Genomic DNA, 63053 nt, shown 5'->3' with positions numbered 1-63053 from the left:
GGACCCGAGTTCAATTCCCAGCTTGGGTCACTGTCTGTGTGGAGTCTACACCTTCTCCCCGTGTTTGTGTGGGTTTACTCTGGGTGCTCTGGTTTCCTCCAACAAAGATGTGTGGGTTAGTTGATTGGCCATGCTAAATTGCCCCTTAGTGTCAGGGGGACTAGCCAGGTAAATGCATGGGGTATGGGGGTAAGGGCTGGGAGAGATTGAGGTCGTTGCAGACTTAATGGGCTGAATGGCTTCTTTCTGCACTGTAGGGATTCTATGATTCTATAATTTATGTATGACAATTTTGTAAACGCAGCTTTTGATCACATAGCACTGCATATTATCCTCAGTGAAAAACAGAAAAGCTTAGGAAAAGGGGAATGAATGATGACAAAAATCATAAAAATGAACTCTTTCTTGACCTCATTAAATATGTTCTTATTCCTATTTTGGAAAATTCCATTAAAAAGCTTTGAACTGCTACCCATTCCAAGCAGCCCACAATATATAAATGAGCTCAGGGCAAATTAAGATACTAATTACAGCATAATTAAATACAGGATCCTAAAACAATTTTGTGTAGCAGCTAATTAATTGAATACATTTTTCATGAAAAAAAACAGTAACAATTCCCACATTTTATGTATTAAAAATTATATTGGATTTATTCAGTCTTTACAATCAAGTGGGTATGCTTATAGATGATACAAATGATGCACCATAAGTCCTTGAGTTTTATTAAAGTTTATTTATTAGTGTCACAAGTTGGCTTACTTTTACATCGCAATGAAGTTACTGTGAAAACCCCCTAGTTACCACACTTTGGCGCCAGTTCGGATACACTGAAGGGAGAATTTAGCATAGCCAATGCACCTAACCAACACGTCTTTCAGACTGTGGGAGGAAACCAGAGCACCTGGAGGCAACTCACGCAGACACGTGGAGACTCCATACAGACAGTGACCTAAGCTGGGAATTGAACCTGGTTCGTGGCGCAGTGAGACAATAGTGCTAGCTACTGAGTCACCATGCGTGTATATCACCCTTTTTCAAATCGGATCCAAACTGACGGGATTTCCCACTGACGTGGAGCAAAATTGAAAGGCAGTGTGAAATTCCAGCTAATTTGGAGCCTGTTACTCCAGCCAGGTCCCACAGAGCGGTGAGTACAACTACTGGACTGTAATATGAACAGTTAAAAAACTGAACAAAAAACACAACATTGTTCCCTCCACAATAAAGGAAACATCCCCATCTCCCCACTAACCATCAATGCGTGTCAGTTATGAGGTGTGTATATTTTATCTCTCTGACTAAACTAGTCTCAACAATCAATGACAATGCACACGTGAATAAAGCGAAACAAATGTGATGTGAGATCTTTACAAATGAAATTTAACTTTGAAAAACAGCCATGCCACCTTTCGTGCTTTCAATAATGCTTCTGTTATTGGTGACGGAGTTGGGCTGGAAAGTTGTGCCTGTGATATGGGAGTCACCTATTTAACCAGGAGGGTGCTTTGCAGCCTGGCACTGCAGCATTGTCAGCTGAGGGTGGATTCCATTACTGATCTTGAGCTGTGGGTTGTGCAACCTGAGCAGTAACTGATGTCCCTGAGTTGTAGCCATGAGGTTGAGAATTACATGGACAGTACGTTTATAGATGTGGTTACCCTGATAGTTAAGAGTATGTAGAGAGAGAGGGGATGGGTGACCCAAGACAGTTAAAAAGGAACAGAGAGGTGGAACTGAAATCCCCGAGTATGTCCCACTCTCCATCCAGTATTTAATCCTCAATACTGATTGGGGTGATGAACTACAGAATCCCTGCTGCTTAGAACGAGGCCATTTGGCCCATTGAGCCTGCACCTAAAACAATTCCATCCAGGCCCTATTCCTGTAACCTCATGATTTACCCTAGCTAGTCCCTCTGGCACTAAGGGGCAATTTATATGGATGACCCACCTAAGCCGTGCATCTTTTGTACGGCTTAGGTGGGTCATCCATGTAAATGCCACCCAGCATTCATGTCTTTGATCACAGATTCACTTATCCACTCCCCTAACTATCATATCACATAAGAACGTAAAAAATAGGAGCAGGAGTAGGCCATCTAGCCCTTCGATCTTGCCCCGCCATTCAATAAGATCATGGCTGATCTGAAGTGGATCAGCTCCACTTTCTCGCTTTCTCCCCATAACCCTTAATTCCCTTGTCTATCAGAAACCTATCTACCCGTGACAAATATATTCAGCGAGGTAGCCTCCACCACTTCAACGGGCAGAGAATTCCAGAGATTCACCACCCTTTGAGTGAAGAAGTTCCTCCTCAACTCTGATCTAAACTAACCCCCCCCTTATCCTGAGACTGTGCCCTCTAGTCCTGCTATCCTTTCTAAATGGGAAGAATCTCTCTACTCTACCCTATCCATCCCCTTCGTTATCTTATACGTCTCCACAAGATCCCCCCTCATCCTTCTAAACTCCAACGAGTACAGACCCGGTCCATTTAGTCTTTCTTCATAGTCCAACCCCCTCATCTCCGGTATCAGCCTAGTGAACCTCCTCTGCACGCCCTCCAAGGCCAATATATCCTTCCGCAAGTGCGGCGACCAAAACTCTACACAGTACTCCAGCTGTGGCCTCACCAGTACCCTGTACAGTTGCAGCAAGACCTCCCTACTTTTATATTCTATCCCCCTCGCTATAAAGGCCAGCATCCCATTCACCTTCTTGATCACCTGCTGCACCTGGGTTTTTGCGACTCGTGCACAAGGACCCCCAGGTCCCTCTGCACCGTAGCATGTTGCAGCTTTTCACCTTTTAAATAATAATCCCTCCTACTATTATTCCTGCCAAAGTGGATAACCTCACACTTGCTAACATTATACTCCATCTGCCAGATCCTCACCCACTTGCTCAGCCTATCCAGATCTCTCTGCAGACTTTCTACACCCTCCACGCAATTTGCTTTTCCACTCATCTTTGTGTCATCAGCAAATTTCGTCACCCTACACTCAGCCCCCTCCTCCAGATCATCTATATAAATGGTAAACAGTTTAGCATAGCCAATCCTCTTCTCGTCCCTGGCTCCAACTGAGGTTCCTCTTCATCTCAGGATGTGCACCCCTGCTCCCAATTGGTTCAACTGCCCCCTCCATCAGGTCCAGCCAATCACATGGCTCTCAAAGGGGCCTTTGAAGGGGCCGCATTACTACTTTTCCCCCTAATTCCTGAGTCCACCCATGAAGGAAACAAAAAGAACATCATTAAACATTGGCATTCATGGCACAACAAGGCATCTGGGACACGCCCAGGAAGAACTCTCTCACAAAGTCAATTGGTCTGGAGTCTTCCGGACTCTGGAGGAAAGTCTCAACTTGATATTGGGTCTTTCAGTGAGTATAGAATCCAGGCAAACTCATCAATCTGGGATCAACATCCTCCTCAATTGCTTCTACCTTCCCAGCTATGGAAACTGTGGTTTGCCTAGGCAACACATTAACAACAGGAATCTCTGAATCAGTAACTGGTGAACATGGGTCCACCTCAGGACACATCTGTTGGTTCCCTGGATCAGGCCCAACTCTCTCCCTCAAATGACCCACATGCTTTTTTACATGGTGATCTTGTACTTCTAAAATGTAGGAGACCAGTCCCATTCTTTCCACAGTTTTACCAGCAATCCATGTCAGTCCTGCTGCAAAGCTACTGGCCAGAAATAAATCATCAACCTGGAAATCAGAAGATGTATCAACCAGGATGAAGAACGTATATCTCCTGAAGGGTTCTGCGAAATCTGTACACAGTCTTTACCACGGCCAATCTAGCCACTCCCATGGATATAGATTTATTGGCAGCAGCAATGCATGCTGGGCTTCACAGCTCAGGCACTGGCTCACCATAGAATCTGACGGTGCTGAAGGAGGCTATTCAGCCCATTGAGTCTGCACTGACAACAATCCCACCCAGGCCCTATCCCCATGACCCCGTGCATTTACCCTGCTAATCCCCTTGATACTAAAGGGAAATTTGGCGCAGCCAATCAACCTAACCCACACATCTTTGGAATGTGGAAGGAAACCAGAGCAGACTCCACATAGAATAATCCAAATTGGGAATTGAACCTGGGTTCCTGGAGCTGTGAGGCAGCAGTGCCACCATGCCGGCCATTCTTTCCATTTCATTATCGATGCCTGGCCACCAAACATAACTTTGGGCAAATGCTTCCAACCTGCTTTGTCTAGGGTGTGTGTTGTGTAATTCCTGTAGTAAGAGCCCATCGCCCCTGGGCTGGAACACCAGCTCGCTCCCCCCCCCCTCACAAATTACACACCCACCCTCACATGTTAACTCCATCCTCTAACGTGGGTAAAGTCTGATTTATTATGGCTTATCGTAGTGCCCTCCTTGCTTTACCGTCCTCTTTACTTTTGACAACTCAGGATCCCTTTCAGTCCGGCATTTTATACGCGTAGCTGTGACCGGCAAAGTCTTGACCATGTGCAGTACCAACACTGTTTCTTGTAGTACAAATGGTGACAGTAAGTTAAGAGGACAGTAATGCAAGGAGGGCAAAGGGAAGCGGCTAAATGCATCCACATTTAATGTTTGCCTCCCTGATCAATGCTGGACAGAGTAGCTATAAGCAGCTAACAGTAAAGTCCATCTCTGCACCCTCACACAGACAATTGGTGACACTGACTTAACCTCTTGGAATAAAGCCAACAACCACTTGTGATCTGATACTATGGTGAAATGTCTACCATATATACATATATATATGTTGATGAAACTTCTTCACCTCGTAAATTACATCCAGAGTTATTTGTCAATTTGAGAATACCTTTCCTCAGCATCTGGTAAGGTTCTTGCCACAAATACAATTGGTTTCTCTTCTCCATCTGACATCCTATGGGACAAGACTGTTCCCAGACCCAATGGTGATGCGTCACAGGTAACTCCCAGTGGTTAGCTTGGATCAGTACAGTGTTGATGACTGTAAGGCTTTCTTTTGCAAATGCCTCTTTTTGTGCTTCTCCCCATTTCCATCGCTAATGCTTCTCCAAAACCTGAAGCGGGACTAAAATTGTAGACGCATTTTGTAAGAATCTGCCGCAGTAATTCACCCGTCCTGAAATGATTTTATCTCCAATACATTTTTAGGCTGTTGTCCTTTTTTATGGCTTTAATTTTATTCTCCGAAAGATGTAAACTTTTAGCATCTAGCCTGAAACCCAAATATTTTATTTCATCCACCTGCGAAGTACATTTCTCTCATTTTAAACTGATGCTTCTTTAAATCTTCTCAAAAGTGCCTCTAAGTTTGCCCTCTGCTCCTCAGGGGATGTTCCTGTAATCAGGATGTCATTTAGATACACCACTATATTAAGAATGTCCTGTGATAAACCTTTCATCATAGGCTGGAAAATGGCACCATCTAATGAGACTCCAAAAGATAATCATTGGTACTGATATAGCCCTTTGTGGGTGTTGATAGTACCCAACCTCTGAGAAATCCTCATCCGACTCTAGCTGCTGGTAGGTGTGACTGAGATCTAACTTGGTGTACTTCAGGCCACGGCTAATTTGACATGGAGCTCCTCAACTCTCAGAATGGGGTATCTATCTATCTGAGCTCCTCAACCGTCAGCTTATAATCCTCACAGATTCTTACAATGCAATCTGGCACAATAGGTGCAGCCCATTCAGAGAACTATACAGATTTTATGACACTCAAGTCTTCCAATCTTCCTAGCTCCACTTCTATTTTATGATGAGGGACCCAAGGCACTGGGTACTAACAACAATCCCACACAGGCCCTATCTCCGTAACTCCACAAATCTCCCAGACTAAGGGCGGCACAGTAGCATAATTGTTAACACTGCTGCCTCACAGCAGCAGGGACCTAGCTTTGATTCCTGGCTTGGGTCACTTTTTGTGCAGAATCTGCACGTTCTCCCCTTGTCTGCATGGGCTTCCTCCGGTTTCCTCCCACTGTCCAAAAGATGCGCTGGTTAGGTGCATTGACCATGCTAAATTCTCCCTCAGTGTACCCGAACAGGCGCCAGAGTGTGGCGACTAGAGGATTTTCACAGTGACTTCATTGGAGTATTAATGTAAGCCAGCTTGTGACAATAATAAAATAAACTTTAAAAAATTTAAATTTTAAGGGGCAATTGAGCACAGCCAGTCAGCCTAACCTGCACATCTTTGGATTAGCAAAAGAAGCAGAAGTGAAAGAGTAGAAACTTTTTCTGTGCAGTACGTGGTTCGGGTGTGGAATGCATTACCTGAGGGTGTGGTCGACTCGGGTTCAACTGAACTATTCAAAGAGAATTAGACTGTTATCTGAAGAGGAACTTTGTCCTCCTGCATGTTCTTATACAGAATGGCAGGGAAGTGAGTTGCTCATTTGGAGAATTGGTGCAAACGTGATGGGCCAAATGGCCTCCTTCTTTTGCCATGGAATAATTCTGTAATTCTGCGGCTGTTGTGCTATCAAGCTATAGATCAGCATGCTCATTAACTGTAACAAATCCATATCCTGACATTCAGTAGCTCCAGTGGACCAGATTTCTAAATACAACACTGGAATTATTTACTAACTCATCAGATCTGCAATGTGGAGATTTTTAAATCTTTTTGGGTAAATATTGATGGGAGTTTATTCATCTCTAACTTTGGGAATTAACAAGTGGAAAGTGCAGGCAATTATAAAATGTATTTATTAGTGTAATAAGTGGGCTTACATTAACAGTGCAATGAAGTTATTGTGAAATGGGCAATGCAGTATTTATCAGTCTGCACAGTTATTGCTGCAATAACAATTCACCTGCACATCAAGGATTGCAGAGCAAAATATAATGAAAATTTTAGCAGTGATAATTGTCCTTTTTCTCACAACTGTATAAATTTGGTACCATTTGGAAAACAAGATAACTTTTCTATTTTGATAAAAGAAGTGTGAAGAGTTCACAGCCCCCTGTGTGCTGTTATTTTGTGCGGAGGGAGGGGGGCTTACAGCATTGCGAGAGGATGTGTGGGTCAGCAGTGCGAAGGCTGAGTGGCCTGGGGGCGGGAACATGACCTCGTCTGCCTCACTGCCGCAGATGGAGAGGCAGTGCCCGCTTTACGGCAGTGGCTTTGCGGCGCTGTCGGGCGGCGGGGAAGATGGTGTCGCAGTTGAGCGGGGTGCTGCAGCTGACGGATTTGGATGATTTTATCACCCCGTCCCAGGTAAGAGAGCGGCTCTGACGCGGGGTGGGGGAGAGGCCGGCCCGGCCTTCACAGAGAGCTCCCGAACTGTTAATAAAATCATTCAGTTCAACTTACAGCAGAATGGAGGCGGAAAGCTACAGCCGTTTAAATAAGGAGCGGGGTGGGGGGTGGGGGTGGGCGTGAGGGGAGAGTGAGGAGGGAGGTGAGAGAGTGAGGAGGGAGGTGAAAGAGTGAGGAGTGAGGAGGGAGGTGAGAGAGTGAGGAGGGGGAGATTGATGATGGGAGGATTGGGGGAGGGAGACTGGGGGTTGGGTCTTTCACAATAGATTGGTTGTGATGGTTGAATGGCCAGCTCAATACCTGCCCACCCTGTAGAAGGGTGCTCTCTTGCTATAATGCCAAGTGTTGTCTCAATTATGGAAATTGTCGAGAGCTACAAGTTTCTTGGTGTCCAGATCATCCACAGCCTGGTCCCTCCATGCCGATGTTATAGTTAAGAAAGCCCACCAATGCCTCCACTCTCTCGGAAGCCGAAGGAAATTTGGCATGTCCGCTACGACTCCCACCAGTTCTTACAGATGCACTGTAGGAAGCATTCTTTCCGGATGTGTCACATCTTGGCATGGCTCCTACTCTGACTAAAACCTCAAGAAACTACAAAGGGTTGTGAATGTAGCCCAGTGCATCACGCAAAGCAGCCTCCCATCTGTGGACTCTGTCTACACTTCCCACTGCCTCAGAAAAGTAGCCAGCGTAATCAAGGACCCAATGCACCCTGGACATTCTTCCACCTTCTGTTGGGAAAAAGATACAGATGTCTGACGACATGTACTAACCAATTCAAGAACAGCTTCTTCCCTGATGCCATCAGATTTACTTCACATTAAGGATGGTTTTGATCATTTTCACACACAAGACATTCACTTTCCTTGAGTAACTCAGCCACTCCAAAATCGATTACTGCAGCAGGAAACTTCTGACACTTTCAAAAGATACCAGATCAAGAGCTTTCATATTATGTCTATGACAGGAGATTTCAATGCTTTGTGTGTTCAGTTGGCTGGACAGCAGGTTCATGATGCAGGGCAACGTTAACAGCGTGGGTTCAATTCCTGTATTGACTGAGGCTATTTGTGAAGCCCCCGCCTTTTCAAACTTGCCCCTTACTCCTTAGGTTATTATACAGAGTTCCTATAGTGCAGGAGGCCGCCATTCGATCCATTGTATCTGCACGATCACAATCCCAATCCCACCCAGGCCCTATTCCCGTAGCCCTACATATTCACCCTGTTAATGCCCTGACACTAGGGTCCATTTAGTATGACCAATCAACCTAACCTGCACATCTTTGGAGTGTGGGAGGAAACTGGAGCACCCGGAGGAAACCCACGCAGACACGGGGGAGAATGTGCAGACTCTATACAGACAGTGACCCAAGGTGGGAATTGAACCTGGGTCCCTGGGTTAGATCATCACCAATCAGCTCTCCCTTTCAAAGGGGTGGACAACTTCTGATCATCTGGGACTGTGGCAACTTTACTTTTACAGTATTTTCCTGGTGAGCTCTCTTGCATATTATTACTATTATCAATTGTTTTTTTTAAAGAGTGAATCATTTCGCAGATTCGAGTTTTACCCTGTGTAACTCTTCCTTTCTGGAAGAGTACTGCCCCCTGAAAAACCCAGGAGAGAGGAGCTCAGACCCATGGAGCTGCCATCTAATTGATTTTTCGATTTGATTTATTAATGTCATGTGTATTGAGATACAGTGAAAAGGATTGTTTCTAGCCCACTCTATTGACCAAGCACACAGTTTATAGAATACATAGGGGAGAAGGAAAGGAGGTGCAGAATGTAGCGCTACAGTCATAGGGTGTAGAGAAAGATCAACTTAATGCGAAGTAGATCTGAAGGCAGCAGGGAAGAAGCTGTTCTTGAGTTGGTTAGTACGTGTCCCTCAGACTTTTGTATCTTTTTCCTGACAGAAAGTGGAAGAGAGAATGTCCGGGGTGCATAGGGTCCTTTATTCTGCTGGCTACTTTTCTGAGGCAGCGGGAAGCGTATTCAGAGTCCATGGATGGGAGGCTGCTTTGCATGATGCACTGGGCTACATTCACAACCCTTTGTAGTTTCTTGCAGTTTTAGTCAGACTAGGAGCCACACCAAGTTGTGATACATCTGGAAAGGATGCTTTCTATGGTGCATCGATAAAAACTGGTGAGAATTGTAGCAAGTATGTTTCAGACTATGTGGAGGAAGGCTTTCAACTTTAATGTAAACACAGTGAGAAGTCTGACGACACCAGGTTTAAGTCCAACCGATTTATTTGATAGTAAACTCACAAGCTTTCGGGGTTCCCCTCTTCGTCAGGTGAATGAAGAGTTCTGGCCTCAGTCAGCGCATATAAAGCACAGACAGTTTACAGATTACTGGTAATCTGTAAACTACTCGTAAATTGGTAATCTAGTAAATTACTGAATCTACAGATTCAGTAATCTGTAAACTGTCTGTGCTTTATATGCTCTGTCCGAGGCCAGAACTCTTCATTCACCTGATGAAGAGGGGAACCTCGAAAGCTTGTGAGTTTACTATCAAATAAATCGGTTGGACTTAAACCTGGTGTCGTCAGACTTCTTACTGTGTTTACCCCAGTCCAACGCCGGCATCTCCACATCATAACTTTAATGTAACACATCTCATAAAAATGTAGTCGAAAATAGTGTAGCTGTCCATTTCCCTTAAAACAAAATTGGTACAGAATGCCAGTAATATCTAGACAAAATTTGGGGCATTAACTTGAGCCTGTTGGAAACTGGCATAAATGCAAGAAACTCACACTGTCTGATCTTTTGTATGAGGGTACAGCTGTCAGTGAGCTAGGGGATGACATCACGTCTTCCACTAAATCAGTGCAAAAGATTGCGGAAATTCGGTCTTAGCATAAAATGGGCTTCAAATATTTATGTCTCAATTTGTTCAGTCTTTTGTACTGAAATTGACATTTTGCAGTTGTTCCAGTGAAACTTTTACCCGAAGGTTTCAGATCAGGATCTGTGTTTGTACATTTTGTCTTTCTGACACAGGTACAAACTCCCAACTCCCTGAGTCATTCCCTGTCCTCTATCGCCATGTTGTCTGTTACCTTCCATACTCCTGGCATCTTATTGTTAAATAGTCAGCAGCAGAACTGAGTTTTATCTTGCTGAAAACACTGTGGACACTCAGATGAAATTTCTCCCCTGTAACCATAATTGCTTGATATTTCTCACTGATATACTTGTTGCCAGAGACACACGTTAATTCAGTGTTTAACTCACATTAGTTTTCCCTCATCCCCTCCCAGAACTTACTTTGCCTCTTTGCCCTACTGATAAGTGCTCATAATTTTACCTTTGTTGAACAGAAGGATTTGTGCTTTTGTTTTCTTTTAATTTGAAATTCTAAAGCAAGGGAAAGTGGCTCACTTCCCTGCTGCGTTTATACACAGTTCTATTAGCCACGCCCCTGAACTGATTAGTGTATACTCAGCCGCTCGCGTCTTCAAAACTGAGTTGCAGGACAAATAGTCACACCAGAAAAAAGACTGAGTAGCTGACAGAGAGTGGGGTGCAAGCGCTGTGCTACTAATTTCACCTACTTCACAGAAGTGTCTTTCCAAAATACTTATTTTGTCATGAAGTTGGAAAAGTGTGCCAACTGTGTCGGCAGGGTGAGAACGAGTCACTGTGTACCTTATTGAAAGAATGGTTTTGATAATAGAAGTCATAATGCAGTATTACATAATGAGGAGAAGTCTAGTTTTCAGCTATCTTGAATGGGACTTACATCCTTTGAGGTGATGTTGGTCTGTTAATGTTGTACATGTAGCTATAAAATGAAAGTGATGGGACAGTATTTTGACTAATTGTATTCCAAATTACTATTTTTCTTTCTTATGAAAACATATTAGTTGGGGATTGACTTGGAAAGAATGCCTTGTGGTAGTGTTTTCTTATGGGTTAGTGGGATCATTCACTCCTTCTGAAGGAGCTTCACTGCTGTTTCAGAAACGAAGGGAGAGTGTTTCACACTGGAAATTTGTAAACTGCCTTTGAAAATGCAGAAAATGAGATACTGTAAACCCCATATTCAAGTTTTTATTGCATATGCTTTCTTTGTATATGCTAATTCCTTTATTGTAATGTGTACACAGCCATAAGATAGATGAGTCTGTGACAAGAATTTTTTTCTGTGTGACTGGTGGGATGGGTGAGATATATTGTGCTCCACAATAAATGCTGCCAGCATTCTCAATCCTTTCAATATTGCAAGGTTATTGATTCCTGAGTTTGTAGGGCTTATATGTCTTTCTGCTCAGTTTTCAAATCAGTTGATGTTGACTTTCATACCCAATTAATTCACACCCAGCTTTGCCACCAGTGTTAAAAGAAATTGCTTATGAGGCTGCTTGTAGCTTTGGCCGAGGTGCATTCCCTGCAGGGGGCATTTTTGCTGTCAGTGGGTGCTCCCGTTGCTGCTAAACAGAACATCGACACGTTTTTGAACCAGTCCCACTTGCAATCAAATTCCAAGTTAAAATGCACTTTATTTTTACAGGAATGTGTGAAGCCAGTGAAAGTGGAAAAGAAGCCAGGGAAAAGTTCCGGCATAATCAGAATTGAGAATGATGGTAGTTACACTCAGTTGAGCCAGGTAATCCTACAACTTTCTTTGTTTAGCCATACTTGTGTGGAGTTGATGGCTGTGCACTGAAAACGTTAGAATTCTTTGCTGTTTTTGTGTAACAACTGTAGTTAAAACCAGGTTACTGTAGGAGGAACAATAGCACCGAAAACAAGTTCTGAACAATAAATATAAGCAATAATAAAGTGATATTTTTAAAGCTGAGATGGTTTTCTTTATTTAAAACAAATGGAACTGGAGACCATCTGCATTAGTTCCTGGTTCAGGATATAATTACCCCTTATTAAATGGAATACAAGATTGGAAGAAAGTGTATTTTTTTCATTGCTGTCTTTGCATGTTTGTTTGTTCTGTTAGCTCACTGTGTTTTCATTTTCAGGATGGAGGCATCAAGAAACTTGAAAAAGCGAAAATAACTTTGAATGACTGCTTGGCCTGCAGTGGCTGCATCACGTCAGCAGAAAGTGTATTAATCACCCAACAAAGCCACGAAGAATTGTACAAAGTTCTGAACCAAAACAAAGTAAGATAATTACTTTCTTGTGGCATAATATTTCAGCGCCAGATTTTTGTATTTGACAATACATCATTCTAATGACTAATTTATGAGGTCACGCAAAGGGAGCTTAATGTCTTTTGTTTTGAAAAGCTGAAGGACGGGCAATGCACTAAGTTTTGAATTAATACAAAGAGAATTTGGAAAGTTGGACATACAGAGGATAGTTTGTGCTAGGCTGAGATAAGAGAAGCAAAGAATGTTATGAATTGAGAAAGCCACAAACTAAGTATAATTGGAATGGTAATCTTCCAGGCTTTGTCATTAAACTAAACCATCTTGAGGTACAGTACATAGAGACTTATTTCCTGATTTAACAGGGAGGACCGGGATTTTTATCGGTTGAGATCAGATGGAATCGTGCAGTAAGATCTGGATGGGACATTATGTTTAGTGATAATTCCCTCTTATGTTCCAATGTCGTGCCTGATCTAAGCACTCCGATATTACAATTTCTGCTGTGTGTGTGGTTATGTTTAAAATGGTCGACGAACGTGTTTCATGAAGGCAGAGGGTACTGTTTCTAGTTTCTTCCATACTCAGTGATTTGTGTTAACGAATTGAGGATTGCACTCAACTATTAAATTATTTCTCTTTTGGAAAGAGTTTATAAGATGTGAAAACAATTATCAATGGCATTTTTGATTCCGTCCCAAAGACTTTTCCAAAGCTTGCGATGATATAAAGCTAAGTGAATCTTGTGCTTTGTTCAACATACACTCATTGCAGTCTTTCATACAAACCTGTACACTTTCTCTTAGGTTTCTGAGGGTGATATGTTGAGGAGAACCTTGTCAAAATAACTTTGTGTTGCAACTCAGTTGTCAAGTATCAGAACACTGACTTTTACACCTGTAAAATTACTGTCTGTGCCCTCACCTCAGCTCAATTGTTACTGAAATCCTCATCTATGACTTGGTAACTGCTAGTGTCTGTCATTTAAGTACCCTGTCGGATGACATTCCACCTTCCACCCTCCATAAAACTAAACTCAATCAAGACTAACACCCATATGCAACATACACCAAACCCCATTCACCTATTATGCTTTTGCTTGCTGACCTGCATTGGCCCCAAGTCTACCAGTACCTCAGGTTTTAAACTCCCGTCCTTGTTCTCAAGTCTCTCCAAGGTGTTACTCTATCCTATCTCTCTCATCTCCCCAACGTATAAACATCCAAAATTTCTGCACGCTTCCAATTTTGGCCTCTTGTGATCCCAGATTTTTAATTGTTCTGCTTTTGGAAGCTGTTTTTTCAGCAGCCAAGCTCCTAAGTTCTAGTATTCATGGGTTAAACTTCTTTTCTTCTCCTTTAAGACACTCTTAAAATTTAACCCTTGTCCTATTATGTGGCTCACTGTTAAGTGTTGTCCTTCAGCACTGTGTGAAGCACTTTGAAGTATGTTACTCTATTAAATGCAATTTGTTTCAACCAGTAGCGCAAAACAGACTCTTATTGAACTGGAAGTCTGTTTTACACTGTTCACATTGAAGTCAATTAAATGAAACTTGAGCATGATACAAATCAGACTGCTAAATTGCTATGAGCTTGTTTCGCACTAATGGCAAAGACTAGTTTATTCAACACTATTCTCCCTTTTGCTGCCAATTTCCTCGCACTCTTGCTCAGTTATGATTCTGCGATGTCTCTGGTACTGTGCCCAATATATTGTCCTGCTGTGAGCCTTCACAATGAGTTTCTTTTCGAAGCTGTTCCAATTTATAGCAAAAGGGAACCCAAAAAGGCTTTAGGCATATAAATACTATAAGGGTGGTGAAAGGAGGGATAGGGCAAAGGGTGGTGAAAGGAGGGGTAGGGTCAAAAGAAACTGGCTGAACTACCAAATGAGTACTTTGCTGAGGATAAAGATTCTACCAAGCTCTCAGTGAAAGAGGAGGTAGCTACAATGCTGGATGGGCTAAAAATTATTAAAAATGGGATATCAGGTATTGATAAAGAGGACGTTCGTTGATAACTGTACAATGTTCAGCACCATTCACAACTCCTCAGTTACTGAAGCAGTCCCTATCCAAATGCAGCAAGACCTAGACGACATTCAGGCTTAGGCTGACAAGTGGCAAATAACATTTATGCCACTCCACTAAGAATCTAACCATAGCCATCACTGAATCCCTCACTGCCAACATCGTGGGAGTTACCAATTACCAGAAACTGAACTATACTATCCATGTAAATATCATGGCTACAAGAGCAGGTCAGAAGCTAGGAATCCTGCAGCCAGTAACTCCACTTGACTCCCCACAGCCTTTCTACAGTCTGCAAGGCACGAGTCAGGAGTGTGACGGAATACTCTCCACTTGCCTGGATGAGTACCACCCCAACAACACTCAAGAAGCTTGACACCATCCAGGTCAAAACAGCCCACTTGATTGGCACCCCAACTACCATCTTAAACATTCATTCCCCCTGCCACCGATGCACAGTAGCAGCAGTGCGTTCCATTACAGGATGCATTGCAGGAATCAATCAAGCACCTTCCAAACCCACAACCACTGCCATTTAGAAATACAAGGGCAGCAGATACATGGGAACACCACCACCAGGAGATTCCCCTCCAAGTCACTCACCATACTGATTTGGAGATATGTCACTGTTGCTTCACAGTCGCCGGGTCAAACTCCTGGAACTCTCTCCCTAACAGCACTGTGGGTGTACCTACACCACATGGACTGCAAAGGTTGAAGGAGATAGCTCATCATGACCTTCTCAAGGGCAGTTATGGATAGACAATAAATGTTCTATGAGGATGTGTCTAGGGCAGTGGATAGAGGAGAGCCGGTGGATGTGGTCTTTCTTGATTTTCAGAAGGCGTTTGACAAGGTACCTCACAAGAGGTTATTGCAGAAGTTAAGGGGGCATGGAGTTGGGGGTAGGGTGTTAGCGTGGATAGAGGATCGGTTGTCAAATAGGAGGCAGAGAGTGGGGGTCAATGGGTGCTATTCGGACTGGCGGTCGGTGACTAGTGGAGTGCCCCAGGGGTCGGTGCTGGGGCCTCAGCTATTTACCATTTATATAGATGATCTGGAGGAGGGAACCGAGCGTACGGTGTCGAAATTTGCTGATGACACCAAGATTGGGGGAACGGCAAATTGCGCGGCGGGTGTGGAGAGTCTGCAGAAGGATCTAGATAGGCTGGGCGAATGGGCCAGGAACTGGCAAATGGAATTTAATGTTGGCAAGTGCGAGGTGGTCCACTTTGGTAGGAATAATGGTAGGAAGGACTGTTAGTTGCGTGGCGAAAAACTGCAGCAGGCGACGGTGCAGAGGGACCTCGGGGTCCTTGTGCACGAGTCGCAAAAACCCAGCCTGCAGGTGCAGCAGGTGGTCAGGAAGGCTAATGGGATGCTGGCCTTCATAGCAAAGGGGATTGAATATAAAAGTAGGGAGGTCTTGCTGCGGCTGTACAGGGCATCGGTGAGGCCGCAGCTGGAGTACTGTGTGCAGTTTTGGTCGCCGTACTTACGCGAGGATATTTTGGCCTTGGAGGGAGTGCAGAGGAGGTTAACTAGGCTGATACCGGAGTTGAGGGGGTTGAGCTATGAGGAGAGGCTGAATAAACTAGGCTTGTACTTGTTAGAGTTTAGAAGAATGAGGGGAGGTCTCATTGAGACATATAAGATGATGAATGGGATGGATAGGATAGAGGTGGAGAGGCTCTTCCCGCTCAGAAAGGACAGTAGGACTAGGGGGCACAGCCTCAAGATAAAGGGGTACGGTTTAGAACGGAGTTGAGGAGGAACTTCTTCACTCAAAGGGTGGTGAATCTCTGGAATTCTCTGCCCGTTGAAGTGGTGGAGGCTGCCTCGCTAAATATTTTTAAGACACGGGTTGATGGGTTTTTGATAAGCGAGGGGATTAAGGGTTATGGGGAGAGGGCGGGAATGTGGAACTGAGCCACGACAGATCAGCCATGATCTTATTGAATGGCGGGGCAGGTTTGAAGGGCTAGATGGCCTACTCCTGCTCCTAGTTCTTATGTTCTTATGTTGACTGAGCCAGTGACACCCACATCCCAAGAATTTTTTTTTAATTAGAAAGGCTAGCTGTATTTGTAACCATCAGAATCGGATTGGAAGTTTTGTGTATGGTGAGGGGGATAAAGATTTAAATTGCCAAGATACTGACCATAAGCTTTCAATCCTCCGTAGATAGAGGGTGGTGCCAGAGGAGTGAAGGCATACATCTTTGATCAAAAAAAACCATAAGGCTAAACACAGCAACTACAGACCGATCAGTTTAAACCTGGTGGGGAAGTGTAACAGTAACCAGTGTAAATTTGAATTAAATAAACAGAGTCAGCATTTTTAAGAGCAAATTGTTTTTTAGTTGACTGGTTTAATTTGATGAGGTAACCAAGAGGACTGATTAGAGCACTGTGACAGATGTGGTACGTGGAATTTTTAAACGGTCTTTTGAGAATGTCCCACTTAATGGCTTTCCAAAATCATTCAAATCCACTGACTAAAAGGGCCAGTGGCAGCATTGATATGGGTCTGACTCAGTGACAGAAAGCAGAGAACAGTTAGTGGTAAAGTGTAGTATTTTTGGTCTGGCAGAATGTGTAAGTGGAAATCCCAAGGGGTCGCTATTAGGATCATTGTTTTTCTTGATCTACGTTAATGACCTAGACTTTGGTGTTCAGTGCACAATTTCAAAATGTGCAGATGACACAAAATCTGGGAGTATTGTGAGAAGGATAGTGGTGGACCTCCAAAGGACATAAGCTGGTGGAATGGGTGGGGCATGCAGCAGGTAAATTTAATATAGAGAAGTGTGAAATGACACATTTTGGTCAGAAAGACAAGAAAAGGCAAATTAAAATAAAGAAGACAGTTCTTAAAGAAGGCATCTCAGGATAGGTGTGCACGAATCATTGAAGTTATAATGAACCTGTGGAAAGGTTGAGAACCAGAGGACACTGAGTTGAGATGAATGGCAATGATGACATGAGGAAGAAGGTTTTCATGTTTGGATCTGGAACTCCCTGCCTGTGGTGGCTTTGAGAAGAGAATTGAACAAGAACTTGAGGAGGAAATATTTGCAGGGTTGTGTGGAAAGGGACCTGCTGAGTTTCTCTTGCAGTGAACCAACACAGACATGACAGGCCAAATCACCACCTGCTGTGCTATAATCATCCATTTGAAATTTAATTGCAGTGCAAGTATTGTCACTGTTTTGAAGTGGTAGCATTTGACATGAAATTTTTGACTTTGCACAGTCCCAAGAGGACTTTTTCCCAGTGCGGTGAAGGAATCTTTAGGCCCTGAAATGTTAATTTAGTTGGAATCTTTGTTGTTCATTGTGATGGGGAGAACATTGTTGGCTAGCTCTTCTTCTATATCTCGTGCCAGCACAAAAAACAGTTGCATTTATAAAGCACTTTTCACAACCACTGGGCATCTTAGTGACGTACATAAATGTAGGAAATGCTGCAGCCAGTTTGCACACAGCAAACTCCCACAAACAATAAAGTAATAATGACTAGATAATCTTTTTTTTTGTGATGTTGATTTGGCTCGGGCACCTGGGATAACTCCCCTGCTTCTCTTTGTCGTAGTGTTGTGGAATCTGTTATATCCATCTGAGTTGGCAGAAGGGGCCACAGTTTAAAGTCTCATCCAAAAGACCTAACACCTCTGACGGTGTGGCACTCCCTCAGTACTTGATCCCTCTGTAGTCAGTAACACTCCCTCAGTGCTGCACTGGAATGCAAGTTCTGAGTAGGATTGAAACGCACAATTTTATGATTCAGAGAAAAGAGTTCTACTGAGTCACAGCGGACACAAAATAAAATGTTACTATTAGCATAACAGAGAACGTCTTAGCTTCTGCATATGAAATTGTGACGCATTGCTAAATCTGGCAGAAGAAATAGACATTAGCGCTCAAACATTTGATTCTTATCAGTGTGACCCTGTTATTTTCTGACTAATTTGACTGTGCAGATTAGATGTGTGATTTATGTTTGTACTATTGTTATTATCTTTTTTGTCACCTCCCTCCTCCATCCCCCATGGTGACAGTTCTTGCTGGAATGTGGTTCCCCAGGTGTTATCACTATCAATTCTTTCATTTCTTGAGAGTTGAAGTGTTCCTGCGTGAGGAGTCACAGCTGAACCTGTCCCATTCTGACCTGACCCTTCACACCTCACTGGACAGCATGCGTGACAAAAAAATCTGGTGCTTCCCTTTTGTGTTCACTTTGGGAAATCTGACGCCAATTGTTTTGCCCTCTGAGCTTCTAAACAACTCTTTGCTTAGCCGTTCAACCAAAGGAGGGAATGCAAATAATCGATAACATTGCTTCTTTGAACCTATTTGATAGTGGTCACTGTTTGAGTAGAGCACAGTGTAACACCAGTATACTCCCTGAGCACTGCTATTTCATTGATTAGGTATCGGGTTCCACGAATCAGAAGCTGGTGGTGGTTTCAGTTTCACCACAATCCAGGGCATCATTAGCTGCAAGGTATCAACTCCAAGTTACAGACGCTGCACAACGGCTGACTGCATTCTTCAAAAATCTGGGTGAGTGGATTCATAACGTGGTGAAGCACAATAACGTTCTTTACTGACATAGCTGAAGTTTATTTATTAGTGTCACAAGTAGGCTTACATTAACACTTTATTGTATTAGTTACTGTGAAATCTCCTAGCCCCCACACTTTGACTCCTGCTCAGGTGCACTAAGGGAGAATTTAGCATGGCCAGTGCACCTCACCAGCACACCTTTCAGACTGTGGGACGAAACTGGAGCACTCGGAGGAAACTCATGCAGACACGGGGAGAATGTGCAAACTCCGCACAATGAGTGACCAAGCTACACTGCTATTTAGTGAATAAAACCTAAACAATCAACTCAATTCTAAATGGTGTAGGCGTGTTCAGTGTAGATAACAGTGTAGTTGAGGCTGATGCCATGTAGCACCACCTTGGATCAATACTCCATGCCAGAATGGAACTTGAGATTTCACCCGCACATACTGAATTATTTTCACTGATCTGGGGGCAGCATTGAGCAGAAATTAGTTTCCCTACACAGGGAAAGAACCAAAAAAGATGAACTGTAAACAGACAGACAAAACTGGATGCTTGGAAGTCTTAACTAAATCAGAAAATGTTGAAATTATCCAGCAAATAGGGCAGCATTGGTGACCTGAAACATTAACTCTGCTTCTCTCAGCACAGATGCTGACTGACTTTGTTGAGTATTTGCAGGGTTTTGATTAAAAGGTGAGTCATCTTGTACAACAGTTGTACGCCTCTCCGTGTTTGATTTTGCACCATTATTGAAATGGTGATAACAAGTCGTCTCATGCACACCCAACTAGATAATGAGAAAATTAAATGAAAATCTTTCTCGGTGGTTTGTATTTAATGTTGTTTCCGAGTCATACAAATGAGACAGTTCTCAGTCCTGTGCCCTATTTGATCCACATTCTCTGTGAATCGGTTAATTTGAGCTGGGGAGCAGTAAACTTGATGCAGTCTGTGAAATCACACTCTGTAAAAAGTCTGACAACACCAGGTCTTAGTCCAACCGATTTATTTGATAGTAAACCCCCAAGCTTTCAAGTTAGTCCCTCCGTCAGGTGAATGGAGAGTTCTGGCGAAGGGGCTAACCCGAAAGCTTGTGAGTTTACTATCAAATAAATCAGTTGGACTAAAACCTGGTGTTGTCAGACTTTTTACTGTGTTTACCCCAGTCCAACGCTGGCATCTCCACATCAAATCATACTCAGCCAGGAGGCCTTGCAGCTCACAAAACCATTCCCGGCAACAGAGCCAATGCAGCTTTGTAATGTATACAGTTAGTTTGTTGAACTGAATACTCTATTTGGAGCAGCATGCTTTTTGGCATTGCCTGTTTGTTTTAGCAGACAGGGATAAGTAACAGCCTCCAGAGGCTTTTGATTGTGCGATTTGAATTCATGATAGTGGACTTAATTTTACTACGTGCTGGAGAGGACTAACATGCCCTCTTTACTGGTGCACAGCAACAGGCTGACAATTAGATATCACGTATACACAGTTTGAAATAAATGTGTAACATCAGACTGACCATGTCAACTTTTACAGTAAAAGTTCCAACTGTGATAACATGTATCATGCAGGTTACCATAAAAGCATTAGCTGTCTGCAGGTCAGGGCAAGGCATCCTGACTCTACATGGCTACAGTTTAAATTTACCATGGGGCACTGGGTCAATATATCACAATCTTATCGATTCAGTCCATTGTTGCAGTGGTGGGTGCCAGTATATTTTACATGGAATTCCAATGGAACCTGGGATATGTTTGTTGACTGTTAAAATAGTAATGATCTGATATGTGACATGGGAATGTGAACATGTGGTATGTATGGGTGGTAATCTGGCAGAGTGGATCACCCAGCCACTATATAGGACACAGCTCGTTTCCATTTCATGGTAGTCGACCTTAAAATGTTATCCTGTCATTATCAGCTCCTTTGGGTGCGATTTTAAAAACCTGCAAACCTTGAATATAGGGGGGGGGAGGGTGCGGGTGCGAGGGTAGGTGACGCTACGAGGTCTAAAGTTAAGGATAGGGTACAGGTAAGGGAAGAGGCCAAGGATGTCCCAATTGGTGGCGTTACGGCAAATAGGGTCCAGGTGAAGGCTGGGATGAAAGCGCTTTATCTGAATGCACGAAGCATTCGGAATAAAGTGGATGAGCTGGTGGCGCAGATCGACACAAATGGATACGATCTGGTGGCCATTACAGAGACGTGGCTGCAAGGTGACAGGGACTGGGAGATGAATGTACAGGGCTATCAAGTGTTTAGGAAGGATAGGCAGGAGGAAAGAGGGGGTGGCGTAGCTCTGCTGATTAAGGATAGTATCAAGGTGGTAGCAAGGGATGATATCGGAGCCAAAGAGCAGAACGTGGATTCGTTGTGGGTGGAGATTAGGAACAGCAAAGGGAGGAAGACGCTGGTGGGTGTCGTCTATAGGCCCCCGAATAATGATCTGGAGGTGGGGCGGGCTGTTAACACGCAAATAAGTGCGGCGTGCAGGAATGGGACGGCAGTAGTTATGGGAGATTTCAATCTGCATATTGATTGGTCGACCCATGTTGGACGAGGTGGGCTCGAGGAGGAGTTCTTGGAACGCTGCCGGGATAATTTCCTTGAACAGTGTGTGTTGGAGCCGACGAGGGAGCGAGCTATCTTGGATCTGGTGCTATGTAATGAGGCGGGTAGAATTAGGGACCTTGCGGTGAAGGATCCTCTTGGAGAGAGTGATCATTGTATGGTGGAGTTTCTGGTGCAGATGGAGGAGGAGAAAGTGGGTTCCCGGACACGCGTCCTTTGTTTGAATAGAGGGGAGTATGGTAGGATGAGAGAAGAATTGGCGAATGTGGACTGGGGGAGTGCGTTGGAAGGTAGGTCTGCTGAGGAGCAGTGGAGGATCTTTAAGGAGATCTTTCTTGGTGCTCAGCAGAAATTTATTCCGATGGTTAAAAAGGACAGTAGGAAGAGAGGTAATAAGCCGTGGATAATGAAGGAGGTGAAGGAAAGTGTTAAATTAAAAGCGGAGGAAGTTAGAGTAGCTAAGAGCAGTGGGCGAGAAGAGGATTGGGAAAGGTTTAAATGTCAACAAAGATTGACAAAGAAGTTGATAAAGGAGGGTAGGAGAAGCTATGAGGTTGGGCTAGCACTTAATATAAAAAAGGATAGCAAGAGTTTTTATAAATATATAAAAAGGAAGAGGCTGGCTAGGGTGAACGTTGGTCCTTTAGAGGATGAGAAAGGGGAGCTAGTGGTAGGGGATGGGGATATGGCGAAGGTCTTGAATAACTTTTTTGTTTCTGTCTTCACGGAGGAGGACGTGAATAATTAGCCGGGTGTTAGCGATGGAAAGGTGGTAGGAATGGAGGGTCTTAATGACATTACTGTTACTAGAGAGGTGGTGCTCGACAGACTGGAGGGGCTGATTGTGGACAAGTCCCCAGGACCGGATGGAATGCATCCGAGGGTTCTGAAAGAAATGGCGGAGGTTATAGTGGATGCCTTGGTGGTTATTTTCCAGACGTCGCTGGATTCCGGGGAAGTGCCGGAAGATTGGAAAACGGCTAATGTTACGCCGTTGTTTAAGAAGGGTGCCAGGCAAAAGGCGGGGAATTATAGGCCGGTTAGTTTAACGTCTGTGGTAGGTAAAATGTTAGAATCCGTCATTAAGGAGGAAATTGCGAGGCATCTTGAAGGGAATTGCTTGATAGGGCGGACGCAACACGGTTTCATTAAAGGGAAGTCGTGTCTGACAAATTTACTGGAGTTCTATGAGGATGTGTCTAGGGCGGTGGATAGAGGAGAGCCGGTGGATGTGGTCTTTCTGGATTTTCAGAAGGCGTTTGACAAGGTACCTCACAAGAGGTTATTGCAGAAGGTCAGGGGACATGGAGTTGGGGGTAGGGTGTTAGCGTGGATAGAGGATTGGTTGTCAAATAGGAGGCAGAGAGTGGGGGTCAATGGGTGCTATTCGGATTGGCGGTTGGTGACTAGTGGGGTGCCCCAGGGGTCGGTGCTGGGGCCTCAGCTATTTACCATTTATATAGATGATCTGGAGGAGGGAACCGAGTGCAGGGTGTCGAAATTTGCTGATGACACCAAGATTGGGGGAAAGGCAAATTGTGCGGAGGGTGTGGAGAGTCTGCAGAAGGATCTAGATAGGCTGGGCGAATGGGCCAGGAAATGGCAAATGGAATTTAATGTTGGCAAGTGTGAGGTGGTCCACTTTGGTAGGAAGAATGGTAGGAAGGACTATTACTTACGTGGCGAAAAACTGCAGCAGGCGACGGTGCAGAGGGACCTCGGGGTCCTTGTGCATGAGTCGCAAAAACCCAGCTTGCAGGTGCAGCAGGTGGTCAGGAAGGCGAATGGGATGCTGGCCTTCATAGCGAGGGGGATTGAATATAAAAGTAGGGAGGTCTTGCTGCAGCTGTATAGGGCATTGGTGAGGCCGCAGCTGGAGTACTGTGTGCAGTTTTGGGCGCCGCACCTGCGCAAGGATATTTTGGCCCTGGAGGGAGTGCAGAGGAGGTTTACTAGGCTGATACCGGAGTTGAGGGGATTGAGCTATGAGGAGAGGCTGAATAAACTAGGCTTGTACTCGTTAGAGTTTAGAAGAATGAGGGGAGATCTCATTGAGACGTATAAGATGATGAATGGGATGGATAGGATAGAGGTGGAGAGACTCTTCCCGCTCAAAAAAGACAGTAGGACTAGGGGGCACAGCCTCAAGATAAAGGGGAGGTGGTTTAGAACGGAGTTGAGGAGGAACTTCTTCACTCAAAGGGTGGTGAATCTCTGGAATTCTCTGCCCGTTGAAGTGGTGGAGGCTGCCTCGCTAAATATTTTTAAGAAGCAGGTTGATGGGTTTTTGATAAGAGAGGGGATTAAGGGTTATGGGGAGAGGGCGGGAAAGTGGAACTGAGCCACAACAGATCAGCCATGATCTTATTGAATGGCGGGGCAGGCTCGAAGGGCTAGATGGCCTACTCCTGCTCCTATTTCTTATGTTCTTAATATCATGAGAGCAAAATCGCAATAAAAATTTATGGACTCGACATCTCTATTAATATGAGGAGCGTTTTCTTCTTGGGCGAATTAGTCCGAGTCTGAATTAGTCACAAAAAAGTCCGAGCAGTTCACTGGAAACCACCGAGACTTTGCTGGGTTAACTTGCTTCTTAAAGAAAACAATTCTAGAGAATGCTTTTTTTCCTCAATTAATGACCCACGGAAAGAATTGTGTGACTGCCCTGCTTTGAAATATGTAGTTTCCGTGATTCCAGCGTTGCTTGTTTTCTGTAATTAATGGCAATTATCAGGCATTCCCCTGCTTTCCATTAAAGGCATTGCATCCTGATTGCTGTGTGCACACGTAGGAGGATGTGAATTAATTGGCGAGTATGGATAATTACACGTATGCAGGAAGTGAATGTGTTAACATGATGTGAAATGGATTGTTAGAACTTTGAGTTTATGATGTCCTGGAACCCATTCCTAAACTTATCACTTTCCTAATCCGTTTTTTCTGCCTCCTAAATATTCTCAGGCGTTCACTACGTGTTTGACACGACCTTCTCGAGAAATTTCAGCTTGCTGGAGAGTCAGCGTGAGTTTGTTCAGCGTTTCCATCGGCACAAAGAGGATAGCAAAGCTCTACCAATGCTGGCCTCTGCCTGTCCAGGTATTTCTAATAGAAAGAACTTGTACACCACTTTGGCATCGACAATAAAGTACTGACAAAATGTTACTCCCTGTTATAGTGTAGAAAACATGATAGCCATGTTGTGCACAGCAAGATCCCACAAACAGCAGTTTGATTAATACCAAATAATCTGATTTTGCACACCAATAAAGGGATAAACCAGGAAAGTAAGTTTGGAGGAGGACAAAAAAGGATATATATCAGAAAAGTGATTGGGCAAGAAGGTACTAGTTGGAATAGAAGAGTGGGAAGTGTGCAATTATTCATTTTTGTAAGAAGAATGGAGAAAGAATAATTGTTAAAAGGTGAGGGACTAACAAGTATTGGTTAATCAGAAGAGTTTGGGGCTTTTTTACATGAGTTGGAAAAATGCAATATGAAGGTCCATCGAGCAATTAGGAAGGTAAATGATATGTTAGCCTTTATTGCAAGGGGGTTGGAGTACAAGAGGAATGCTGTAATTAGAAAAGGCTTGGTAAGACCACAGTTTTGGTGCCTTTATCTAAGGATGTATATACTTGCCTCCAAGAAGGCAGAATGAAGACTCACTAAATTGACCCTTGGTTTGAGAGGGCTGTCCTTTGTGGCGTGATTGAGCAGAATAGGTTTGTATTCACTGGTGTTTAGAAGAATGAGAGACAATTTCAGTAACATTAAAATCCTCTCGGGCTGTGTGCAGATTCCACACAGACAAGTGACCCGAGTAGATTTTAAGAGGCTTTTTCCCCTGGCTGGATAGTCGCAGGATAAGGGGTGTTGCCTGTTTAGGACTGAAGTGTGGAGAAATTTCTTGTCTCAGAGGTTGTGAATCTTTGGAATTCTCTACCCCAGTTGATGAGTATATTCACGACTGAGATTAAAGATTTTTTTGGCGCTATGTGGGGATTTGGCAGGAAAGTGGAGCTGATGTAGAAGTTCAGTTATGTTCTTGATGAATGGACCATAGGACCAAATTCTGCTCCTATTAGGTTGATTTAGAGATGAGAATGCTTCCACTGAGCCAATGTTAACATTTAATACTCTTCTCGTGACCTGCAATTCTATTCCCAACCTTAGTAGCAAGTAAGTTAGCATCTGTAGAAGCTGGTTAGCTGGCTACTTTTTGCAGTAGTCAGTCACCATGGCAGCAAATGATTTTATGAGGAATCAGTTCCACTTCTGTTTCACAGCAAACTTCTTCATTCTCAAGATTGCTGATTCTTGGTTACTTCCTGAAATATTTCCCCCAAGCTGACTGAATCAGAAGCAATAATTGTCTTTAAAATGTTGCACGCAGCTTTACATTGCTTGGTTACACTACACTAAATACCTGCTAAATACGCTTTGCATTAAGTCGCTTTGGACATGCAGTAACTTCTTTAACATAATCTTGTGAGGCTACATGGGAATATTTATTTCTTGTTACGCTCCAACATCTGTCTTTCAGGCTGGATCTGTTATGCAGAGAAAACCCATGGCAGTTACATTATTCCCTATATCAGCACAACAAAATCCCCACAGCAGGTGATGGGCTCTTTAGTGAAGGACTACTTTGCAAAGCTGCAGGTAAGAGACAATATTATTTTCACATCCAATAAAGCTTTTATTGTTGCAGCACAGAATTACAATCTCTAAACTGATATAACAAACTTCAGACTGTCTGATAGTGGCTAGGGAAGGCTGAGGGAAAGCAAACACACTTAAACTGTAGTGAACGGTACAACGGTTAGCACTGCTGCCTCACAACGCCAAGGACCCGGTTCAATTCCAGCCTCGGGCCACTGTCTGTGTGGAGTCTGCTCGTTCTCCCCGTGTCTGCTTGGGTTTCTTCCGGGTGCTCCGGTTTCCTCCCACGGTCAGAAAGATGTGCAGGTTAGGTTGATTGGCCGTGCTAAATTGCCCCTTAGTGTCGGGGGACTAGCAAGGTAAATAGGTGAGGTTACAGGGATAGGGCCTGCATGGGATTGTGGTGGTTGGTGCAGGCTCAATGAGCTGAGTGGCTTCCTTCTACACGGTAGGGATTCTGTGAAGCCATTGTAATTCTGGTGCTCATTGGTGTGGGCAAATTTTTCCTAGCTTTTCCCACTTCACTGCTGTAACTTGGGCTAAAATCTCCTTCACGTAAAGATGGGAAGAGGATCATGGGTGTGTAGCATAATTCCCTCAGTTCAGAAGATCTGTTAGTAATGATACGTCAGCTTGTTTAAAAAATTAATTACCAGCCTGGATGTGTGATGACTGTTGTTACTACAAGAGATTGAACATTTGGTTTGTAGATCTTGCATGACCGTATTATGTACTGTGTAATGTCTGCTACATAATGCTGTGCCTTATCCAGGAGACGTTAATATGTTTCTGATCTGATAAGCGATCACACGACGATGCATGTAACTTGAAATCTCCTGTACCGTGACTCACATCTGGGAATAGAGCTTTGAAGTTAGCACTTTTTACTTTTGCTTGAGATGAGAAGATTTGGCATGATCTCATCGAAGTCTTGGAAAATATAGAGTGATTTGGTAGAGGAGAAACAGAGAAATTGATTTCTCTAGGTAGGGGTGTGGGGGGTATCAGAGGAATTCTTGAAATGAGTGGTAGGCTGTGAAGCAATGCAATCAGTAAGCACCTTGTCACCCAGACTGTTTTGGAGGCTGTGGATATTCCTAAGCTTCTCCATGCAATCTATGCATTTAAGTTGCTGTAGGTTCACACAAGAGGTCATGCACTGAAATTGCCTGTGCACTCCAAAAATAAAAATGAGAATGCAGTTTGGGTGAGGATATAAAGACTATTGAATATACATAGAGATCAGCTGTGATCTAATTATGTAAAAAGTCTGACAACACCAGGTTTTAGTCCAACCTATTTAATTATGTGGCAGAGTAAGATTGAAGAGTTGATTGACCTCCTTTTCTATACTCCTTTCAAATATGTTGCTTCAGAGTTGGGATTTTTCTTTGTTAGGTGGAATGTTGAAGCTAGTATGCAATGTGAATTAGTCGGAAAGCGTAAGCGTTCACTTGTTCAGGAGGACAACAGCAAAAGGAGATTGTGACGTATTCTGTTTGCCCCATAGAATATGACACCGGATCAAATATACCATGTAACAGTGATGCCGTGTTATGACAAAAAGTTAGAGGCTTCGAGAGAAGATTTCTTCAGTGAAGAATACCACACAAGAGATGTGGACTGTGTAATTACGTCAGGTGAGCAAGGTTTGAAAGAAGGATACCTGTTAACGTGTACTGGCATCAACGCTCCTGTCATTCTCCGCCAGCCTGTATTATCTTGTTACTCCCTCACCTTTGCACTCGGGCTTTTACTCTGCCTTCAGTGCTATTCCATGAGGTTAAATCGAATCACTGATCGTCAGCTTAAGACTCAAAAAGTGGGAATATTTTGACTAAAAGTCAACTTGAATATAAGTCACAAAGTATTTTTGTGAACTTCCTACCAATAGTCCTGATATTCTATTTTATTGGGGTGTATATTTTCAATAGATGTTGGAATTTATCACATAACTTTGATGAAGAAATGTAAAAACATATTGCATTGCTATGTTTTTAGCAGTGGCAATAATCACATTGCATAGCAGCTTCAACTCTTGAAACCTTTAACTGTTTCATATATCATTAGCTAAAAATAGTCTCATTATTATCTTCATGTAATGGTGATCAGCCTCTGACTTAACGCATTGGTGTTGCTTGTAGAGATTCTTGTCATGTTGCGATGGAGACGTGACTTACAAATGAGTACGCTCCAGAAAGCATCATACCTTTTAGTGAAAGGGATCCCAGTTATTCCTTACATTGAAATAATTTAAATTTGAGTTTGGTTTCCTCAGTGAGGGTTCAATTCTTGTTTAGTCTATCGTTTGTTCGTTTTAAAGTTTTGCTCGGTGGTATACTAATGACAGAATCTCTGTTTTGAAGGTGAAGTGCTGAAAATGCTAGAACAGGAGGGTCTTTCCTTGGCAAATGTGGACCCAGTGCCACTGGATACACAGTAAGTCAAACAGTCTCAGAGGCTCTTTAGGTTGTGATCAATGACTCAATTAAACAAAATGTTTATTTTAAAAGAAAACATTTCTTGTCAGATGAGAGAATTCTTGAAAGTTATCTCGGATTCATTCAAAGGGTTATGTAGTTTAGCCCTTGTAGTGTGTTTTGAAAGCACACTCCCTTTCCTTTAGTATCCGTCTCACCATCTGGGCACTTCACTGTAATAATGCAGGAGTTCAGATGTCATTAATTCCCGGAAACTGCAGTTTCCTCAGTATGTAATGTAAACAGTCAGAATAACGCAGCAATGAAAATCTTCCATACTGGTGACATTGTGATGAATCCATAATCTTAATCTAAAATTATAACTTTTAAAGTTATTTTATGCCAAATTCTTTCTTGCAAAGGTCGCTGCCTTGCTTCTTTTACTCTTACGACTAAACAATTTGTTTCCTAATCTGGAGGGTCCCGAACTCCTCCTCCCTAACTTCAGAGCAATTGTTGTGCCAGATAAGATAGTAGTTCAAACCTGTTATTGGTGTCTTGGAAATGGAGTAAGCCAAAAGGGGGTTGGAACTGATAGGCACAGTCTGCCCATCAGCATAACAGCGCACCCAGCGGAGGGACTGAATTTATAAACAAAGTTGTACTTTTATATTTCAGCATTTTTGGTGTTGGAATTCTGAAACCTTTTCTGTGGATAATTAAAATATTCAATTCGTACTCCTTTACTGAATAAAACCTTAGGGTTGCGCTGGTCTAAAATAGCACCTACTGCAGAAGCGCACATTTGTTCTTTCCGAGAACTGGCATAGGCATGATGGACCAAATGGCCCTCTGTGCTGTAACCATTCTCTGATGCTGTGATTCGATTTTATTCAGCTTTCAATGATTAGATTATTCCACACCCGAGGTTAGTAACCATGAAATAATTGTGAATACTCAAAAGTGAAAAACAACAGATCAGGGTCACATTGTGGGATTCAGGCCATACGATTCTATTGGGCTACATCGGCAAGTCTTGAGTGCCCACCCGTCCCGAGTATTGCGCACAATCTGTTTTCTGGCCACTTAAAGGAGTTTCCATCTTAACGTTCCTTCGTATGCACGACTTTCAGCAGAAAAAAAACCTCAAGCTGTATCGCAAGATGCTGCAGCCAGAGCTCTGAATTTCCCTGACAAGATATGAGCTGGAAAAACCCACTGGTGGCAATCTGCCTGTCACACGTCATTAACTTCAGGAAGCTGCAAACAGCCTCTCTGCAAATACCAGAATCTCTAGGCATCAAACGACAGAAGCCAAGATTGTTTTGTCTTTTTGTCCTGCAAACACCAAATGCAGCATGTTTTTACAAAAAAATTCAGAAAGTCAAATAGGCTTAGCGTGGAACGTGACAGTACACGTTTGTTTCAAATCAAAAAAAAAATGCTGACCAGCATTCCATTTCAAACTGCATGAAAAGTTCATATCTACCTACATCTACAGCATAGCTATTACAAAAGGCTTGACTCCTTCACTAACTCTAAATTGGCATGCGGTACAGGAAAGGCAGTGAGCCCTGACAACATCTCAGCTGTAGCAATGAAAACCTGCACTCTGAACTAACCGCACCCCTAGCCAAGCTGCTCCAGTGCAGCTACAACACTGGCATCTATTCGACAGTGTGGAAAACTGCCCAGTTATGTCCTGTCTGCACGAAGCAGGATGCAGCTAATCCAATCAATTATCACCATATCGCTCAATTCTCTTGTCACCAACAAAGTGATGCAAGATGTTCCTTACCGTCTGTCAAGCCGCACTTACTGAGCAGCAACCTGCTGACTGATTTTCAGTTAGGGTGCCAGCTGGGCCACTTAACACCAGTCCTTATTACAGCCTTTGTCCAAATATTGACAAAACAGCTGAAGTCCAGAGAGGAGAATGACTGTATTTGACCTCAAGGCAGCATTTGACTAAGTGAAGCATCAAGGAGCCCTAGCAAAATTCAAAGCAAATGGGAGTTGGAGGAAAATTGTCCACTGGTTGGAGTTGTTCTGAATACAAAGGAAAATGGTTGTGGTGGTTGGAGGTCAATTATCTCAACTCCAGGATATCACTGAAGGAATTCCTCAGCCCAGCTATCTTCAGCTGACCTTCCTTCCATTATAAAGTCAGAAGTGAGGATACTCATTGATGATTGCATGGTTCTTAGTACTGTTTGCAACTGATCTGATTCATTATTGTCATATGTATTAGTATACAATATTGCTCCTTGTGCACTATACAGACAAAGCATAGAGAAGGAAAGGAGAGAATATAGAATGTACTGTTATAGTCATGTCTATGGTAACGGAAAGATCAACTTAATATAAGATAGGTTTATTCAAAAGTCTGATGGCAGCAGGGAAGAAGCTGTCCTTGAGTTGGTTGGTGGCTGACCTCAGACTTTTGTATCTTTTTCCTGATGGACGAAGACAGAAGAGAGAATGTCAGGGGTCCAAGGGGTCCTGGATTATGCTGGCTGCTTTTCCGTGGCGACAGGAAGTGTAGACAATCAGTGGTTGGGAAGCTGATGGGCTGGGATTCGTTCATGACTTTTTGTAGTTTCTTGTGGCCTTAGGTAGAGCAGGAGCCATACCAAGCTGTGATACAACCAGAAAGAATGCTTTCTGTGGTGCACCTGTAAAAGTTGATGAGAGTCATTGTGTAAATGCCAAATTTCCTTGGCCTCCTGAGAAAGTAGAAGTATTGGTGGGCTTTCTTAACTATAGCGCAGGGACCAGGACAGGTTGTCGATGATCTGAACACCTAGAAACTTGAAGCTCTCAACCATTCCACTTCATCCCTATCCTGACCCCTTGCAATTTTGTACAGATCTCCCTTCAGCCTCCTCTGTCCTGAGAACAACTTCAGCCTTTCCAATCTTTCCTCAGAGCTGCAATTTTCCAGTCCTGGCAACATCCTCTGTACCTTCTCTAATACAATTACACCTTTCTATAATGAGGGGACCAGAACTTTGTACAGCCTCACTAATGATTTATACAGTTCCAGCATAATCTCCCTAATTTTAGATTCTGTGCTCTTGGCTAGTAAATGGAAGGATTTCAAATGCCTTCTTATCAATCTTATCGACAATCCTGCTACCTTCAGGGATTTACCCCAAGGTTGCCACTATACTTCTTGCTGTCCTTCCACCTTCTACCTTCTAAATGTGAAGTCCAAAACTCTGCTCTCCCAGTCTAACTTGCACCAAGTCATGTTCACCACCCCTGTGTTTGCTGATTGAAATTGGCTCTCAGTGAAGGAATAGTTTTAAAATGATCATCCTTGTTTTCAAGTCCCTCTATCACCTTGCTCCGCCCTATCTCCTTAATTTTCATCAGCTCCAGAACATTCTGAGATATCTGCATTCCTTCAATTCAGGATCCTTGCACATCTCCAATTTTCATCACTCCACTTTTAGTGGCCTTGCTTTCAGCTGCTAAGGCCCAAGCACTGGAATTCCCTCTAAAATTCTCAGCTTTTACATCTCCTTTAGAAGCTTGAAAAATAGTCAGTTTTATCATCTTCTTCAAGTTGTCAGTATTAGCCTGAATGTGTTCCTTCGGCTGTTTTACTGTCTGGAATCAGTTCCATACGGTTCAGGAAACCTGGTCGGTATGGCCGAGTTGGGCCGAAGGGCTTAGATCTGTGCAGTATATCTCAATGACTGTATATAAATGCAAGTTGTTCCCCATACTAGCCTGTGACTGAGCTTGGAAAAGCCTTCGCCAGACTGTCTACTTTTGCATTTGCTGGGATGGGGAGATCAATTTGCTAAATCGTGCACATCAGGTCCATTTTGCTTCTCCATGTTGCAGCATATCCATGTAAAAGGAATGTAAGGGTGATTGGTCAATCTTAAATGAGAAGTTTGAAAAGATGTTCAGTTTTGTTTGTCTATTTTGTTCAGTTATTTATAGCTTGAAATCTCCTTGTTGTTGGAGAGAAAACCAATACAGTTGATTTAAATCAGTTGAAATTACTCAATTAATCCAAGGCTGAGCAATTTTGTATATTTTTAGGGTTGTTTTGGTGCAGTCTACGAGTCAAAGGCAACGATTCCACTCAGTCTGTTACTGCTGATATCTTAATTAGTCTGTAGGAAGGTAAGCAAAAGTCAGTGAACTTGGCTGGGACAGCAGAGCCTAAATGCTAAACCCTGTGTTTATCGGAGTAGACCTGTCTGCTGCTTTTATTGATGAGAATAATTTCCGCATAGCTACGTGATGGGAATCACACTTGGCTATTAGCATTACAGACTTCCTGTAAACAAGGCAACTACAGTAAAAGTAAAACTGGACATAGTCTGTCCTCCAGCTGTTATCATTTTTTAAAACTCTGCAGATTGTTTTGTTTTTGCTTTGTGCAGTGCCTCTGTAAGTTTGCAATCGGTATTCAAGATGATTCTCAACACTTGAGCTCCTTGTCTGGAGTTCAGACTCTTGCAGAAATTGATTTTGCATTAAATTTCAGCCCTTTTCAATGTTGATGACATGATCTTTAAAATCTATTTCATCAGTCAGGGCATTGAGCATAGGAGTTGGGACATTGTTACAGTTGTATAAGTCATTGGCGAGGCCGCACTTGGAATATTGTGGACAGTTTTGGTGACCCTGTTATAGTAAAGACTTTTTTTTATTCATTCGTGGGACGTGGGCGTCGCTGGCTGGCCAGCATTTACTGTCCTTCCCGAGTTGCCCTCGAGAAGGTGGTGGTGAGCTGCCTTCTTGAATCGCTGCAGTCCACGTTCTGTGGGTTGACTCACTACCATTAGGGAGGGAATTCCTGGATTTTGACTGAACGATTGTGAAGGAACGGTGATATATTCCCAAGTCAGAATGGTGAGTGGTTTGGAGGGGTACTTGCAGTTGGTGATGTTCCCATTTATCTGCTAGCCTTGTCTTTCTAGACGGAAGCGGTCATGGGTTTGGAAAGTGCTGTCTAAAGATGTCTGGTGAATTGCTGCAGCGCATCTTGTAGATAGTACACACTGCTGCTACTGAGCGTTCGGTGGTGAAGGGATTGAACGTTTGTAGATGCGATGCCAGTCAAGCAGGCCGCTTTATCCTGGACGGTGTCAAGCTTATTCAGCATTGTTGGAGCTGCAACCATCCAGGCAAGTGGGGAGTATTCCATCACACTCCTGATTTGTGCCTTGTAGATGGTAGATAGGCTTTGGTGAGTCAGGAGGTGAGTTACTCACCACAGTATTCCTAGCCTCTGACCTGCTCTTGTAGCCCCATGTTTATATGGTGAGTCCAGTTGAGTTTCTGGTCAGTGGTAAGCCCAATGATGTTGACATTGATAAACTGGAAAGAGCGCAAAGAAGATTTACTAGGATGTTGCCAGGACGAACGGGCCTGAGCTATAGGGAGAGATTGGCCAGGCTAGGACTTTATTCCTTGAAATGTAGGAGAATGAGAGGGTGATCTTATTGAGGGGCATAAAATGATGAAGGGCATAGAAAGGATGAACGCACACGGTCTTTTTCCCAGGGAAGGAGAATTGGAAACTAGCAGGCATAGGTTTAAGATGAGCAGGGAAAGATTTAAAAGGGACCTGAGGGGCAACTTCTTCACGCAGAGGGTGGTGTGTATATAATGAGCTGCCAGCGAAAACAGTTGAGAAAGGTAAAATAGCAGCATTTAAAAGGCATTTGGATAAGTACATGGATGGGAAAGGATTAAAGGGATGGGGGCCAAATGTAGGACTCACTTGGACAGCGCCACGGTTGGTGTGGACTGGTTGAGCTGAAGAGACGGTTTCCACGCTGTATCGCTCTATGACTCTACCACCCAAAACGAATGCACCACATTCTAATAAAAGAGAGCAGGGTCTGACAGTGAAGTGACTTAAAATGTCTTGTTACCTGTGAATTATCCACTGAATTTGATCCACTGGGGCTTAAAATGGTCACAGGATTTGAGGTGTGATGTTAAAATGAACAACTGCACTTCTGTAATAACATAGTTCCAATACAAGGTATTTAATAATATTTTCATTCGTCAATAGTAAGTTGCAGTCAGGTGCTAACAGAATATGTGCAATGCGAAAGATTTTTAACTGTTTGCATGTAACTGCTAAAGTTTATATCTGTCTATAATTTGATTTTATAATTTGTCTTCTCAACATTTAAGGAAGTACAGTATATGAAACAATGCAGCAGAACCAGGTCACTTAATGAACGTCCTAAGGGTTCATATAGCTCTTTCTTCCGATTCTAGACAAGCTTCATTAGAGTAATGATGCACTTAAAACTGTGTTTACACAATAAATGTTTCAGAGGTATTTATGTACTGTTTGGTTACATTTGAGTAATTTTAGTATCCTCGCACTGATTAAATAATAACGGTCACTCGAGTTCAGTTAGAGTTCTGTTTATGTGGACGGCTGCTACTTTGTGGCGTTTTGTAGACATTAGTAAGGGATTTCCGTGCCACGGAGTGAAATATTTTACCAAAGTCGGCAGCCATGTTGTACACAAAACTTGCCTTAAGCCAGGTTTACGTGCTGCTTGGGTGTGTGACCACACATTATAACGTGACAGATTAGACACTAACAACAACCTTGAAATATTATGTTGTAACAACAGAAAATGGTGCAGAAACTCAGCAGGACTAACAGCATCTGTCAAGAGAGAGTAGAGCCAAAGTTTTGAGTCTGGATGGCCCTTCAGAGCAGACTCGAAATATTGGCTCTATTCTCTCTCGACAGTTGCTATCAGGTCTGCTGAGTTTCTCTAGCACTTTCTGTTTTTGTTTCAGATTCCAGCATCTGCAGCATTTTGCACTTATCTTACAATGATGTTGTACTGCACTAACGTCAGTAACCTTTTTATTGACATTGTGGAACATTCACGTCAGCTGAGTAACATGTACAGCACTCTGGGAGGGGATGACCCAAGGTGGAGGGGAATTTAGTCTAACCTGCAGTTCACTGCCAGTAGTTATAGTTTCAGCAGGAACAAGACAACTCTTACTCTCCCACCCCATTTTAAAGAGCATAAACTAATTATTAATCAACCGATGAGTACAAAAACGCATCACTGAGAAGAATTATAATTTCAGAAGTCTTTCATAGATTCCGGGGATGGATTTATCTTTTTGTTTAAAAATAGCTTTGCCGACAATGCTGTTTCATTCTCAGGTCACCGTGCCCGATATGCTGCAATGTGGAATAAGCGTTTTACATTTTTGAACTACAAATAATTCCGCACCTTTGGTATTCACATCAATTTGACTTTTAGGTTCAGTAGTGGGACTGAGGATGAAGCGATTGGACATTCTGGTGGAGGTTCAGGTGGATATCTGGAACATGTTTTCAGGCATGCTGCTAAGGAACTCTTTGGAATTGACGTACATGAAATTATGTATAAAACACTCAGGTAGGTAGTTTCACCTTTTCACTGATACTTATTTCTCTTGTATCGGAATATGTGAAATTGGAGCAGAAGTAGGCCATTTGGCCCCTCGTGCCTGCTCTCCCGTTCACAAGATCCTTCAAAGAGCATTAGTAAATTAATTAAACATGATTTCATTTTCATAAAACAGTGCTGATTCTTCCCAATCATCTTGAACTTGAATGCCCAGCTATAACTTATTTAATGATCAATTCCTACACCTTCCCCATGAAAGATGTCAAGCTAACTGGTCTATAATTTTCTGTTTTCTGCCTCCTGCTCTTATTGAATAGCGGGGTTAAATTTGCGATTTTTCAGTCTGCTAGTACCTTTGCTGGATCTAATGAGTTTTGGAAAATTAACTCTAATGCATCAACTGTTTCATGAACCACCTCTTTTAAGATGCTCAGATGAAGTTCACCAGGACCTGGAGACTTGTCGGCCTTAGCTGCATCAGTGTGCTCAGTATAACTTCCCTAGTGGTAGTAATTTCAACAAGTTTCTCTCTCATTTCCATCTCCTGAGTTACAGAAATTATTGGAATATGTTTCTTGTAATCTGTCTAGTAAAGATTGAAGCAAAATATGTTCATTTCATCTGCCATTTCCTTAGTATCTACTACTAACTCCCCATTCCCTCGCCCCAGGCTACCAACACTCACTTGAGTTATTTTTTTCCTGTTTAAACCTATATAAACTCTTGCTACATTTCTATATTCCGAAGCTAGTTTTTTTTTAAGTTTTACCGTTTATTAGCGTCACAAGTAGGCTTACATTAATACTGCAGGGAAGTTACTGTGAAAATTCCCTAGTTGCCACACTCCGGTGCCTGTATGGGTACATCGAGGGAGAATTTAGCACGGCCAGTGCACCTAACCGGCACACCTTTTGGACTGTTCGAAGAAACTGGAGCACCCAGAGGAAATCCACACTGATACGGGGAGAACAGGCAAACTCCACACAATCACCCAAGCTGGAAATCAAACCCAGGTTCCTGGCACTGAGGTCACAGCTAACCACTGTGCCACCATGCTAGATAGCTTCCTCATGCATTCTAATCTCTTTCTCCTTATTAACATTTTAGGCAATCTGTTGTTTTTCATATTCCGACCCATCATCTGACATGCCATTCATCTTTGTGCAGTTGTATGTTTTTTCCTTACGTTTGATGCTTTCCTCGTTCAGTTAACCACGAATGATGACTTCTCCGTATGGAATTTTTATTGACAGCAGGAACGTACTTACCCTGAGTATTCTGAAATATCCATTTAAATATATACCTCTGCTTCTGTATTGATCTATCCCCGAGTGTAGCGTACCAGTTCCCTTCACTTAGCTCAACTTACATGCCCACGCGTTTCAGTTTAGAATGGTAGTCTTACGCACAGTTTGAAAGAGCGGGTCTAAAATTCAGTCATATTGTGGTCGCTTACTACCTTGGGGTGTCCTTATCCTGAAGTATTAATTAATCCTGTCACTTTACGTAATATAATCTGCTGTCTGGTTGGTTCAAGAGCGTGCTGCTTTAAGATACTCCCAACAGCATTCTGCGAACTCCTCATCCAGGCAACTGCTGCCAGTCTGATTCTAACAATTTATATGTGGATTAAAGTCACCCATGATTATTGCTGTTCTTTTATCACAAACACCCAATATTTCTGCTATACTTTGCCTACATTGTGGTTACTTAGGAGGGCTGTAGACCCACAAGTGACTCCTTTTCCTGACTATTCCTCATCTCCAGCCAAACCGATTACTATTAATGCCATCCTTGATCAATAGGGTTATCGCTAACTTTTGATTAGAACAGAAATATTTGATTCTCATGATCACTTAGAGTATGTATTGAGTAATGAGTCACAGCAAAAGGACATTTCTTGATCCATTTGTCAGTTTAGACTGAGTTACCTTAGCTAGAAAGAAGGCTCACAACACAGGGCTGTTAGAATGCTGCAGTCTCTCTCAGCTGGAAGGACAATGTCGGTCAGTGTTCCCACTCCTGTGGAAATGACTTCCATCATTAATGCACTTAGGATTGGATGAGAGCAGGTTTGGATTTGGCTGTGAGGCACCTGACCATCACACACACAGCTAATGTTGAGCTGAATCAGCCAGGGCCAGGCCTGTAACTCGGGAAACAATTGTAGCCCCTAATTCAGTATCTCTGTAACAACCAAATGTCCTTTAATAATTTTGTCAAGGTCAACTGTGCTAAAAACTTGTAGAAACAAATAGGCTACCTTTCAGTGATTATAAATTGAGAAATTATTACCACAACCATTATTTGGCAAGAAAGGAAAAATGCTGTTATTATTCACATGTTTTGCTTTAGTTTGCTTCTGGTGGTCTGGGCTAACAAAGGAAGTGACCTAACATAAGGGACTTTAAATATCCAATACTAAAAGGTTGCTTCTTTATTCCAAATCGTCTCTTAAGATAATTTCTATTCACCTGATTAATGCATTTGAATTTCATGTATCACACCTTGTGTAGATCTGTAATTAACCATACAAATGTGGAAGAGATCATTAAGACAGCAGTTCTGTACCAGAGGTTAATTTTATCACGCTGATCATATTTCCTCTGTTCCTTATTGTGTTGTTTGGTAGTTCTCCATGTCCAATAACCTACAGAAAGCAAGGCTTCTTGAGGACAATTTAGATATACCGAAGACGTTTTCTGATCAGTTTTGTTTTAAACTTTATCTACTCTGGCTGCTTCATAAAACAGCATTTTATTACCTTTGAAGCACGTGTAACTTTCTTGAATTTGTTCATTGCTAATCAGCTTGGGAGTCAAGACAACAACTTCTCAGGAATTTCTTTAGCTACTGTGCTTCAACCGGTCACGCATTTTGTCGTACGCAAAGATGGTCACGTAACAATGAAGAACCATAGAATCCCTACATTGCAGAAGGAGGCCATTTGGCCCATCGAATCTGCACTAACTCCCTGAAAGAGCGTCTTACCTAGGTTTTAATAAGCTTTAACTGACACCTTGGCTTTGAATATTTTGTATAACTGGCGATCGGGCAATAATTTTTCGAATCGTTCCTTTCTGTAGGAATAAAGATTTCCAGGAGGTAACGTTGGAACAGGATGGAAGGGTTCTGCTGCGCTTTGCACTAGCCTACGGATTCAGAAATATTCAGAACCTGGTGCAGAAGTTGAAGCGAGGAAAATTGATGTACGATTACGTGGAAGTGATGGCTTGTCCTTCAGGTAAAGCGTTACAGGCACGTTTTTGTCGGGGGGAGATGGAAATTTAGGTCGAGTGTGAGAAATGCTTGCTGCAGCTCGTGCGGTAGAAAAATAAACAGCCTGCGGATCTGTTTGGAAACACAAAATACAAATTCAGTCGGTGCCTTGTGCTCTTTCAGGACTTTTTTTGTACATGTTCATATTCTATAAAGTTTCGCCTTTTCATTTGAGTTTTTCCCCAATACTCTGATTGACTTTTCCACGGCATTGCAGACAGTGTGAGATTCAGCAGGATTGGAAAACGGGCAGCTGTTGGCTGTAAATCGATTGTCATTTAAAATCATTCATTCTGTCCTTCCTTTCATATTTTTGATATTAATTCCTGATGTTCTGCATTATAATGGAAACTGCCTGTGTAAAAGTTTTATGCTGTAATTATTCTCAACTGCCAGTCGCAACCTCAAATGAGGCTTTGGTGGGGTATGATTACAGGAACAATTTGCAATGGCTGGTTTCTATTCTGAATGGTGGCATAAGAGTTTATATGGGCAAAGATTGAAAGGAAGCGAAGCTTTAAATATTTTAATAGTTGATTCCCTCTGAGTTTGCACGTGGCAGAGGGTCAGGCCTTCAGGTGAGGAAAGATTAAAGCAAGGGGATAACGTGCCTCGATTGCACGGACATAACGGGGTATCCATTTTAAGCTGTGTTCTTGCCTTATTGTTGTAGTTTCTTTAAATATTCTCATTCATAATGGAAGCCTGTAATGTAAACATGTTTACATTATGGTGACTAGTGGAGTGCCCCAGGGGTCGGTGCTGGGGCCTCAGCTATTTACCATTTATATAGATGATCTGGAGGAGGGAACCGAGCGTAGGGTGTCGAAATTTGCTGATGACACCAAAATTGGTGGAAAGGCAAATTGTGTGGAGGGTGTGGAGAGTCTGTAGAAGGATCTAGATAGGCTGGGCGAATGGGCCAGGAAATGGCAAATGGAATTTAATGTTGGCAAGTGCGAGGTGGTCCACTTTGGTAGGAATAATGGTGGGAAGGACTATTACTTACGTGGAGAAAAACTGCAGCAGGCGACGGCGCAGAGGGACCTCGGGGTCCTTGTGCACGAGTCGCAGAAACCCAGCCTGCAGGTGCAGCAGGTGGTCAGGAAGGCGAATGGGATGCTGGCCTTCATCGCGAGGGGGCTTGAATATAAAAGTAGGGAGGTCTTGCTGCGGCTGTATAGGGCATTGGTGAGGCCGCAGCTGGAGTACTGTGTGCAGTTTTGGGCGCCGTACTTACGCAAGGATATTTTAGCCTTGGAGGGAGTGCAGAGGAGGTTTACTAGGCTGATGCTGGAGTTGAGGGGGTTGAGCTACGAGGAGAGGCTGAATAGATTAGGCTTGTACTCGTTAGAGTTTAGAAGAATGAGGGGAGATCGCATTGAGACATGATGAATGGGATGGATAGGATAGAGGTGGAGAGACGCTTCCCGCTCAGAAAGGACAGTAGGACTAGGGGGCACAGCCTCAAGATAAAGGGGGGGGGGCGGTTTAGAACAGAGTTGAGGAGGAACTTCTTCACTCAAAGGGTGGTGAATCTCTGGAATTCTCTGCCCGTTGAAGTGGTGGAGGCTGCCTCGCTAAATATTTTTAAGATGTGGGTTGATGGGTTTTTGATGAGAGAGGGGATTAAGGGTTACGGGGAGAGGGCGGGAATGTGGAACTGAGCCACGACAGATCAGCCATGATCTTATTGAATGGCGGGGCAGGCTCGAAGGCCTAGTTGGCCTACTCCTGCTCCTATTTCTTACGTTTATGTTTGCATCCCTTTGAAAGCTGGAAGCGATGTACTTTCAGTTTTGCTGGAGAAAAGTGTACTTGCAGCTCAAATTAACACAAGTGTGAATGTGGAAATTTAGAATATACAGGCAATGTGCACATGCAAGATTTTTAATTATAAATTACTGGTTTTGTTAATGTCTCTATCCGAAAGGACACTTGTAGCAGATTCCCATCAGTGGTGTCATTTTCAGTTTTAGCTACATGGTTTTTAATTGACCTATTAGATATGTTACAGCTCTGCAACAATTCACATTTAATCTGGAATGTAATTATGTAGAAAATCAATTTCAAGGTTAAAACAGAATGCCCAAGGATGTAGTTCTGCTTCCATATACTTCAGAGCATTTTTTTTAATGGATCAATTTGTCCTGAAAGCCAATGACTAGCGAATCAAATCTGTTTCTGCCTGCAGGTTGTCTCAATGGCGGTGGCCAAATACGAGCAGAAGGATCTGAATCCGGTAAGGATTTGTTGCAACACGTTGAGGAACTTTATACAAGCGTGAAGGTTCAGGCACCAGAAGCAGATGAGTCCGTTAAGGAGCTGTACGAACAGTGGTTCGGAGGTGCTGATAGCAGCAAAAGTTTGAAAGTGCTGCACACACAGTACCACGCGGTGGAGAAAATGAGTAATGCTTTGAATATTAAATGGTAGGGATGTCGAACACCTCCAAGTCTGTACTGAAAACACACAGTGGGCACTAACAAGAACCAGTGCGGAACCTGTTTTAGGCAACGACACATTGACAAAGTGTTTTTGCTCTGGGATCGTTGTGGTTTGAGGGCACAGACTTGTAATGTAGAAATAAATACTCACCTGATGGTATGAACTGACTTCCTGTCAGTCATGAGTGGATGGAAGGTGGGAAATACGACTCACTATAATCAGCAGCAATCGATCAAAACAAGGACAATCAGATGGGAATAAGTACTACCCCTTCTGCTTTAATTCCCCCCTTTCTAAGCCTGAACAAATTATGAGTTAAGAGGAGGGAGTGTTTCCAAAGCATTCTACCATTGAAGAAAATTGAACACTCTTTTTCTGCATGAGGGTGATTCTTCACTTTGCTGGGTGGGAATGGACTGATAACATCTTGTGCTGTTCTGTTTCTGTGGCTTTCAAACAGTTGCCTTCAGAGACAGGCAATTAGCCAATGTAAATATCACTGGGACCCTGGAGTAATATTCACATACACTAAAGTCCAGTACTCAGTTTGAAATTGATTTGTGTTTGTCAGGAGGGGCATTAATACTCCTGGCCTGTCACAAGTGAGAGATGCCCAACTTTCTGCCCACAGTTTGTGTCAGTTTATGTCTGATTTTCTCTGGGTGAGTATCTTCCTGAGACCCCATTATCTACTGCCTGGTGGAATTGGATACCTGAAAATCACTGCAAGTCTCTATTTTCCTTCCCCTGTGAAACACGTAGGCAGAAAGTCAAGGTTGTATTTACAGGCAAGCAACTCCATAAAAGTAGAGATGTGTAACTGGATGATGGAACGTGAACTTGCTGGAAAAGTGTCCACTCCCATGACTTGGCTTTCTCAACTCCTATAATGGGAATAAACCCAGTGCCTTGCCTTGATCAGAGTGAACAGGTTATGAGTAAATTGTTTAAAATAATACTGGAAAACACTTCCTGTTAATCAATCACTACTGATTTTGTAATTGGTTTGGGGCAATTAGCCTGTTCCAGGATCATTTCAAACAAGTTCAGATTCTCAAAAATATTGTTTGTGCTCTTGGATGATTATTTTTCCTGTTTTCACTGTTGCCTTATTCATAATATGAATAAAGTACATTTTTAATAATGTCATTGTTACAGAGAGGAAAATATTGCTGCAGAAGGACACTTCAAACATGTGATTGTGCTTTGTTTTGCAAACTGTAGTGTATGATTTGTGTACAAACTGCTACTTGTGCTGTGTGCCTGTCAGCAGTATGTGTTACCTGATTTTGTAAATAATAAATGGGATTATTTTTCAACATTTTAAATAAAGTGTAAGACTTGTTTAGTTATCTGGTTAAAAGTGAGTCTAAATTCTATTCGTCTCAAAATTAAATGGTGGGGAGAGGGGAGAGGGGAGAGGGGAGAGGGGAGAGGGGAGAGGGGAGAGGGGAGAGGGGAGAGGGGAGAGGGGAGAGGGGAGAGGGGAGAGGGGAGAGGGGAGAGGGGAGAGGGGAGAGGGGAGAGGGGAGAGGGGAGAGGGGAGAGGGGAGAGGGGAGAGGGGAGAGGGGAGAGGGGAGAGGGGAGAGGGGAGAGGGGAGAGGGGAGAGGGGAGAGGGGAGAGGGGAGAGGGGAGAGGGGAGAGGGGACAGGGGAGAGGGGAGAGGGGAGAGGGGAGAGGGGACAGGGGAGAGGGGACAGGGGAGAGGGGAGAGGGGAGAGGGGACAGGGGAGAGGGGAGAGGGGAGAGGGGACAGGGGACAGGGGACAGGGGACAGGGGACAGGGGACAGGGGACAGGGGACAGGGGACAGGGGACAGGGGACAGGGGACAGGGGACAGGGGACAGGGGACAGGGGACAGGGGACAGGGGACAGGGGACAGGGGACAGGGGACAGGGGACAGGGGACAGGGGACAGGGGACAGGGGACAGGGGACAGGGGACAGGGGACAGGGGACAGGGGACAGGGGACAGGGGACAGGGGACAGGGGACAGGGGACAGGGGACAGGGGACAGGGGACAGGGGACAGGGGACAGGGGACAGGGGACAGGGGACAGGGGACAGGGGACAGGGGACAGGGGACAGGGGACAGGGGACAGGGGACAGGGGACAGGGGACAGGGGACAGGGGACAGGGGACAGGGGACAGGGGACAGGGGACAGGGGACAGGGGACAGGGGACAGGGGACAGGGGACAGGGGACAGGGGACAGGGGACAGGGGACAGGGGACAGGGGACAGGGGACAGGGGACAGGGGACAGGGGACAGGGGACAGGGGACAGGGGACAGGGGACAGGGGACAGGGGACAGGGGACAGGGGACAGGGGACAGGGGACAGGGGACAGGGGACAGGGGACAGGGGACAGGGGACAGGGGACAGGGGACAGGGGACAGGGGACAGGGGACAGGGGACAGGGGACAGGGGACAGGGGACAGGGGACAGGGGACAGGGGACAGGGGACAGGGGACAGGGGACAGGGGACAGGGGACAGGGGACAGGGGACAGGGGACAGGGGACAGGGGACAGGGGACAGGGGACAGGGGACAGGGGACAGGGGACAGGGGACAGGGGACAGGGGACAGGGGACAGGGGACAGGGGACAGGGGACAGGGGACAGGGGACAGGGGACAGGGGACAGGGGACAGGGGACAGGGGACAGGGGACAGGGGACAGGGGACAGGGGACAGGGGACAGGGGACAGGGGACAGGGGACAGGGGACAGGGGACAGGGGACAGGGGACAGGGGACAGGGGACAGGGGACAGGGGACAGGGGACAGGGGACAGGGGACAGGGGACAGGGGACAGGGGACAGGGGACAGGGGACAGGGGACAGGGGACAGGGGACAGGGGACAGGGGACAGGGGACAGGGGACAGGGGACCTTGGTGTCATCAGCAAATTTCAACACCCTGCACTCGGTTCCCTCCTCCAGATCATCTATATAAATGGTAAAAAGCTGAGGCCCCCAGCACTGACCCCTGAGGCACTCCACTAGTCACCATCCACCAACCCGAATAGCACCCATTGACCCCCCACTCTCTGCCTCCTATTTGACAACCAATGCCCTATCCACGCTAATACCCTACCCCCAAGTCTGTGCCCCCCTACCTTCTGCGATAACCGCTTCTGTGGCACCTTATCAAACACCTTCTGAAAATCAAGAAACACCACATCCACCAGCTCTCCTCTGTCCACCACCCGAGACACGTTCTCATAGAACTCTAATAAATTCATCAGACACAACTTCCCCTTAATGAAACTGTGCTGCGCCTGCTCTCTCAAACAATCCTCCTCCAGATGTCTCTTTATTTTCTCCTTGATCACAGATTCTAACATTTTACCTACAACAGACATCAAACTAACCGGCCTGTAACTCCCCACCTTTTGCCTGCCACCCTTCTTAAACAACGGCGTAACGTTAGCCGTTTTCCAATCTTCCAGCACTTCCCCAGAATCCAGTGACGTTTGGAAAATAACCACCGAGGCATCCATGATCACCTCCGCCATTTCTGTCAGAACCCTTGGACGCATTCCATCCAGTCCTGGGGACTTGTCCGCAACCACTATTCTCCCCTGAATCTGGCTAAGTTAGGGGTTCCATTTGTAGACACGCAGGGTAGAATAGGTGTAGGATGATGCGGCGGCACAGGCTCATTGGGCCAAAGGGCCTGTTTCCTGTGCTGGGTTGTTCTTTGTTCTTTAACCAGTCCCTCCAGTCTGTCAAGCACTGCCTCTCTAGTAACAATAATGTCTTCAGGCCCTCCACTCCTACCATCTTTCCATCACTAACAAACACCCAACAAACTATTCACATCCTCCTCCATGAAGAGCAAAACAAAAAAGTTATTCAGGGCCTCAGCCATTTCCCCGTCCCCTACCACTAAGTCCCCCCTCTCATCCTCTAAGGGTCCAACGTTCACCCTAGCCAGCCTCTTCCTTTTTATATATTTATAAAAACTCTTGCTTTCCTTTTTTATATTAAGCGCTAGCCCAGCTTCATAGTTTCTCCTACCCTTCTTTATCAATTTCTTTGTCGATCTTTGTTGACATTTAAACCTCTCCCAATCCTCTTCTCACCCACTACTCTTAGCTACTCGAAATGCCTCCGCTTTTAATTTAACACTTTCCTTCACCTCCTTCGTTATCCATGGCTGATCATCTCTCCTCCTACAGTCCTTTTTAACCGTCGGAATAAATTTCTGCTGAGCACCGAGAAAGATCTCCTTCAAGATCCTCCACTGCTCCTCAGCAGACCTACCTTCCAACGCGCTCCCCCAGTCAACATTCGCCAATTCCTCTGTCATCCTACCGTACTCCCCTCGGTTCAAACAAAGGACGCATGTCCGGGAACCCACTTTCTCCTCCTCCATCTGCACCAGAAACTCCACCGTACAATGATCGCTCTCCCCGAGAGGATCCTTCACCGCAAGCTCCCTAATTCTACCCGTCTCGTTACATAACACCAGATCCAAGATAGCTCGCTCCCTCGTCGGCTCCAACACACACCGTTCGAGGAAACTATCCCGGCAGCGTTCCAAGAACTCCTCCTCGAGCCCATCGCGTCCAACGTGGGTCAACCAATCGACATGTAGACTGAAATCCCCCATAATTATCGCCATTCCATTCCTGCACGCCGCACTTATTTGCGCGTTAACAGCCCGCCCCACCTCCAGATCATTACTTGGGGGCCTATAGACGACACCCACCAGCGTCTTCCTCCCTTTGCTGTTCCTAATCTCCACCCACAACGATTCCACTTTCTGCTCCTTGACTCCAATATCATCCCTTGCTACCACCCTGATGCTATCCTTAATCGGCAGAGCTACGCCCCCCACTTTTTCCTCCCGCCTATCCTTCCTAAACACTTGATACCCCTGGACGTTCAGCTCCCAGTCCCTGTCACCTTGCAGCCACATCTCTGTAATGGCCACAAGATCGTATCCATTTGTGTCGATCTGCGTCACCAGCTCGTCCACCTTATTCCGAATGCTTCGTGCATTCAGATAAAGCGCCTTCGTCCCAGCCTTCACCTGGACCCTATTTGCCGGAACGCCACCAACCATACTCACGCCCCCTACTCCCTTTATTATCGGGACACCCTTGGCCTCTTCCCATACCTGTACCCTATCCTTTACTTTTGACCCTGTAATTTCACCTCCCCTCGCAGCCTCCTCCTCCCCAATTAGTTTAAAGCCCTGTCTACAGTCCTATTTACACAATTCGCCAGGACTCTGGTCCCAGCACGGTTCAGACCGACCCCATCCCGGCCAAACAGGTCCCACCTACCCCAATACTGATGCCAATGCCCCGTAAATTCAAACCCATTCCTCCCACACCAATCCCTGAGCCACCCATTCACTTCCTTAATCTTATCAACCTTACGCCCATCCGCACACGGTTCAGGCAGTCGTCCAAAGATAACCACCTTGTTGGTTCTACTTTTTAATTCCGTTCCCAGCTTTTCATACTCCCTCCCCAGATCCTCAGTTCGCATTTTGCCTACGTCGTCGGCACCCACGTGTACCACAACGACCGGATTCTCACCCTCCCACTCCAGGTTCCTCTGCAGCCCAGATGTGACATCCTGGACCCGAGCACCAGGCCGACGACACACCCTTCTGTGCACTTTGTCATTGTGACAAAGGACAGTGTCAATACCCTTCACCCCACTATCCCCAATTACTACTACGTTCCTTTTCCCCTTCTCTTTGCCTATGTCCTGCTGCATCACTGTACCGTGTGCAGTTTGCTCACCGACCTCACCTCCCTCGTTCTCGTCCACACTGGAAGCAAGAACCTCAAACCTGTTATGCAGATCGAGAGGCTGAGGCATTTGGTCCCCACCCTCCTTCCTCCGGTCCCCACCCTCCTTCCTCCGGTCCCCACCCTCCTTCCTCCTCTCAGCAGCCCCCTCCTGTTCCTGGTCCTTAGAGTTAGCCAGTCTAGGGGGTGTGGATGTCTCTTGCACACCATTATCAATGTCACCCTCTCTCCCCCTGATGAGCCTCAGCGTCTGTAGCTCAGAGGCCAGCTCATCTACCTTGAGCTGGAGCTCCTCCAGCGACCTGCACTTACTGCAGACGTGGTCACTGGGAAGGACCCTGGGGTCCACCAGCTCCCACATCATACAGAAACCACACATCACATGCCCCTCCATTATTCACTGTGGTAATACTGAGCACCAATTTCAACACAAACTTACCTGGCCCTTTTCTCCCAAGCCCTTACATCCTAAGCCCTAGCAGCTCACTCAGCTTCCCTCTCACTCCGCTGCCCGCTCCGACGCTGCCCGCTGTCTACACCAGGCCTCCTTTTAAACCTGGCATGGTTTAAAAGCCTGCTCCCCCACAAATCCCAGCTATCCACTCCCTTTGAATTCTTAAAGCGGTAAACACAAAAAGTCCGCAAAAATGCTTCTAAATGAATCTAACAGCTCTACAAGGTCAGTTCTTACTAAACACTAAAAAGCCCACGAAAATACTTTTAAATGATTTGAACAGTTTTTAAACCGGTACTTTCTTACCTGACTCAGTGCTCCTTCACTCCGCCCGCTCCAGCGAACAATGGAAGGGTTCACCCGGTGAGTACCTTATAATAATGAATGAAGAATGGTAAGGAATGTGGGATTTACTATCACCTGAAGTTATTAGAATCGATGCATTTCAGATAAACCTAGGGGTGTGCACTGGGGGGAGTGAGGGGGTAAGGAATGCAATGTTCTGCTGGGAGGATGAGGTGAAGCACAAGGAGCTGCACGAGCAGGTGGGGCTGAATGGCCTGTGTTTTGAAATCCATGATGGTTTAGATCGAAGCACCAGATGACTGTGACTTGTCCGTCTCAGGGAATAACAGACTCCGGTCTGGATGCTCGTGAGTTCAGGAGTGGCAATGTGAGTACTTGGACAACCAGGTTGTCAATGAGCACAGGATTTAACATCAATACCATCTGAAGATTTGAACTGAATTGAAGAAACATTTGAATTTACCACCTCACCATCAGAAAAGGGGTGAGTTTGAGCCGCAGCTATTTAAATCTCAGATTGCCAATCCCGGTAAAGGCTCAGTGCTGACAGCTGTGTTGTCAGTTCCCTCTGGATGACCTTGTGCAGAGTTCTGGCCGGTAACTGGATAGGAGGCACCATGGGTAGAACGAAGACACCTTTGTCCCTGCTGCCATCAGACTTTTGAATGGACCTACCTCGCATTAAGTTGATCTTTCCCTACACCCTGGCTGTGACTGTAACACTACATTCTGCACTCTCTCCTTTCTTTCTCTATGAACAGTATGCATTGTCTGAATAGTGCGCAAGAAGCAATAGTTTTCACTGCATATTGCGGCAATAATAAATCAAACCAAATAAAATCAAATCAAAGAGGAAGACAATTGTGATAACATGGTGGGGGTGGGATCAGGAGGCACGTGGGAGATTGTGTACCAGTGAGTGAGACAGAGGAGCCGCTGTCTCAGATAAGATTGTTGATACCAACAGTTCCACTTCCGTCATAGGCCGGTTAGTTTAACGTCTGTTGTAGGAAAAATGCTCAAATCCGTAATCAAGGAGGAAATAGCGAGGCATCTCGAGGAGAATTGTCTGATAGAGCAGACGCAGCACGGTTTCGTGAAGGGGAAGTCATGTCTGACGAATTTATTGGAGTTCTATGAGGATGTGTCCAGGGCGGTGGATAGAGGAGGGGCGGTGGATGTGGTGTTTCTCGATTTTCAGAAGGCGTTTGATAAGGTGCCTCACAAGAGGTTACTACAGAAGGTCAGGGGGCATGGAGTTGGGGGTAGGGTGTTAGTGTGGATAGGGGATTGGCTGTCAAATAGGAGGCAGAGAGTGGGTGTCAATGGGTACTATTCGGATTGGCGGTCGGTGACTAGTGGACTGCCCCAGGGATCGGTGCTGGGGACTCAGCTATTTACCATTTATATAGATGATCTGGAGGAGGGAACCGAGTGTACGGTGTCAAAATTTGCTGATGACACCAAGACTGGTGGAACGGCAAATCGTGAGGAGGGTGTGGAGAGTCTGCAGAAGGATCTAGACAGGCTGAGCGACTGGGCGAAGACCTGGCAGATGGAATACAATGTTGGCAAGTGTGAGGTGGTCCACTTTGGTAGGAATAATGGTAGGAAGGGCTACTCCTTACAGGGCAAAAAGCTGCAGCGTGCTACAGTGCAGAGGGACCTGGGGGTCCTTGTGCACAAGTCGCAAAAACCCAGCCTGCAGGTGCAGCAGGTGGTCAGGAAGGCGAATGGGATGCTGGCCTTCATAGCGAGGGGGATTGAATATAAAAGTAGGGAGGTCTTGCTGCAGCTGTATAGGGCACTGGTGAGGCCGCAGCTGGAGGACTGTGTGCGGTTTTGGTCGCCGCACTTACGCGAGGATATTTTGGCCTTGGAGGGAGTGCAGAGGAGGTTTACTAGGCTGATACCGGAGTTGAGGGGGTTGAGCTATGAGGAGAAGCTGAATAGACTGGGCTTGTACTCGTTAGAGTTTAGAAGGATGAGGGGAGATCTCATTGAGACGTATAAGATGATGAAAGGGATGGATAGGGTAGAGGTGAAGAGGTTCTTCCCGCTCAGAAAGGACAGTAGGACTAGGGGGCACAGCCTCAAGATAAAGGGGGGGGGGGCAGTTTAGAACGGAGTTGAGGAGGAACTTCTTCACTCAAAGGGTGGTGAATCTCTGGAATTCTCTGCCCGTTGAAGTGGTGGAGGCTGCCTCGCTAAATATATTTAAGACGCGGGTTGATAGGTTTTTGATAGGCGAGGGGATTAAGGGTTATGGGGAGAGGGCGGGAATGTGGAACTGAGCTACGACAGATCAGCCGTGATCTTATTGAATGGCGGGGCAGGCTCGAAGGGCTAGATGGCGTACTCCTGCTCCTATTTCTTATGTTCTTTATGTTCATCAGGGAAGAAGTAAAGTCAGAAAATTCTGTCACCAATAATGTGCCTCTTCATCTCTGATTAACAGGGATGCAGTTGCACCTCTTACTTCCCCCTGTTTTACCCTCTTACTTCCCTCTGTTTCTGTCAGCTGCGTATCTCCATCCTCGTCAGTCCTCTCTGATCTTCTGAGCTCTCTCTCCTACAACAGGCAAAACACAGAAAATGAAGGATTCAGGGATGGTGACTATCGGACAGATTGATCACATTTTGTAAGGATTATGGTGAGTGGCAATGCAGAATGGACACAGAGAGAGAGTGAGGCTGAAACTGGCATAAATGTGAGGGGTGACGTGTCAATAAGTGTTTAGCAAGACAGAGTGTAAGTGGGTTCAGAACTCACACCACAGGAATCAGAAATTGCCCACTTTTCCTGAACAGGTGAGATTATCAAACACTTTTCTGCACTCAGTCAGACCAGGGTTCCATGCTGCTGCTACTCACTTACTCGACTGTGTCAGATCCTCCCTTCCTGGTGGTAATCACACCTTTCTTCCTCCGGTCGTCGGGAAATGATACGTCTCTCTGACAAAGGGTCATCCGGACTCAAAACGTCGGCTCTATTCTCTCCCCACAGATGCTGTCAGACCTGTTGAGATTTTCCAGCATTTTCTGTTCTTGTCTCTCTTGATACTGACTGCAGCCACTCCAGGGAAGCATCATTGACTCGTAGTTGCCACCTGGAATCCTGAAATCCCCAATCTCATTGTCCGTCCGTACGCTATGGCTACAGAGGGTACGCTCATGTTCCTTACCTTCCTTCGTGTGTATCTTAAGCAGGGGAGGCTGTGGCGTAGTGGCATTGTTGCTGAATTAGTCATCCAGAGACCCCGAGTAATGCTGTGAGAACACAAGTTCAAATCCCATTGAATTCAAATGAAAACCTGAACACAACAGTCTAATGATGACTGTGAAACCATTGTCGATTGTTATAATGTCCTTTAGGAAAGGAAATCTGCCGTCCTTACCTGGTCTGGTCTACGTGTGACTCTGGAGCCACAGCAATGTGGTTGAGTCTTAGATACCCTCAGGGAGTGACTCCCACATCACAGGAACGAATAAACTAAAACCTCCCGTCTTCTCCAAAATCCTTCCCTGCATCGGCCCATCAAATATTGGACGTCAGATCGCAGTGAGTGTGTGAGAATCGTACCCACCGTACAACTTGAAGACACAAGATCCCGAAGATAAAAAAATCAACGATTCAATCCGGAAACTCGACCCACTGAATTTATTTTGGGGTTTAAGGCACGTGTTCCCTTCTCAGCCCTGGACTCACTCTTTACGTTAACATTTGGTACTGATCCTGTAATTCCCAGGGAATTATAGAATCCCTACAGTGCAGAAGGAGGCCATTCAGCCCATCAAGACTGCACTGACCTCAATCCCACCTATCCCTGTTGTCCCACATATTAGCCCTGATATTTCCCCTGACACAAATGGGCACTACGTCATGGCCAATCAGCCTAATCCACATATCTTTAGACTGTGGGAAATCGAAGCGCTGAGGAGACCCATGCAGACCTGGGGAGAATGTACAATCTCCACACAGACGGTCACCCAGGGCCGGTATTGAACCGAGTCCTAGGCACTGTGAGGCTGCAGTGCCACCTGGAACCCTGAAATCCCCAATCTCGTTCCCCATCCGTACCCTAAACCTACAGTGGGTACGTTCCTGTACCTTGCCTGCCTTCACGTGCATCTTAAGTACACATGTAATGCGCACACTGGAGTGTGACATCTCTGATATCCTTGTTATGACAAACCTGATGCATTTGCCACAGTTAACATATATAACCCACACTTGCCTGAACTAATCTCAGTGAGAAAGTATAAAAATGTCCATATTCTCCAGCACTGACAATAATACTCTCAGCACAGCTTCTGAAGACAATATTACAGAAATGTATACTTAACAGTAAATTGGATAGAAAAGGGAAAACACTGGCAAATTTGACTCAGTAAGAAGTCTCACATCAGATTAAAGTCCAACAGGTTTATTTGGTGGCAAACGCCACTAGCTTTCAGAGCGCTGCTCCTTCTTCAGGTGAGTGGGGAGTTCTGATCACAAACAGAGCATATGGAGGTGCACACACACAGTTTACAGAATACCGATTAGAACGCAAGTCTTTACAGCTAATCAAGTCTTAAAGGTGCGGCCAATGTGAGTGGAGATAGCATTAAGCATAGGTTAAAGAGATGTGTATTGTCTCCAGACAGGACAGTAAGTGAGATATTGCAAGTCGTGGAGATTACAGATAGTGCGCCGTGAGCCCAAGATCCCGGTTGAGGCCGTCCTCGTGCGTGCGGAACTTGGCTATCGGTTTCTGCTCAGCGACTCTGTGCTGAGAGAGTTGCTGCACAGAGTCGCTGAGCAGTGACTGATAGCCAAGTTCCGCACGCGTGAGGACGGCCTCAACTGGGGTCTTGGGTTCACGTCGCACTATCTGTAACCCCCACGACTTGCCTGGGCTTGCAAAATCTCACTTACTGTCCTGCCGAAGACAATACACATCTTTTTAACCTATGCTTAATGTTATCTCCGCTCACATTGTCTGCACCTTTAAGACTTGATTAGCTGTAAAGACTCTCGTTCTAATCGGTATTCTGTGAACCGTGTGCCTCTATATGCTCTGTTTGTGATCAGAACTCCCCGCTCACCTGACAAAGGGGCGGCGCTCCGAAACCTAGTGGCGTTTGTTACCAAATAACTCTGTTGGACTTTAAGATGTGAGACTTTTTACTGTGTTTACCCCAATCCAACGCCGGCATCTCCACATCAGACTTGACTAAGACAGAAACAATAGCTCAACAAAGGTGATAAGGATCGAGTGAGAAAGATAGATTAACGTTTCGGGTAGGTCTCTATCTTTACCGGTCAGACTCTCAGTAACTGACAGACGACTCATTTATAAACTGTGTTTTTATGAAGTTATGGTTTGGGCTCACTTATTACACTGAAGCAACCCGTGATCATAAATCATTGTAATGTATCACCGTCACTGGTGCTTAAGTAGCTGTTAGACAAACACAGCGTCACTGGCTTGGGAGCTTTACATTTTTATTCGCTCAGCACATTACTAAATAAAGTAACTAATTAGCAGTAATTAGTTTAATGTTGAGGGGGCGGGGTGGAAAGGGGGTGGGGGGTGGTGGCTGAATACCAAAGCAGTGCACCAGCTTTAGATCATTAAAAAGTGATACTGTGATGCTCCTACTCGCTGGCATCATTACCAGACCACGTATTGCAGGTAAATCATTAACACTTCACATATGGTGCATCTGTTAGTTTTCTGCTGGTCCAGGTAGGCTATTAAAGCTGGCTGCTTTGCTGAAATGTTCATAAATCAGAGAAACCCTCACAGGAGAAGACTCCTGTCTCAGCAACTGCGTGCTTAACCCCTCATGAACTGACTGAAGTCCCTTCATTTATAAGTGATGGTTTTATTACTGAATATAAAATTCAGAAAAACCATTGAGACTGGGAATGACGGATAAAACATTTACCCATCACCTCTCATCTAACATAGGTTACCAAGAGCACAAAATCTTTCTTCATCATCATCTAGATGTTGTTCCATTATGTCAAATCTATCTTTCTGCTTTTATTGCAGTTACTCTGCACACCAACATATTAATTATATACAAAGTACAGTGCGTGTGGTATACAGCAATAACAGTGCGTGTGGTATACAGCAATAACAGTGCGTGTGGTATACAGCAATAACAGTGCGTGTGGTATACAGCAATAACAGTGCGTGTGGTATACAGCAATAACAATGTTTGGTGTATGGATTAACACTGTGTGTGATTTACAGCAATAACAGTGCACATGATTATATAGCAGTAACTGTGTGTGTGTGTGTGGTATGTAGCAGTTAACAGTGTGTGTGTGTCTGTATGTGTGGTATACAGCAATAACAGTCTGTGTGTCTGTGTGTATGTGTGGTGTACAGCAATAACAGTGTCAACCTCTGACCTGCTCTTGTAGCCACTGTATTTATCTGGCTGATCAGTGGTGACCCCATCCACCCAGTGGGTGGATTCAGCAATGCTGATACCGTTGAATGTCGAAGGAAGATGTTTACATTCTCTCTTGTTAGAGATGGCTGTGGATTGACCTCCTGTGCTGGTCTCCGGTAACCGCACCCTTTTTAATTTGTGCATGGTATGACATCGACGAGTGGAGAACTTCTCCCCTGATTCTCATTGATCTCAGGGCTCCTTGATGGCACATTTAGTAAAACGCTGCCTCAATGTTCAGGGCGATCGCTCTCATCTCTTTCATTCACGTCCGGACAAACGCTATGAAAGAAGTCAGTAGCCAAATGACCGTTACAGAACCCCAACTGAGCAGCTTAATGCTGTGTAAGTGCTACTTGATAGACCTGTCGATGACTCCTTCCATCACTTTGCTGATGATTGAGAATAGACTGACGGGGCAGTCGTTGGCTGGATTTTTAAGTCCTGCTTTTTGCGGACAAAATGTGCCTGGGCTATATCCCACACCGTGGGCTACACTGCTTATAGCTTATAGCTGGAACAGGTTGGCTCAGGGCATGGCTCATTCTAGAGCGTGAGTCTTGAATGTTGTCAGGACCCATAATCTTTGAACACTAAAGGAATTAAAGGTTATGGTGAGACAACAGGATGGGATCAGCAGATACAGCATCTGTGGAAATCCCTGCCCAGTGAAGCAGTTGAGGCTACCTCATTGAATGTTTTTAAGGCCAGAATAGATAAATTTTTGCACAGGAAAGGAAGTAAGGGTTATGATGAGCGGGTGGGTAAATGAGTCCACAAAAAGATCAGCTGTGATCTGATTGAATGGCGGAGCAGGCTCAAGGGGCCAGGTGGCCTACGCGTGCTCTGAGTTCTTACGTTCTTTTCAGTATCCAGTGCCTTCATAAGAACATAAGTAGTAGGAGCAGGAGTAGGCCATCTAGCCCTTTGAGCCTGCCCCGCCATTCAATAAGATCATGGCTGATCTGAAGTGGATCGGTTCCACTTTCCTGCTTTCTCCCCATAACCCTTAATTCCCTTGTCTATCAGAAACCTATCTACCCGTGACTTAAATATATTCAGCGAGGTAGCCTCCACCACTTCGACGGGCAGAGAATTCCAGAGATTCACCACCCTTTGAGTGATAAAGTTCCTCCTCAACTCTGATCTAAACTGCCTCTCCCTTATCTTGAGGCTGTGTCCTCTAGTCCTGCTACCCTTTCTCAGCGGGAAGAATCTCTCTACCTCTACCCTCTCCGTCCCCTTCGTTATCTTATACGTCTCCGTAAGATCCCCCCTCATCCTTCTAAACTCCAACGAGTACAAACCCAGTCTATTTCGTCTCTCTTCATAGCTCAACCCCCTCATCTCCGGTATCAGCCTAGTGAACCTCCTCTGCACTCCCTCCAAGGCCAATATATCCTTGCACGAGTGCGGCGACCAAAACTGCACACAGTACTCCAGCTGCTGCCTCACCGGTACCCTGTACGGTTGCAGCGAGACCTCCCTGCTTTTGTATTCTATCCCCCTCGCTATCAAGGCCAACATCCCATTCCCCCTGCAGACTGGGTTTTTGCAACTCATGCACAAGGACCCCCAGGTCCCTCTGCACCGTAGCACGCTGCAGCTTTTCGCCCTTTAAATAGTAATCCCTCCTACTATTATTTCTGCCAAAGTGGATAACCTCACACTTGCGAACATTGTACTCCATCTGCCAGGTCCTCACCCACTGGCTCAGCCTATCCAGATCTCTCTGCAGACTTTCCACGCCCTCTGCGCAATTTGCTTTTCCACTCATCTTCGTGTCATCAGCAAGTTTCGTCACCCTACGCTCAGCCCCCTCCTCCAGATCGTCTACATAAATGGTAAATAGTCGAGGCCCCAGCACCGATCCCTGCGGCACTCCACCAGTGACCGACCACCGACCACCGACCAGAATAGCACCCATCGATACCAACTCTCTGCTTCCTATTAGACAGCCAAACCTCTGTCCACACTAACACCTTACCCCCGACTCCATGCACCCTAACCTTCTGTAGCAACCTTTTGTGAGGCACCTTATCGAACGCCTTTTGGAAATCTAAAAACACCACATCCGCCGGTTCCCCTCTAGTCACGTCCTCGTACAAATCCAATATATTCGTCAAACACGACTTCCCCCGAACGAATCTGTGCTGCGTCTGCTCTATCAAACCATTCTTTTCCAGGTGCCTCGCTATTTCTTCTTTGATGACGGATTCTAGCATTTTTCCAACTGCAGACGTTAAACTGACCGGCCTATAATTCCCTGCCTTTTGTCTGCTACCTTTTCTCAACAGCGGCGTAACATTAGCCGTTTTCCAATCTTCTGGCACTTCCCTGGAGTCCAGTGAATTTTGATAAATAGTTACTAAGGCATCCGCTATCACCTCTGCCATTTCTTTCAGAACCCCGGGACGCATTCCATCCGGTCCTGGGGACTTGTCCACCGTCAGTTCCGCTAGTCGATCAAGCGCTACCTCTCTAGCGACAGTAATCGCGTTCAGGCCCTCGACTCCTACCGTCCTTCTTTCTTTAATACCCGGCAAACTATTCGCGTCCTCCTCCGTGAAGACCGAGGCAAAAAACTTATTTAAGGCCTCGGCCGTTTCCTCGTCCCCCACCACTAAATCCCCCCTCTCGTCCTCTAAGGGTCCAACGTTCACTCTAGCCGGCCTCCTCCTCTTTATATATTTGTAAAAACTCTTACTGTCCTTTTTTATATTTAGTGCTTGTTTAGCTTCACAGTCTATCCTTCCTTTCTTTATCAACAGTCCTACAGTCCTTCAACTATTGCTTGATATCTTGTGGAGAGATTTGGATTGGTTGAAGATTGGTATTTATGATGATGGGGAGCTCAGGGGAGACAGGCTGTCGGCATATGTTATTGAAGATGGTTTGCACTGGGCCCTCCCGTCACTGGACTAGGGATATTATAGAGACTTCTCTTACAGTTAGTTGTTTAGTCGATCCGTTGGTTGTTCGATCGCTTGGTTCTGTCTATCATAAGCTGCTTCTGCCATTTAATTTGCAAGTAGCCCTGTATTGTAGCTTCGATAGGTTGGCACTTCATATTTGCTGCTCCTGGCAAGTTCTCCTACACTCGTCATTGAACCAAGGCTTGGTGGTAATGGCAGAATTGGGGATATGCTGGGCTGTTTTTTTTATTCATTCGTGGGACATGGGCGTCGCTGGCTGGCCAGCATTTATTGCCCATCCCTAATTGCCCTCGAGAAGGTGGCGGTGAGCTGCCTTCTTGAAACGCTGCAGTCCGCGTGCTGTGGGTTGACCCACAATGCTGTTACAGAGGGAATTCCAAGATTTTAACCCAGGGACTGCGAAGGAACGGCGATATATTTCCAAGGGGCAGCATGGTGGCACAGTGGTTAGCACTGTTGCCTCACACCGCCGGGGTCCCAGGTTCGGTTCCCCGCTTGGGTCACTGTGGAGTTTGCACGTTCTCCCCGTGTTTGCGTGGGTTTCCTCCAGGTACTCCTGTTTCCTCCCACAGTTCAAAGATGTGCAGCTTAGGTGGATTGGCCACGCTAAATTGCCCCTTCGTGTCAAGGGACTAGCTAGGGTAAATACATCGGTTATGGGGGTAGGGCCTGGTCGGGATTGTGGTCGGTGCAGACTCGATGGGCCGAATGGCCTCTTTCTGCAATGTAAGATTCTACGGCTCTATGATTCTAAGTCAGGGTGGTGAGTGGCTTGGAGGGGAACTTGCAGGTGGTGGTGTTCCCACCTATCTACTGCCCTTGTCCTTCTAGATGGAAGTGGTCGTGGGGGGTTACGGATTGTGCCCGAGGCTCATAGTGACTCACCGGTGCCCACTCTTGAGTTGCAAATACGAAGCGACGTTGGAAAACGACAAGTTTGTATTCATGCAGCTTGTGTTTATGTTGCGGAGTTCCACAAAGCAGCCCGATCTGTGACAGGTCTCCCCAGTGTAGAGGAGACCGTATCACGAGCAGTCGATGCAGCGTTCTACATTGAAAAGAAGTGAATCGCTGGGGTGGCTGGGGCCCTCAGCAGTGAGGAGGGAAAAGGGCAGGTGTTATGTATCCTGCCAGGAAGCGGGTATTGAGAGACCGAGCTGCCTTCGGAAAGCGGAAGCAAAGTTTTAAATCATTTGATTTGCAGAAAGGATCATTTTTCTGGATATGTAAGAAATACATTAAAATCCCCCATTCTCCTGCAATTAGGATTAGATTGCACGTCAGTGTCCTCTCTTCACACACATATGAAGCAATTACAACTAATTAGTAGTGGCAAAAAATGTGCTGTTTTCCAACGTGTGCGTAACTCCTGGGAACAATGCATCTTCAAGATAAATGGCTTTAATTTTGTTGTTTAACGCAACACCAATTAGTACCAATTATAGTTTTATTACTGCAACATGCACCACCTCAAAATGCCTGCAGTGCCGAGCAAAAATATTCTAATTAAATATTTAAAATACAAAAATTAGATATGCTCAATTAACTTTATTACTGATTAATGGCTGATGCTGGAAAAATAAACATTGCGCAGATGGTTATATCCTGCTGGCATTAGCATTCATACAGCCTTTTCAAATTGCACCTAATTAACATTAATTATGTCTCAATGCCAGTCTAAATGCTTCAGCAAATTAAATGAATCTGCCTACCTTGTCTCGGTAAACATTCAAATATCAGTATAAACAAACTGACCGTCGAATACCGTTTCATCTGGTTCAAAGTAAACTCCTGGCTTAAAGAGATCAGCAACTGTGCTTCTCCCCTCTGTGTGAGGTCTGTTAGCCTCACACTAGAAACCCACCTTCATAGAGTCCCGGCAGTGCATCGGCCCACGAGTCTGCACTGACTTTCCAACAGAGCATCACCACCTTCCCCATCCCTGTAACCACAGACATTTACCCCCACTAATCTACACAGCTTTGGACACTAAGAGGCAACTTAGCACGGCGAGTCCACCTAGCCTGTACATCTTTTGGACTGTGGGAGGAAACCCACGCAGACACGGGGAGAACGTGCAAACTCCACACAGACGGTGACCCGCACCAGGAATCAAACCCAGATCCCTGGAGCTGTGAGGCAGCAGTACTGACCACTATGCCACCCAATCGGCAGGCTGGATCGGAAACTCACCAGGTGAGGAACGGTGTGAATTGTAATCTTTCTGTGTGGCACGCCTGAGTACTGACATTCTTAACAATGATTTCTTTTAAGATACACATTTCAAACCGGAAATATATTAAAGGCATTTTTCTCACTTTACTAATTTTTTACTTTGATAAATGAATTCACTAACAGAAAATATAACTGGTCCAAATCATTGGGCATGAAGGTACTCACTGTTCAGACTGTTACAGCTTCAATTTCACAAATGTACACAAAAGTACTTACTTGCTGGCTATGATTCTGTGTGTGTGTCTGTGTGTATATGTGTTTATGATTGTGTATATATATGCATATCTGTGTGTATATGTGTACGTGTGCGATTATATGTGTGTATGTGTGTGTGTGCGATTGTGTGTGTGTGTGTACGATTGTGTGTGTGTGTGTGTACGATTGTGTGGGTGGGTGTATGTATGTCTGTGTTTGTGTGTGCGTGTGTGCGCGCGATTGTGTGTTAAGTAGCAATGCAGCTGGAGTCAACTGTAACAAAGGCATCTTTCTCATGGATCTGGCTTTGTTATTTTTGGGAGCAGATAAATCAGAATGATTTGTGCTGGTAACCTACTAAGGGACAATTTCTGAGCCTTGTGGATGAACATCTGCTCCAACACCAACAATTCACTTCTCTGCATCTGCATTCCTCCATGCAAATTACACCAGTTCCAAGGGATAAAATCGGGTCAGTTCCACAGCAAAGAATAGGGTTTCTCCTTCTTTACTTGTGTGGGCAGCACAAAATAATATCCATATTCCATCAACATTTACATGAGGAGATGTTAATAGCGGAATAAAGGTCAGCGCTGTCTGAAAGCAAATTCGCAGAATGTGTCAATAGATGTAAGAGAGTTAGTGCAGCCTGAAAGCAAAAATACAAAAAACAGATTCAGACTGGTACTTTGGGGGTGGGGGTGGGGGTGGGGGTGGGGGCGGGGGCGGGGGAATGGAAATCAAAATGGAAACAAGAGTTCATCGTCTGAAATTGTTGAACTCAATGTTGAGTCTAGGAGAACTCAATGCTCAGTAGGACATAGTTAGAAGTCCCACAATACCAGGTTAAAGTCCAATAGGTAGATTTGGAATCACGAGCTTTCAGAGCACTGCTCTTTCATCAGGTGAGTGAAGAGGCGGGTTCATAAACACAGCGTATATGGACAAAGGCACAATTGCAAGATAATGGTTGGAATGTGAGTCTTTTCAGGTAATCAAGTCTTTACAGGTACAGATAGTGCGAGTGGAGAGAGAGATAATCACAGGTTACAGAGGTGTGAATTGTCTCAAGCCAGACCGGTTAGTAGGATTTTGCAAGCCCAGGCCATATGGTGAGGGTTACCTGTAGTGTGAAATGGACCCAAGATTCCAGTTGAGGCTGTCCTCACGCACGCGGTACTCGGTTATCGGTTTCTGCCTGGCGATCCCGCGTTGTCCTGTGTCTTGAAGGCCGCCTCGGAGAACGCTTACCCGAAGATCGGAGGCTGAGTGCCCGGGACTGCCGAAGTGTTCCCCGACCGGAAGGGAACGCTCCTGCCTGGTGATCGTCGCGTGGTCTGTTCGTCTGTCGTCGCGCCATCTGCAACGGTCTCACCGACGTTCCGCACCTCGGGACGTTCTTTCCATCGTGCCTAGTTGGAGAAGGAGGTGCTGCTCCTCCAGTTTGTGTTGCGTTTCTGAGGAACGTGATGAGGGCAATGCATTTGATGTAATCTACTTGGACTTCAGCAAAGCTTTGAACAAAGTCCCGTTCGGGAGACTGACAGCAAAAGTAAGAGCCCGTCAAATCCAAGGAAATTTTGTCAAATTGGATCCAGAATTGGCCGAGTAGCAGAAAGCAGAAATGAGGACGTGAGGAAATATAGTCGAGGAAGTTTTGGAAGTCAGTGGGCTCGTAATGAATTTTGGTAAACTATCGCCAGAAATGAAGACACAGAGGTCAAGAGACTGTTTCCTCTGTGACACCTTGGTCCGCTCCTCTTATAATCCCCAACGCCCCATCTCCTTCCCACAGCACCTTCCTGTCTCTTTACTTGCTCCCTCCTCACCACCAAAGACCACAGCTACTCTTCAGGTGAAATAGAAATTCACTTGCGCTTCTTCAAATTTATTCGCTGCTTACAATGCGATCTTTTCTACAGTGGAAAGACTAAACGGAAACAGAGTGACCATCTTAGCTCCCAAAAATGGGACCTCAACCTTTCTGTCACTTGCTATTTCAATTCTCCGTCTTGCTGTCCTCTCACAATCCTATCATCGACCTGCTACAATGTTGTGGTAAAGCCCAACACGATCTGGAGAAACAGCTCATTCTCTGATCGAGTCCAGAATGTTCTAAGTAGCCAATCTTGAGTTTCACAATTTCAAATGATGAATACTGTCCTCCATTTTGAATTTAGTTTCTACTTCTTCCCCGAGTGCTAGTCTGCATCTTGGTTTTTGCTTTCAGACAGCACTGAGCCTTTTTCTACTATTAATTCAATCTGTTATTTTGCTTTCAGACTGTTCTGACCATTATTCTGCTATTAACATCAACTCTGGACCAAAGCTTTAGGCTTTGATACTATTACTACTGTCTTGTGTTCCACGATGTCGTTATCGTTTAACCTCTCCTGCTCGCTAACCTGTCTCGGACCTCCTATTATTCCCCACCTATCCCTCCTCCAAGTTTTCAATACGTCACATTTTTGCCTCTCTCCAGCTCTGAAGGAGACTTATATTGGATGGGAAACGTTACGTCTCCACAGATGCTGCCAGACTTGCTGAGATTTTCCAGCACTTTCTGTTTTCGTTTCAGATGTCCAGCATCCACAGTACTTTGCTTTTATTTACAACAGAGCTAAGCCAGGTGTGTAAACATCTGGCACTGGTTTCTGCATGGGCTTCCTGGACTTCGATAGAATGTTATGGTGCAGGCACACGACAGCCTGCACTTTTCTTCCTGAAAACAGACCTTCAGTCAGTCCTCAATCTAAACTGCTACAGATAAGGGGAGAGGGGTTGGTTAGGATCACCTCTCCACTTGGAAATTAAACCAAAACGCAAACAGCCTTTAAAATTTACTATTAAAATCACCAACTTTTACAGATGCACCCATAAAAAGCATCCTTTCGTGTATC

General features: G+C 44.9%; 1 protein-coding gene across 1 annotated transcript; it reads left to right on the top strand.

The window, feature by feature from the left end:
* Window positions 1–7138: 7138 nt before the first annotated feature.
* Window positions 7139–43127, top strand: narfl (nuclear prelamin A recognition factor-like). Its single transcript, XM_080206337.1, has 11 exons — window positions 7139–7227; window positions 11806–11901; window positions 12272–12415; window positions 18867–18999; window positions 24550–24684; window positions 26132–26250; window positions 27761–27890; window positions 28617–28689; window positions 35954–36091; window positions 39169–39326; window positions 41556–43127. The coding sequence occupies exons 1-11, from the start codon at window positions 7162–7164 to the stop codon at window positions 41795–41797; spliced, it is 1434 nt and encodes a 477-aa protein (XP_080062463.1). The 5' UTR covers window positions 7139–7161; the 3' UTR covers window positions 41798–43127.
* Window positions 43128–63053: the final 19926 nt, after the last annotated feature.

The sequence above is a fragment of the Carcharhinus amblyrhynchos genome, chromosome 18 (assembly GCF_965287045.1).
Source record: "Carcharhinus amblyrhynchos chromosome 18, sCarAmb.v2.hapA, whole genome shotgun sequence".
NCBI lineage: Eukaryota > Metazoa > Chordata > Chondrichthyes > Carcharhiniformes > Carcharhinidae > Carcharhinus > Carcharhinus amblyrhynchos.
The sequence above is the reverse complement of the archived record's forward strand: the minus strand, read 5'-3'. Positions and strand labels throughout refer to the sequence as shown.

Coding starts and splice junctions, on each gene's coding strand:
- narfl (XM_080206337.1), top strand. CDS start 7,162: ATGGTGTCGCAGTTGAGCGGGGTGCTGCAGCTGACGGATTTGGATGAT. Junction 26,251..27,760: donor ACTACTTTGCAAAGCTGCAG/GTAAGAGACAAT, acceptor TTTGCCCCATAG/AATATGACACCGGATCAAAT. Junction 28,690..35,953: donor CCAGTGCCACTGGATACACA/GTAAGTCAAACA, acceptor TTTGACTTTTAG/GTTCAGTAGTGGGACTGAGG.